Below are 72,089 nucleotides of genomic sequence, written 5' to 3' on the forward strand. Positions count from 1 at the left end.
GCAGAAGCGATTTACCAAGACATTGACTTACCTATGAGCAAAGATTGGATAGGCTGGCATTGTTTTCGTTAGAGTCACAAAGGATGAGAGGGGCCTTTTATAGGATCTGCATAGGGACATAGATTTAAAGTAACAGTCTATGAGGAGAAGTGAGAACTTTTTGGCCCAGTGGGTGTTGGGAATTCACCACCTGAAAGAGTGGTTGAGTCAGAAACTCTTAGAATATTTAAGCAGTTTTTAGATACTCACGTACTTCCACTGGCTCCAGGAAAACAAGACTACAGCTGAAAAATAGGAATAATGTGGTCAGGTCTTTATTAACCAGCATGGACGTGATGGGCCAAATGTCCTCCTTCTGGGCTGGAAATATCTATGAGTTTATGAGCCAGGCAATTGAAAGGCTGTTAACAAATATAGAACCCTTCACATTATAAATAGTGATACGCACAGAATTTAGATGGTACTTTAATAAAATGCTGAGTGGCCTCTGTTGGGATATACTGTTCATTTATTCTGTGATAGTTTGTAGTTTTATCACATCTTTCCCTTTACCCAGCTTGCTGTGCTCCACAATTTCTGGTTCGTTGAACATTCCCAATTTTAATTGCTCAAACAATTCGTCACTACTTGTTCAGAGACCACACACTCAGCTCTGGAATTTGCTCCTTAAATCTCTCTGCCTGTCTCCTTTTTGTTCCCCCTTTTAAGCTGCTTTGTCTTTAGTCATCTGGCCTAATATTTTCTTAAATTACTTGTTGGCAAGTGTCATTTGATAACGCTGATCACATTTAATTTCAGGGCACATTGGTGGTATTTCTGGACATTGAGGTCTTAGAAAGGATACAGAGGAGATTTAAAATGATGGTACCAAGAATTCGAAACTTCTTGCATGTGGAGAGATTACAGAAACAGGTATTGTTCAAAAAGATTAAGGGGTGATGATAATGGTATTCAAATATGGTGCAATAATAAAATATTTAGGGTGAAGTTGTTCCAGTAACAGGGCAGTCAGTAACCAAGGGAACAAACTTAACATAATTCGCAAAAGAAACTGAGGGTGGTTGGGTTTGGGAGGTGGGTGGGGTGATGAGGGAATTTCTTTTAAGTGGTCACTGTCATGAATGTAATGTACTATCTGGAACATAGAGCCAAATCAAATCCAATAACTTTCAGTAAGGGCTTCAGATAAAAGGAAGTCTGGCAGACTGGTGAAATGGTATAAATTGCAGAGCTTTTTCAAAGAGGTGGTCTGATTAGTGCGTCATCATTGCATGCTTGCACGACTCGTTATTGCATTGGATGGTGGAATAATTGTATTCATATTAATTGATTTTGTGTTGGACAATTAAATTATATCTTTAGAAAGAGGCCAATGGACCAATTGGAAAGCTCAATGCCCATCATGGAACACTGGGCTCATTTTTGGTCCTTTCATGTTAATCTTCACTTGCACAGCAATGTTAAGAAACTAAATGTGGCTGTAGTCAAAATATGAAAGTCTTGTGGCTTTTGGTGCTGTCATAACAATAGGTTATAACCCAGATTATTTCCAGACATGTTGATCTATTAATTTCCATTTTGTTTAAAAAACAGGACATGAATCCACATTTTAGCTGTATATTCAGTGGTTGTCTGGCAAATCCCTGGCAGAAACCATGGATTGTCAGAATTGAAAAGTTGCCAAGGGAACTTTGAACAGCAATTTTAAGGGATACAATTCAAAACAAACTGGAATTTGATCTCCTGTATCTGCAGAGATAATGAAGTGCTGACCACTGCAATTATCAGAAAACCATCTCCTGTACATTATGTCTTAAATTACAGGCATATTTGGCCTTTACTTTTACACAAAGGAATATATAAAAAAATAACTTTAGAAAACAAATACACCCACTGGTCTGTGTAGGTGCATGTGCTAATATGGACGAGTAAGGTGTAAAGTCGAGAGTGTGGTGCTGGAAAAGTACTTCAGGTCAGGCAGCATCTGATGAGCAGGAGAATCGAGGTTTCGGGCAGAAGCCTTTCATCAGGAATAAACGTCAAAACCTCGATTCTCCTGCATCTCGGATGCTGCCTGACCTGCTGTGCTTTTCCAGCACTACACTCTCAACTCTGTCTCCAGCATCTGCAGTACTCACTTTCTCCTACTATGGTGTAAAAGTCACAGCTGGAGGACAGTCATTAGACACTCCTCTACTGCAGGTAAAGAAAGACTCATCTTTGCTCTGAGTGCTGGAATTCAGATAAGCCAGTGAAGTCATTGTCAAAAAAGATTAGGTCAAAACCCAGTCAGCAAATTTGCATATTCAAGAATGTTAAAATCAACTGCTTCACTACTAAAAATAACTGAAAGAACTGCGGATGCTGTAAATCAGGAACAAAAATAGAAATTGCCCGAAGAGCTCAGCAGGCCTGGCAGCATCTGTGGAGAGAAATCAGAATTAATATTTTGGGTTCAGTTCTAAGGAAGGCTCACTCGACCCAAAACTTTAAATCTGATTCCTCTCCACAGATGCTGCCAGACCTGCTGAGCTTTTCCAGCAAGTTCTATTTTTGCTTCACTACCAATGTCAGTGTTATTGGATTCATCCAACTTAACCAGTCACAATACTTTATGTAACCCAGCAACTGCGTTTTTAAAATTAAATCCAAATTTCTTTTGTATGTATGCGTCACATTTTATTATGCTTACTTGCATTCAGTAATTAATAAATTCATATTTTCTTTAACTTTAGAAAGCTTAGTAAAATAGTTTACTTTGGAAATGTAAAGTCATTTGGATTGGGAAAAAGTAACAGAGCAAAGGGATCAACTTTAAATTAAGGTTAACGTGGCCAATCAAGAAAGTTGTTGAATTAAGAAAGGGAGCTGAAACTTTATTGCTGGAACAGCACAGCAGGTCAGGCAGCATCTAGGGAACAGAAGATTCGATGTTTCAGGCATAAGCCCTTCTTCAGGAATGAGGAAAGTTTGTCCAGCAGGCTAAGATAAAAGGTAGGGAGGAGGGACTTGGGGGAGGGGCGTCGGCCCTGGGGGGTGCAGTGAGAGAGGGACTCACTGAAATCTTTGTAGAGGGAGGAAGAGAGCTTCTTCAAGGAAGGCATCCTTGTAAGAGGATTCGCAGTAGGTTGAAATCTTTGAGGAGAAAGTGAGGTCTGCAGACGCTGGAGATCAAAGCTGAAACTTTATTGCTGGAACAGCACAGCAGGTCAGGCAGCATCTAGGGAACAGAAGATTCGACGTTTCAGGCATAAGCCCTTCTTCAGGAATGAGGATAAAGTTTCAGCTTTGATCTCCAGCGTCTGCAGACCTCACTTTCTCCTCAAAGATTTCAACCTACTGCGAATCCTCTTACAAGGATGCCTTCCTTGAAGAAGCTCTCTTCCTCCCTCTACAAAGATTTCAGTGAGTCCCTCTCTCACTGCACCCCCCAGGGCCGACGCCCCTCCCCCAAGTCCCTCCTCCCTACCTTTTATCTTAGCCTGCTGGACAAACTTTCCTCATTCCTGAAGAAGGGCTTATGCCTGAAACGTCGAATCTTCTGTTCCCTAGATGCTGCCTGACCTGCTGTGGTGTTCCAGCAATAAAGTTTCAGCTTTGATCTCCAGCCTCTGCAGACCTCACTTTCTCGAATTAAGAAAGGGAGGCAGTCCATCTCTTCTCAAAACTATTTGTGGGTGTCCCATTCAGACAGGCCGCCCCAATTGGTGTAGATTCAGGACCTGCCTACAGTGGAGATGATGGTGTAGGTTGGTCTTCAGGAAAAGAACTCATGAAGCTCTCAGAATATCGGTTTAGCTTTCCTACAACTGCCCAGCAATTGCAGCTTTTACACATTTGTGAAAACTGCATTTTTCAATCCTTGGCATAAATGATGAAAGGAGGATGCTAGTATCTCGATCACTTTCTGTTCCTTTCCTTTTCATCATTTCTCCCTACAAGAATTCCTATTCACATAGCACCTCGGCATAGTCAAATGTCACAAGGTAACTCATAAGTGCATTGATGCAGCAACATTCATATCACATAGGGTGATAATAGGGCAGATGGCCAAAAGCTTAGCCAGAGAAGTGGATTTTAAGGAGGAACGAGAAAAGAGATAATAGAGAGGCAAAGAGGTTTAAGTAAGAATTTTAGGGCTTAAATAGCTGTAAGGCATTGCTGTCAATGGCAGAATAATTCAAATTGGAGGCATACAAGAGGCTGAATGAGATGAGTGCAGACATTGTAGAGGGTTGCCAGGTGATGGAGATCACAGAGTGGGGGAAAGGCCAAGCAGAGACTTGAAAACAAGGAGGAGAATTTTAAACTGAAGCAATTGACTAGGACTGTCCATTGACCAGGAAATACAAATGAATGGGACTTAATGAGGAAGAACAGAGATGGTATATCCCCACCTCTGGGCTGGGAGGCCTGATTTCGATTCCCATATGCTCCATAACATCTCTGAACAGGTTGATTAGAAAAAATCTACAGGCAGCAGAGTTTTGGAAAACACAACATTTTCAAGAGAAGAATCCTCATGCCCAATTCTTTTACTGGCTCTTTCTCCTAATCTCTATTGTCCTTATGGTTATGTTCAGTTCCATCAGTTTCCTAATTTTTTCTTGTGCCTTAATAGCAAGGTGAAGAAGTGATAGAAAATTCTGGTGTGCATTTGTTGTGTGTCTTCCTAATGTGACTTTCATTTCCATTCCTCATGATTTCTAAAGTTCTATTTTACTTGCTGGATTTGTTTCATTCTCATTTTGAGATAAGACCACTGTTGTAGGGAATGTTGACAGAGAATTTGCAAGCAGCAAAGATCCACAAGCTTGAAACAAGGTACATCACTAATAATCAGCAGATGTGGGCTGCAAACAGTACAGAAGTTGGAAAACAATATGAAACAACATAAAGCAAATCATTCGTAAGTACAGGAAATGCTCAGGTCTTTATAATTACAAACCTTTATGGGATCGCTTTTGTATGTATGAGCATTTGTAAATTATATGTTTGCGAATCAGGGACCCCTGTAAACTAAATTAGTGGTATTTCTTGAGAGATAAACTTTGGCCAGGATTCCAGAGGAATTCCCCTTGAATAGCGTATATTTTCTTTATATAATTGACCTGAAAGAGAAAATTGGGCTTTAAGTTAACACCTCATCAAACCGCAATTTTCCCTCTGGTACTAGATTCCCTCCAGCTGTACTGGAAAGCAATTTGCAGTTTTGCGCCTAAACCCTTGGACTTTGAACCTATGATGTTCTTGACTTAAAGACTTGGATTCTAACATTGAACCAAGGCTGAGTAGGATAAAAAAGGCAAGGCTAACATTGCTGTTTAATGTGGAGAATTCTGAAGAAGGACTGAGAGCTGTAGCATTGCAAAGGGTACAGAAAAGTATTTCAGAATATAGGACGTTGACAAATGAGACTATGTGTGGAGGGGAGAAATTGTCAAAGGCCATAGTTGGGCAGGAGAAGCAGGTATCGATAAAGTGCACAAGTCAATTGCAGAAAGGTTATGAATGCTTTGCAAAAGGAAAGTGAGGACATAGAAGCAATTGTAAATTAGACCAAGAAGGGCAGAGTACTCTACAATGACAAATTTCTCACAGAAGATCTGCTTTACTTTCCAGTAACAACACACTTTGCACATTGAGGGTAGGTTTCTAATAGTATATCTGCCTATTATTGGACCACTCAGTAGTGGAAAGAGAGATGGTGAATAGAAGCTGCTGTGGGATTTAAGGGACAACAGCAAGGCAGGATGAGAATAGGTAGGTGCTGTCCAAAGGCTGAAAACAATAACCAGTGCAGCATCTATTATGTGGCACAAATGAGAGTATCAAAATTTTCACCCCATCCCCACCCCCCCACCCCCCCAGAGATTTTCCCCTGCTAGCTTTGCACACAAAGAGACCATCAAAGGGTTAAATGTTGACACAATGAACGACATTGGTTCTGGCATGTTCAGTTATTTAAATGAGTGTTTAGTGCCACAAAACCAACAATCAAAGTCATTATCAGATGACTATCAATTTCAAGAAAAAGAAATAAACCTTATCTTTCAGAGGTACCTCACAGTATCAGTTTCTAAATGTCATCCTTTCACTGTGTTCCAATCTCATGGTAACCATGAGGCATGTAAACTTGAAATATTCTTTTAAAAAAAGATAACAGGCCATAATCACAAGAAATACATCAGGAACAGATGGTGCAATCTGTTATCTTTACTATTTCATCCAATTGCCCTTGTGGGTTCTTGCAGCAGATAAGAGATCGGAATATTGAGAGATAATTGTTGATTTGTCCAAATATTCAATTTTTATTCCTTCACACACAATGTAGCAGGGATTTGTTAAAATGATAACCGGATATAAATCCTTCCTCACAAAATCACAGCATTTATCCAAAGCAGAAGGAAATCATGTGGCCTACCATGTCTTAACGGGCTCTCCAAGTGAGCAATTCGCTTACTGTCATTCTCTTACCTCATCACAGTAACTCTGCACATTCTTCCTTTTCCAGTAGGAGTCCAATTTCCTTTGGAACGCTTGAACTGAACCTGCGACCATCATACAATCAGTGCATTCCAGATCCGAACCATTTGCTGCAGGTCACTTTTGTTCACTTTACTATTACGTTAAATCTTTGCTCTGTCAATCTCGATAAATTCATGATTGGAGACAGGTCTCCTATTCAGTTTCAATTTTGAATGCCTTTAACAATCTCCTCTCAGGCCTTCCCTTCTCCAAGAAAAACAGTCCTAACCATTCTGGCTTCATAATGGCATTTTGGAGATAAGTCCAACCATCTTCAGCCACTTTATCAATAACATTCCGTCTCTCCTAAAGACAGAAATGAGGGTTTTCAATAACTGCACAGCGTTCAGGGCCGTTCATGACTCCTCAGATTCTAAAGCAGTCATTGACCAAATGCAGCATGAGCTGGATGTTATCCAGGTTCAGGGTGACAAATAGCAAATCACATTCATGCCATACAAGTTCCAGATAATGGCCACCTCCAACATGAGGGCCTATCCATCATCCTTTGGAACCCAATGGCATTACTATCACTAATTCCCTACTATTAACATATTGAGTTTACTGTTGACCAGGAACTGAACTGGATAAGCCATATAATCACTGTTGTTATAAGAACAGGTCAGAGGCTAGGAATCTTGCAGCAAGTAACTCACCTCCTGATGCCCAGAGCCTGTCTACTATCAACAAGACCCAAGTCAAGAGGGTGTTGTTATTGCTTGCTGGTGGTGTGTGGGCGTGATCTCTGCTGATATCTTATTTGCAGGCTTGGTTTATGAAGCCAGATGCTGCTATGATAATCTATTCCTGCCCATGGCTGATGTCATAATTTGCATCATTTAACTTGGAGTGATTCCCACTTCTCGCGATTGATGTTGAAGATTTCATGACATTTTTGACAGCATCGTTAAATTGGAGCTTTGAATCCCCTCCTGGTTTCTAGGCATGAGTTACCACCTTGTATAACATATCCTTGGGAATTCAGCCATGTTCCTTTCTGTGCACATATCTAAGTCAGCAAAGTGTTTTTTAAAATCTGATTTGTATTAGGAGTCTCAGCATATTTGACCTCAAACAGGACTGCACTATTGGAGATTTTGTTTTGCCATTTGATACCATTAATGTATCATGCACTGTGTAGATGGAAGTGATTGTGTTTTTGTTTTTTGTTGGTGTAAATTGCCCAGGGTTTCTGCATCAATGTGTTAAGATTGCAAGTCTTCTCGCACCTTAGTCGTGAGAACATGCTTTTTGTTTCATTTTCTTGATTATTTTGGGAAATATGGAAACAATTGGCAAGGCCTGCATTTGTTGCCACTCCTGAATTGCCTTTAACTGAATTGCTTCTCAATGCTGATTTTATTTGGACCAAACTTCCTTTTTTTATTCACACATGGCATGTGGGCATCACTAGCTAGCCTGGCATTTATTCTCCATCCTTAATTGCCCTTGAGAAGATGGTAATGAGCTGCCATCTTGAACTGCTCCAATCCATTTGGTGTTGGTGCGTCAATGATGCCATTCAGGAGAAAGTTCCAGCATTTTGACCCAATGAGACAGAAGGAATGATGAAATGTTTCCAAGTCAGGATGGTGTGTGACTTGGGAAGTTGCAGGTTGTGGTGCTCCCATGTATCAGTTGCACTTATCCTTCTAGCTGATAGTGGTCATGGATTGGAAGGTGCTGGCTATGGAGACTTAATGATTTTCTGCAGAGCAGCTTGTAGGTGTGACCTCCACAAACTCTCCTCTGGCAACATGGATCCTCATCTTTGTGACTTCCTTGAGTCTCACTACTTTGATGAGGTATGATGCAACTACTGAGCAGAGCTATTAAACATTGTCATGGAAGGATCACATGAGTCTGTGAAGCATGGGAGTAAGGTTGACATTTTTCTTGAACCTAATAGAAGCCTTACCAATGGTTTCAAAATAGTTTGAAAAAAAATGATGTTGCTACTTTCTGCACTCATCTGATATAAGGAGAAGATTGTGGTCTGAAGCCACATTGTGCCTCCAGGAATACTCTGTTGACTCTGGCAAAAGCCTTCCCAGTGAGGCTGAGGTGAAAGATGCTGCAGTAATTGTTGCAATCCCCACAATTAAGGTGTGATGTGATGTGATGACATTTAAACATGTATTTCCTGTATCATAGAATCCCTACAGTGCAGGAACAGACCATTCGGCCCAACAAGTCCACACCAACCCTCTGAAGAGTATCCCACCCAGACCCATTCCCCTACCCTATCACTCTACATTTACTCTAACTAATGCACCTCACCTACACATCCCTGAACACGATGGGCAATTTAGCATGGCCAATTCATCTGATCTGCACATCTTTGGACAAGGGGAAGAAACCCATGCAGACATGGGGAGAATGTGCAAACTTCACACAGACAGTCGCCTGAGGATGGAATCGAACCTGGGTCCCTGGCACTGTGTGGCAGCAGTGCTAACCACTGAGCCACTGTGCCACCCCCAAAATTTGTATGTTAGTGTCTTCTCTCCAGCAGAGGAGGAGTAGGTCTTGGCAATATGATAGCAGGTAACCCTGTTCATATTTGAGTAGCTCAGCTATATTCCATTCCTTGACATGCTATCCTTTCAGCCAAGTGGTTCATGGCTTTTTCATGCACCAGTAATGAGAGGTCTGCATCAAACTCGGAAATGGCTGATAACTGCAGAAGATCATCAAGCACAGGCAGAGAGACAACTCACAGTCATGCTCTGTACATTGGACCATTTGTTTATTTTCCTGTCAGTGTGTAGTTCCCTATCAGTGAATTCAAAGCAACAACTTTGAAGATGATGGGCCTGAGTGCTAGTGTTGTCGATAGTTCTTTTTTTTTGCTTAAATTTACCCAAATTTTGTTGACACATTACTTGGCTGTTCAGGACCTAGGCTGTAAATCAGCAAAGCTATGTTCTTCACTTCAATAAAGGTTTCACTTCTGCAAGGTGGGTCTACAACTAATCTTTATCCCGATATATTCTTTTGCCAAATTGATTCCTGCAGTTTCTTGGAATGATTAGCCAGTGTAATATTTCTCCATCCCTCATACATGGACTTATGTATTTGGACTTATGTCCAAACAGGAGCACATTGTGCATTGTGCAGATCTATGCTACACTCTTTTCAGCTGCATTTATACTTTTATATTGCATTGATACTCCACTCCTCGCTGTTTTCTTGCTGCACACTCTTACATTCAGTAAAAAGAGATGAATTTCCAAAATAACTAACAGAAAGAAAATAACAGACAAGATCTCACTTTTTAAGGCTTTTACTATAGCCAGCAAATTATAACCAACATATATCAAACATCCATTAATAAGTAACTAAAGAAAAAGATAAGTCTCAGGGGAATGAACTAACCCAACCAAAAGCAAATCTTGCAAAATTCTTTTTCTCTACACAATGTTATTTACAGATATATACAGCATTAAGAGACAGCATGAACAATCTGAAGGTCATTCTCGGCCACCCAGCACAGACTCTTCATTCCCCGCCTACCAGGTCAAAACTTCTAGTGTCTTTCAGTAATTGTTTCCATATCCAATTTTCACCAACAAGTTACACCTTGACAATTCCCATTCACTAATTCTATAGCCTTTCCTGTTTAAGAGAACCTGGACTGTCGGAAACTTTCTACTTGGTTTTTAACACAGGCTGTTCTCCAAGTCGCCATGACAACTTGTGTTCTTTCTTTGCTGCTTGCCGCTCAGCAGTAGATTTTCTTCTTCTTTCTGAGATAGTGAAAGGTGCTAAAACTGCCACTCGATACTCAAAGTCATAGAAATGTAATGTATAAAAAAGACCTTCAGCACATGATGTCTGCGCTAGCCAAAACAAGAACTATTCTAATCTCATTTGGCAGCACTTGGCCCACAGCCTTATATGCCTTGGTATTACAAGTGCACATCTAAATATTTGTTAAATGTTATGACGGGTTTGGCCTGTACCACTCTAACAGGTAGTGAGTTCCAGATTCCTACCACCCTCTGAGTGAAGGATTCCAAATTCCCTCTGAACCTCAGTGATTCCGTCAGTCCTACCATTCATGTATTCCCATGCCTTGTTTGTCCTGCCCAAGTGCATTAAGTTACAATTATCCAGAATGAATTCCATTTGCCATTCATGAGCCCATCTATATCCTCCCATATTCTAAAGTGTTCCATTTGACAACAAATGGGTGTTTCTCCAAACTGAAAAGTTTACTAGGAATTCACCATCCCTCATTTCAGAGCAATATATTTTACTTTATGTTAAAGGGTCATTTTAAAACATAACCTTCTTGCAAAGTTCAGAATTCATTACAATAGAAAGTGAGTTCTGGATTGTGGTAGCCAAGCTATTCCCTGCTCACTGGTTCATAGTTTCCTTTCAAAACCAAACACCTGACTAAACTGTACTCATAAGGTCCATGTTTCAACTAGAAAAAGAAAACCTTCACTTATGGAGTCTTTCTCACAACCTCAGCATGGCCCCAATCCCTTAATCCTTTTGTGATATTGTCACTGTAGGAAATATAACACTCAATTTGCACACAGCTAGATCTCACAAACAGCAATATGACAATAACCGGATAATCTGTTTGTTTAGTGAGGCTGCATGAATGATAAATCTTGGTTTGGATACTGAGAAAGAACTTTCCTGCTCTTCTTGAAAATACTGCCACACGATCATATTATATCATTTGAGAGAAAGGATGGGGTCTCAGTTTAATGCCTTAATTAAAATATAGTCCCTAGTGCGTGAGTGTCTCCAGAGAATTTGTGTTCAACTCTCTAAAGTGGGATGCATACCTACAACTTCTAAGTCAGATATGAGCATGCTACTAGCTGAAACAAATGATGCTCTCATCTAGCAGAGTTAAAAATCACACAACACCAATTTATAGTCCAATAAGTTTAATTGGAAGCACACTAGCTTTCAGAGCAACGCTCCTTCATCAGGTGGTAGTGACCTGATGAAGGAGCGACGCTCCGAAAGCTAGTGTGCTTCCAATTAAACCTTTTGGATTATAACCTGGTGTTGTGTGATTTTTAATTTTGTACACCCCAGTTCAACACCGGCATCTCCAAATCTCATCTAGCAGACTAGTCTGTCCTCAAGCAATAATTTTATTGCCTGGATAGGTCTCAGGTTATTTGCAATATAACCTGCCAAGCATTCTGAGTGCTTTAATGGTTGACTGATGTTGCATAAGCTTGTTCGACAACACATGGAGCTTCCACTGGATGAGAGATGTAGTTAATGACATTAGGAATGGTGAGGTGGTGAGAGGGTCTCAACACATTGTTGTAGACAGAGATCTTCAACTGGCTGAAGATCTGATTATTCTTGGCTCTTTTGCATGAACAATCATGTTTGGCATCTGACCTAGTCCTTCCCACTTGAATAAACCGTATGTGTCCAATATGATAGTTTTGTCGACTTACATTGCAGAATCACATACACCAACAGGAGCATTCTCTGTTCCAGTAATAGAGCTAAAACATGTATTATTTTTCCAACTTACACTCATGTCAACAAACCTGATATTAGTTCCAAGCTTTCTTCAGCTGAAATAATAGTTTTTAAAGGGCTACTCCATGGGAGATGGAAATGTGCTAAGACCAAGTCAAGAGCTTTGAGAAGCTGATGGTTGGTAACATTTGAGAAACTTGGCTATAAAAGGACCTGCAATCTGCAATAACTCAATGGTTGCAGGAATAGTCCAACCCAAATAATTTCCTCGTGCCAGTTGTGCAAGGATTGAGGGAGTTATTAGCTAGAATTCAGTCAAGCTGGTAAGCTGGGTAGTGTTAATATATTGTATTCTGTTGGCCAATTTTATTGAAGCTTTCACCAATTCGTCTTGCAATGTATCCAAGGTAGAGATGGTGAACCTTAGTGCCGTCCTTACTAGCCCGAGCACAAGCATTCTTGAGAGAGACCATCACCAGTGCCAGAGACTTCTGAAGGACAGGACTAACTGTCCTTTCCATTTAGCTGATCTGTCAATGCTTTATGAAAGTATACTGCAAGTGGCTTCTCCATTAATGTAAGACAATAGCAGGCAGCCCAATTGGTAGTGACAAAAAGCATTAATGTTAAAAATGTAGGACTCCGGAAGTATGCATCTCCAGTGGTTCCGGGCCTTAAAGGTAAGACATTAGTCTAAGAGATTCTGCAAACAATGCTAATGACATTGGCTTGTTCAGCCAACTGTATTCATTGTTACTAGCTCACTTGTCTCAGCATCTAGCGTCTTCAAAGGAAAAGAGCTTCCTCCTGCTACAAAAGCAGAGAATGTTTGAGAAACTCATCAGCTCCAGCTGTGGAGAAAGAGACAAAGTTCACATTTTGAATTGCTATGTCTCTTCTTCAGTATTGAAAAGTGTTGAAACTTTGGTTAGTATACTTTTGACAGAGGTCGATGAGGAGCAAGGGAGCAGGTAGTGGCAGGAGCTCAGTGCATAAGACAAAAGTGTCGATAAGGTAGGGAAAAAGAAAAAGTGATGTAAAATGGGTGTAATTTAAGGTTGTGAAAGGGATGGAATGGCTCCTGTTCACTAAAAAAAAATTAAACAAGACACAGACACGATAAGGCTCCGCAGGGTTGCGGGAGTTGGTGGGGTGTATGTTCAGGGAGGGGGAGATATTGTGAGAAAAATGGAAACTATTTTCAGTTCAGATGAGCAGTTTCTGAAGTTATGAAATTCAATATTGAAAATTTGAAACTGTAAAGTGCCTCAGCAGAAAATAAGACATTTTTTGGACTTGTGTTTTGTTGGAACATTTCAGCAAGCCCAGGACAGAAATGTTTGCATAAGGGCTAGGGAGCTTTTTGAATTAGCAAATGACTGGGAGATCAGGGTCATTCCTATAGACAGAGTGGAGGTGCTCCGCAAAGTGGTCACCCAGTCTGCATTTGATCTCAGCAGTGTAAAGGAAATATACTGTAAGTAGCATTATTTGTTTCAGATTTCCAGCACCTACAGTATTTTGCTCCCATTCAAGCTTTCTTATGCCACTTTGTCTGCATCTCCACAGATAGATTGGAGAATAAGCAGAAACTGATGAGATCACACCATCTGCAGTTTGCATAACTGGCTCTAAATTAACTGTCATTGAAAAGTACACCGGCACGCTGAATTTATGCTGTAAATCAAACAAAGAACTGCAGGATATTGGAGAACTGATCCAAACAAAACAAAAGTGCTCAAGAAACTCAATAGGTCTGGCAGCATCTTTGCAGACAGACGACTGTTAGACTGTTGAGTTTCTGCACCAATGTCTGCTTGTACCTTTATGTAGTGCTGTCCCACATTGTTTCACTTAACCAATTGGTTAAAAACCCTTAAAGTGATGTGGTTAGAAGAGGCAGCAAGCCAATTCAATTTCAATAGGACCTGACCATGCTGGTGATTAGGATCCCTGGTTGGGAAAATGCATTGCTCATCTTTACACACAGTAGAAAACAAAAATCACTCCCAAAATCTCCAACTTTATTTAATGAACTGTTTTCGGAATGCTTAATTTCTCTCTGTACTGGGATAACAGACATCCTGCAAGACATATAATTAAACAAAAGCTTTTTCTTTCAAGTGTGACTTTGAAACTTGTTTTTGAGCTCAGCTAATAGTGGGGAGGGTGCATTCCTGAAAGATAGCTTTTGCTCCCAATGTGATAGATGGAAAGTCAAAGCCCTTGGGGTTGATTACATCCTTCTCTGACTGGGAAGCTGTAAAATAAGATTGGGCAGTGTATATACCAGGTGGTCAAGCTGACTGCTTCAATTGCTCACCAAGGTTAAAAATGACCTCCCTCACCTCCCCTTGTGGTTTGATACTTAAGACTATATGAAATTTGGAATATTCTAAAAAACAACTTCAACAACCATTTCACTGTTATCACTTTAAACAGGGCTGTATTTTCAATCAAGATCAGAGTCTAGATCAAAAACGGGATGGGCTCTCAATGTGGTATCACTGGTCATCATAACAGCTCCCCATAGCAGTCCTGACTCTAAGTTATTCAGGGTCAAATCAGCTACCTGATGGCAAGTGGTCAGTCATCAAATGTCTATGAATCAAGTTAATTAAGGTCAATGTATTGATGTATTACGAATCAATGCCCTGTCTCTGTCCCAACTGGAATTTCTAGCTGACAAAGTGGGCATCCCAGAGTTACGTGGAACACATGAAGGCTTTGAGTTGGCAGACTGTAGGGTGAGGAATGGGGGACATAGAAGTGCCATGTCTACTGCATATATAATGATAACTGGGCCACTGCTGACTCTTGTATGCCTGGCCTATGCAGGATCATGCCCATTTTAAAATGCAAAAAAATTCCTCAACCATCATCACCAAAACATATTCTCACAAGCTGATGGGGAAGTTTGAAAAATCTCTGCCATTTTTGCTACTTTAGTGACTACATTTCAAAAGTACCTCATTAGCATATTGGAAAGTCCTGCTTGTTATATTCCAGAAAGACAAGTGATGAATCATACAACTCAAGCTAATCTTTACACACTTTTATAAGTATTTCGAAGCACATAGTAGGGAAAGTCATCTGTTGACCCACCAACTTCAAGTTCAATCTCTTATAGGAGAACACATTAATGTCTATCATTTGCATACAATTAAATAAGGTGGATGTGATATAGAATGATGTGAACTGAGTGCAGCATATTAAAAATATAATTTTAAAAGTGTCAAATAATTAAGGCTTGACCAACGTTATTGAATGTTATCAAGAGATGGAAAAGAGAGTAGTCAATGGTGATGCAATAGATATAATTTATTTGTATTTTCAAAAGACCTTTTATGCGATGCCATGTAATAGACTAATGAACAAGGTCAGAGAATGGAGTGTTGGTGGACACTGACAGAATGGTTTTCTGCCTAACCTCAAGGCAGAAAGTGGGAATAAAAGGTAGTTAGTAATCAGAACGTGGATCATTTTGTTCCTCAAGGATCTGTGCTGGGATCAATGCTGTTCCCAATTTATAATGACAATTTGGACTTCAGATCCAAAATAGAATTTATAATTTATAATATAAAATCAAGTTAGAGAATTGGGAAGTAGTCAAGTTAATCAAAATTTTCATTGAATCTTGAGTGGATGACTGTGTACATATCCAGCCATCACATAATAATGAAAATCTGGAATCACTGGAAATAGTGCAGAGAAAGTTGACAAAAATGATGTCAGAAATGTTAAAGTAAATATATCAAGAAAGGGTTAACAGGCTGGACCTCATTTGAAGAAATAAGGTTATGGGATGACTTGATAGACATTGTTAAATTTAGAAAGGTTTTTGATGAGTACATGTACAGAAATTTTCTCCTGTGAAAAAAATCATTACTAATGGTCATCAATACAGAAGAGTCGCCAAAACATCCAATTAGGAATTCAAAATTCCCTAAGATTCATAACTGAGAACGAAACTGCCATCTCTGCCTGGTCTGATCTACATTTAACTGCAGACCCACAGCTGTGTGGTTGACTCTTAACTGCCTTCTGAAATGGGTAAACAAGCCACTGAGTTGTATTTTTTCTATAAAGAAAAAAGAGAATAAAACTGGACAGACTACCTGTCATCAACTAGAAGGAGGCGTATGAGTAAGTATATATAGTTGGGATCAAGTGAATCCCTCAAATTTAAGGGCAGTAGGAGTATACTTAAGAGGGAAATCAGGAGAGCAAAAAGGGGACATGAGATAGCTTTGGCAAATAAGGTTAAGCGGAATCCAAAGAAAAATACTAATACATTCAGGATGAAAGAGTAACTAGGGAGACAATAGTGCCCTTCAAAATTCAACACGCCCACCTATGTGTGTAACCGTAGGAGACGGGTAAGACATTAAATGAGTATTTTGCATGAGTATTACTGTGGAGAAGAATATGGAAGGTAGAAAACTTGGAGAAATAAATTGTGATATCTTGAAATGTATCTATACTATAGAAGAGGAGATACTGGATGTCTTAAAATATGTAAAAATGGCTAAAACCTCAAGGTCTGATCAAGTATATCCTAGAATTCAGAGGGTAGTTAGGGAAGTGATTGCTGGGTCCTTTGCTGAGGTATTTGTATCATCAGTAGCCACAGGTGAGGTGCCAGAAGACTGGAGAGTGGATAATGTGATACCCTTATTTAAGAAAGGTAGCAAGAAAAAGCATGGGACTATAGACTGGTGAGCCTGACTGGGAGTCAGTGGTGGGTAAGTTGTTGAAGGGGATTCTGAGGGACTGGATTTATATGTTTTTGGAAAGGTAGAACTGATTAGGGATAGTCGACATGGCTTTGTGTCTGGGAAACCGTGCCTTACTAACTTGATTGGGTTTTTTTGAAGAGTTGACAAAGAAGGTTGATGAAGGCAGAGCAATGGATGTTGTCTACATGGACTTCAGCAAGAGTTTGACAAGGCTCCTCATTGTAGACTGGTTAGCAAGATTAGATCATATGGTACACAGGGTGAGCTAGCCATTTGGATACAAAATTGGCTTGAAGGTAGTAGACACAGAGTGATGGTGGATGGTTGTTTTTCGGACTAGAGGTCTGTGACCTGCGGAATGCCACAAAGATTGGTGCTGGTTCCACTGCTTTTTGTCATTTATATAAATGATTTGGATTCAAACGTAGGAGGAATGGTTAGTAAGTTTGCAAAGATGACACCAAAATTGATGGTGTAGTGGACAATGAAGAAGGTTATCTTAGAGTACAATGGGACCTTGATGAGATGGGCCGATGAGCCAAGGACTTGCAGATGGAGTTTAATTTAGATAAATGTGAGGTTACTTCATTTTGGTAAAGCAGGACTAAATGGTGGGAGTGTTGCTGTAAAAAGAGACCTTGGTGTAATAGTTCATAGCTTCTTGAAGGTGGGGTCATGCGTAGTAAAGAAGGCGTTTGTTACGCTTGCCTTTATTGGTCAGTGCTTTGAGTATTGGACTTGAGATGTCATGTTGCAGCTGTACAGGTCTTTGAGTAGGTTACTTTTGGAATACAGTGATCAGTTCTGGTCTCCCTGCTATAGCAAGGATGTTGTTAAATTTGAAAGGGTTTGGAAATGATTTATAAGGGTGTTGCTGGGGTTGGAACTTTTGAGCTACAGGGAAAGGCTGAAGAGGCTGGGGCTATTTTCCCTGGAATGATGGAAGTTGAGGAGTGACCATATAGAAGTTTATAGAAACATTAGGGAATTGAATCTGATGAGTAGCCAAGATCTATCTCCCAGCGCATAGGTTTAAGGTGAGAGGTTAAAGATTTAAAAGGGGCCTAAGGGGCAAATTTCAAACAAGAGATCATAGATATAGAGTGAGAAGAGGTAGGTTCAAAACTGAGATGAGGAGAAACTATTTCTCTCACTGGGTTGTGAATCTATGGAACTCATGCCCCAGAATGCAGCAGAGGCAAAATCAATCAACAGATTAAGAAAGAAATAGCTATATTTCTAATGAAAAACAGGGGAGCAGGCAGGAGTCTGGAGTTGAGACCAGGATAAGATCAGCCATGAACACGTTAAATGGTGGAGTAGGCCCACAGGGGTGAATTGCCTACTCCAGCTCTTAATTTCTATATTCTTATCTTCCTATACTGTGGCTATAAGAGCAGATCAGAAGTTAAGAACCTTATTTCATGACTGCTCATCCACAAGGCACAAGTCTGGAGTGTGATGGAAGACTCCCCACTTGTCTCGATGGGTGCAGCACAAACCATTCTCAAAAAGCTTAACACCATCTCGGACAAAGATCGATTGGCGTCCCATCCACCTACATTCAATCCCTCCGCCACCCATGCTCAGTATTAGCAGTGTGTGCATCTGCAATGTGCATTGAAAGTAATTACCAAGGCTCCTTAGACTGCACCTTCCAAACCCACAACCACTGCCATCTAGAAGGACAAGGGCAACAAATATGGAAACACAATCACTGCAAGTTCCCCTTCAATCCACTCACCATCCTGACTTGGAAAAATATCACTGTGTCAAAAACCTGGAACTTCCTGGCTAAATGCATTATGTCTGCATCTACACCAAATAAGACATCAAAAATATTCCTTAAAACCTAAGAGAAGACATTGCTTCAGGCCAACATCAAGGTGCAATGGGCACCGAATGGTTAATATTTATTTATATATATGAACACCAAATAACTGCAGCAGTTCAAGAAGGCAGCTCACCACCACCTTCTCAAGGGCAACGTAAGATGCCTTATCAGTGATGCCAACATGAATGCACAAAATAATTGACCTTGTACCTACTGAGCACAGAGATCATATACCTTCAACTTGGTGTGAATAATAGAATTTGTTACACCCTGTGAAATAATTGGATGGTTGTGAATGATAAAGTAACCTCTTCTTCAACAGGAAAACGCATATGTATACAAGGTATATATATATATATATATATGTGTGTGTGTATAATATTCATATATATAAATATATATGCAAACATACTAACCATTCGGTGCCCATTGCACTTTGATGTTGGCCTCAAGCAGTGCCTTCTCTTAGGTTTTAAGGGCATGTTTTTTGATGTCTTAATGATAACTATTGTGCTGGTCTACAATACCACAAGTGTTGCACATACACATTCATGCACATTTACACATTGAATGCACAATAACCCTAACCATAACCATAACAAAATTGCAGATCTCAGTGCCCAGCAAGGTTAATTGCTAATGTTTGATGTTTTTTAGCACTATCGCCACCTGGCAATGCAGTATGATTCTCACTATGTTCAATATTAGAACTGAATATTATTTTTGTATCATTTTGTGAAGAAACCTGAATGTCATGCTCTACCTGAAGCAGGATATTTAGAATTTGTGATGAGGAAATAGCTAATCTACAGCAGTAGTAAGCTAAGGACAGTGAACAGTGCGGGATTATATACCTTCCCTCATAAACAATGCATTCAAAAATACTTGTCTGCCAACACTGGGCGGCATGGTGGCACAGCGGTTAGCACTGCTGCCTCACAGCGCCAGAGACCCGGGTTCAATTCCCGCCTCGGGCAACTGGCTGTGTGGAGTTTGCACATTCTCCCTGTGTCTGCATGGGTTTGCTCCGGTTTCCTCCCACAGTCCAAAACTGTGCAGATTTAGCCATGCTAAATTGCCTGTAGTGTTAGGCGAAGGGGTAAATATAGGGGGGTGGGTTGCTCTTCGGAGGGTCGGTGTGGACTTGTTGGGCCAAAGGGCCTGTTTCGACACTGTAAGTAATCTAATCTAAAAAAAAATCCAGGTCCACATAATTGATATTTGCTGTATTCATAAACAGTAAAGACCATGTATATCATGAGGTTTAGGCCCATATGCTGTGCAGTAGTAATACAAAACAAGAATTGAGGTGGAACAGAGTTGAGAGTGTGGTGCTGGAAAAGCACAGCAGATCAGGCAGCATCCGAGGAGCAGGAGAATCGACATTTCGGGCATGGGTTACCTGAAATGTTGACTCTCCTGCTCATCAGATGTGCCTGACCTGCTGTGCTTTTCCAGCACCACACTCTCAACTCTGATTTCCAGCATCTGCAGTCCTCACTTTCTCCTAGTGGATCAGAGATGGTCAGGTTGTAAAATTGCTGGATGAGCTGTTAGATTTGTTCTCAGACATTTGATCACCATGAAAGGTAACATCATCAGTGAGCCTCTGTTGAAGCCCTGGTGTTCTTTCCCACTTGCTATTTATGTGTCTTGGTCTGTTGTGGTGGGTGATACCACTTCCAGTCCTTTTTCTGAGAGGTTGGTAAATGGGGTCTAAATCGATATGTTTGTTAATGGAGTCCCTGTTTGAAGGCCAGGCCTCTAGGAATTCCCATGGGTGTCTTTGTTTAGCCTGTCCCAGGATGGATGCATTGTCCCAGTCAAACTGGTGTTCCTCCTCTTCGTCTTTGTGTATGCATACAAGTGATAGTTGGTCATGTCTTTTGGGGGCTAGTTGGTGCTCATGTTTCCTGGTGGCTAGTTTCCTACCCGTCTGTCCAATGTAATGTTTGCTGCAGTCTTTGCAGGGTATTTTGTATGTGACGTTCGGTGTGCTGGTTGTTGGTACGGGGTCCTTTAAAATAATCAGGAGCTGTTTCAGTGTAGTGGTAGGGTTGTGGGCTATCATGATGCCTAGGGGCTGGAATAGTCTGGTTGTCATCTCTGAGATGTCTTATCCAATCTTCTCACAAAATTGGAAATAGAGTTTGTATTTTATCTACTTCAAGAGGCTGAACAGGCTGGGGCTGTTTTCCCTGGAGGGTAGGAGGCTGAGGGGTGACCTTGTAGAGGTTTAAAAAATTATGAGGGACATGGATATGATAAATAAGCAAAGTCTCTTCCCTGGGGTGGAGAAGTCCAGAACTAGAGGGCATAGGTTTAGGGTGAGAGGGGAAAGATATAAAACAGACCTAAGGGGCAACTTTTACACACAGAGTATGTGTATGCAATGAGCTGCCAGAGGAAGTGGTGGAGGCTGGTACAATTGCAACATTTAAGAGGCATTTGGATGGGTATATGAATAGGAAGGATTTGGAGGGATATGGGCAGGGTGCTGGTAGGTGGGACTAGATTAGGTTGGGATATCTTGTCGGCATGGACAGGTTGGACCGAAGGGTCTGTTTCCATGCTGTACATCTCTGTGACTCTATGACTCTAATTAACAGGTTTGTCACAAAGTTTGTATTATATCTACTTCAATTACACAGGTTTGTTACATCTCAAGTACAATTCAGTCAGTATTGTTAACTTTATACTTCTTTAAGATTCCCAATGTACCGAAAAGACCTAATGGCTGCAAAGGTTAGAGAAGGTTCCTGCAAGATAAGGGAATGAAGTTATGCTGCATGATGAAAGTTAAAAATCATACAACACCAGACTATAGTCCAACAGGTTTATTTGGAAGCACTAGCTTTTGGAGTGCTGCTCCTTCATCAGGTGGTTGTAGAGATTAAGATCATGCTCACAGAATTTATAGATTAGAGTCTAGATTAGAGTGGTGCTGGAAAAGCACAGCCGGTCAGGCAGCATCTGGGTCCTGCTCCTCGGATGCTGCCTGACTGGCTGTGCTTTTCCAGCACCACTCTAATCAAGACTCTGATTTCCAGCATCTGCAATCCTCACTTTTGCCTCACAGAATTTATAGCCAAAGGAGTCCAGTGTCATGGAAATGTCATACAGTAAATAATCTTAGATTGGGGTGGCACGGTGGCTCAGTGGTTAGCACTGCTGCCTCACAGCACTGGGGTCCCAGGTTCGATTCCAGCCTCAGGTTTGCAGATTCTACCCGTTTCTGCATGGGTTTTCTCCAGGTGTTCCGGATTCCACCCACAGTCCAAAGATGTGCAGGTTAGATAATTTGGCCATGCTAAATTGCTCATATTAGGTGCTTTAGTCAGACGGAAATGGGTCTGGGTGGGTTACTCTTCAGAGGGTTGGTGTGGACTGGTTGGGCCGAAGGGCCTGTTTCTCGCACTGTAGGGAATCTAAATGAAAATCTCCATCTTTTATAATGGGATATGTGTGCAAGTCATGCATTAAGAAAGTTTATACTCATTATTAAAAGTCAAACAATCACATGACACCAAGTTCTAGGCCAACAGGTTCATTTGAAACCACAAGCCTTTGGAGCCCTGCCCCTTCTTCAGCTAGCTACTGGGAGAGAATACATTGGGAGCGGAGAAACTACGCCATGTTCTTCGCAGTCTGCAACACATCATCAATGATGACGAGCACCTCGCCAAGACGTTGCCTTGGCCTCCACTTCTTGCATTCAAACAATCACCAAACATTAAACAGACCATTGTTCACAGGAAACTACCTAGCCTTCAGGATAACACTAACCACAACACCGTACAACCCCGTCATGGCAACCACTGCAAGACATGTCAGAGCATTGACATGATACTACTATTGCATGTGGGGACACCACCTACCACATGCACAGCAGATTCTCATGTGATTCAGCCAATGTTGTCTCTCTCATACACTGCAGGCAACGATACCCCGAGGCATGGTATATTGGCAAAACTATACAGATGTTATGAGAATGGATGAATGGACACCGCACAACAATCGCCAGACAGGGATGTTCCCTCCCATTGGGGGAACACTTCAGCAATCAAGGACATTCAGCCTCAGATCTTCAGGTGGCCATCCTCCAAGGCGGATTTCAGGATACACAACAATGCATAGTCGCCAGGCAGACATTGATAGCCAAGTTCAGTATCTATGAGGACGGCCTCAACCTGGATCTTGAGTTTGTGTCACATTACAGGTGACCCCACCACACCATACACACACACACGCACACATATACACATACTCTCACACACAAACAATTCACACACTTGCACAGACCCTGTTTCATGCACACACTCTCTCTCACAAACACACACAGACTCACTCACACACACACACACACTCACACTAATGCACACACTTACATGCACACTCTTTCACAGGCATATACTCCCTGTCACTTGCGCACAATCTCTCAAGCACACACATGAAGACATACATTCTCACACACACAGACACTTACAAGCAAACTGTCTCATACTCTTATACTCCCTCACACTCACACACACTCTCACTCACATACACACATATAAATCTGTGGGGTGAATTTGCATTTGTAGATTTTTATTTGCAGATCCATACTATTTTGCTCCCAAAGCACACAATCTGTAGGCAATCTTACTTTGGAAATAAAACCAGTCAGACTTCAACTTAAGATACCGACTCTAAACAAGGCCATGTACCTGAAATGCATTGTCTGACTCAAGCTGTCACTTCTTTTATACTGATAAAACTGTATGTTTTTGCGGGGCAGTGTGTGATGAAACTGCTCCTTACATAAGGTAATGTTGTCCTTTTTTTTCAGAGAGGTTGCAAACAAAATTGGTTCTGAAAAGTGAGAGTTTGGATGGATTTTAGGGCCAATTTGTTAATAATTAACAAATACTGCCTCAGGCAGAGGGCTTTCAAGTTTTAAAAAAAACCTTGCATAATGAAAGTGTAGTTGCCAGTTCTCCCAGCTCAGCTATTCTCTGGTCTGGATTGAATGCAACTGAATGTGTGTGAAGAAAGGCTGGTAGACCCTCTCTCTCTCTGTAGGAACTTGTTTGATTTTTCCTTTTGTGCCAAGGAGTGTTTATGGAGACTGTTGCAAGTATTTTGGAACAGCTTCATTAAGTTCGGGTAGTCTATTGGGCTTTTGGATAGAATACATTATTCGGTATTCTGTTGTTTGTTCTTTGTATTTCATTCAGTAATCTTGTAAATAACTTCTGTTTTGTTTAAAACAAAGTGGTTTGACCAACTGATCCTCTCCTGGAAGACCCACTGTATACTTACTTAAGAACAAAAAGGTAACTAGGGAGATAATAGATTCCCTCAAAGATCAGTAAGGTGGCCTTTGTGTGAAGTCACAGGAGATGGGCGAGATACTAAACGAATATTTTGCATCAGTGTTTACTGTAGAAAAGGACATGGAAGATATAGAATGTAGGGAAATAGATAGTGACATCTTGAAAAATGTCCATATTACAGAGGTGGAAGTGCTGGATGTCTTGTAACACATGAAAGTGGATAAATTCCCCATGACCTGATCAGGTGTACCCTCAAACTCTCTAGGAAGCTAGGGAAGTGATTGTTGGGCCCCTTGCTAAGATATTTGTATCATTGATAGTCACAGGTAGCGGAAGATTGGAGGTTGGCTAACGTTGTGCCACTGTTTAAGAAAGGTAGTAAGGACAAGCCAGGGAACTATAGACCAGTGAGCTTGACGTCGGTGATGGGCAAATTATTGGAGAGAATCCTGATGGACAGGACGTACATGTATTTGGAAAGGCAAGGATTGATTAGGAATAGTCAACATGGCTTTCTGCATGGGAAACCATGTCCCACAAACTTGATTGAATTTTTTGAAGAGGTAACAAAGAGGATTGATGATGGCAGAGTGGTAGATGTGATCTATATGGACTTCAGTAAGGCGTTTGACAAGGTTCCCCATGGGAGACTGGTTAGAAAGGTTAGGTCTCATGGAATACAGGGAGAACTAGCCGCTTTGATACAGAACTAGCTCAAAAGTAGAAGACAGAGGGTGGTTGTGGAGGGTTGCTTTTCAGATTGCAGGCCTGTGACCAGTGGAGTGCCACAAGGATTGGTGCTGGGTCCACTACTTTTCATCATTTATATAAATGATTTGGATGTGAGCTTAAGAGGTATAGTTAGTAAGTTTGCAGATGACACCAAAATTGGAGATGTAGTGGACAGCGAAGAAGGTTACCCGGATTACAATGGGATCTTGATCAGATAAACTAATGGGCTGAGGAGTGGCAGATGGAGTTTAATTTAAATAAATGTGAGGTGCTGCATTTTGGAAAAGCAAATCTTAGCAGGACTTAGACACTTAATGGTAAGGTTATAGGGAGTTTTACTGAACAAAGAGACCTTGGAGTGCAGGTTCATAGCTCCTTGAAAGTAGAATCAAAGTTAGATAGGATAGTGAAGAAGGTGTTTGGTATGCTTTTTTTTATTGGTCAGAGTATTGAGTACAGGAGTTGGGAGGTAATGTTATGGCTGCACAAGACTCCTCGGATGCTGCCTGAACTGCTGTGCTCTTCCAGCACCTCTAATCCAGAATCTGGTCTCCAGCGTCTGCAGTCATTGTTTTTACCTGCACAAGACCTTGTTTAGGCCACTTTTAGAAAATTGCGTGCAATTCTGGTCTCCTTCCAGTCGGAAAGATGTTGTGAAACTTGAAAGGGTTCAAAAAGATTTACAAGGATGTTGCCAGGGTTGGAAGATTTGAGTTATAGGGAGAGGTTGAATAAGCTAGGGCTGTTTTCACTGGAGCATTGGAGGCTGGAGGGATGACTATATAGAGGTTTATAAAATCATGAGGGTGTGGATAGGATAAATAGACAAGGTCTTTTCCCTGGGATGGAGGAGTCGGTGTCTTAATTTGAAGTCTGACTGGTTTTATTTCCAAAGTAAGAATTTATAAAATGCCACATAGACTGATTGTCTGCGTGGTTTAGGGTGAGAGGGGAAAGATATAAAAGAGACCTAAGGAACAACTTTTTCACGCAGAGGCAGGTGTGTGTGTGTGGAATAAGCTGCCAGAGGAAGTGGTGGAGGCTAATACAATTGCAACATTTAAAAGGCATCTGGGTGGATATATGAATAGAATAGGTTTAGAGGGATATGGACAGAGTGCTGGCAGGTGGGACTAGATTGGGTTTGGATATCTGGTTGGCATGGATGGATTGGACCGATGTTTCCATGCTGTACATCTCTATGACTCTGTCTGTCAATCCTGCTATCCCAGGGATCTGTCTGTTAAAACTTCATTGCAGTTCCTCCATAAACAGAATATCCTTCCCCAGTTAAGGAGATAATAACTACACACAATATTCCAGGTATGATCTCACCAGGATCCTGTACAGTTGGACTAAAGGGCTTGTTTCCGTGCTGTACACCTTTCTGGCTCTATTACTCTAAATCAAGTAACAAAGTTAACATCTGGGCTACCTTTTTGAAATGTTTTGAAGGGTCTGGCCTGGTCCATAACAAGTGACTTAAAAGAAATTCTGGGATTTACATATTAATCAATTCAAACCTGCATCTCCATTGTAGCTGATTAAAGACTTAACAGCAATCTAAATTTGTTCAATACATCCATATCAGTTATATGACCCTGTGATCTTTCATGTATAAATTCTGTGTCCAATGTATTCTCTCTCACTAGCTACCTGAAGAAGGAGGGGGGCTTTGAAAGCTTGTGGTTTCAAATAAACCTGTTGGACTATAACCCTGTGTCGTGTGATTTTTGACTTTGTCCACCCCCACATCATTATTCAAAGGATTTGGAAAATATTCTCAGATAAAATCTTTTGAATTTAACAAAGAGGTAGTGCTTTCTTCATCAGAGACAGCTATATTGGTCATTTCTGAGGAAGAAATATTGTAATTAACACACTTTCGACACAGAATTCATAATCAGCTTTTATACAAATTCAGATTATTTGATATCATTGCAACCTTGAGACTGCCAGCATTAAATCAACTGCACTTCAAAATGAAGTCATCGCTATGAAACACTACGGTCATGCTGAGGATCCGGTACGGCACTATACAAATACTGTAATTCATTCTTCCTGAGACCATAGTTCAAAAGTGTCATAGATATTTGCTAAATAAAGCAGTTTGGATAACCAGAATAAAGAGGTCATGAATAGTTTATGGTAATTTGGTGTGAATAGAAATATTTATAATATTAGATTGAAGACCTTGGAATGTTCCAATTATAACACCAGTACATTTTAAAAGTAATTTGAATAAGTTTGTTTGTAATCAATTTGTAGTTTATCAAAAAGACAGCTATGGAGAGATACTACCTTTCCTGGTAAAGCAGCAACTTTAGCTAATAATTTACAGCCAAGTGCTTTGCGGTAAGGGACAGTGGGTAAGCAGATCAATTTAATCATTGAAACTTCAAGCAGAATCTTCAATTTGTTTGGTCTTCTCTGTTTGTGATTGGAGTGTCAATGGATTCCTTTAGTATTACTCAAATACATTTCGACAATATTTACTGAACCATTTCAATTTCCCAACTCTTAAACAAGAGCATAATAGTCCAAAAATATAGTCATATTGATGTACATTTTTCCCTTCAAAATACTTCAGTTAATAAAAAAAATGTTGGTGCAGAATAAAACGAAAAGAATCAACATTCAGGGAAAGCTATCAAACATTTTTGACTCATTCAAGCAATGCAGGATTCCTTGATTATCTGGCCAGCGACCAAGACAGAATCAGTAATACAGAAGTAGACAAGAATGGATAACTGTAGCTTATTTATAATCTTTCCTCACTTTGGCAATTCTATAACCTCAAGCTATATTTTTAACGATTATCATTTGGAAATGTGCAGCTCTATCTTCCACCATAACTGGCGTTCCTTTCTTTTGTTTGAAGTGCTTTAGTAGCAAGAGCCTCAATCACAAATTGACACCTTGGAAAAGAGGATGCATCTTAAGTACTCTATCCCTCCAACACAGCTCCTCAAATATTGGCACTCTTCGGTGATCTGGGTATGATGAGTTGCAGAATAAGCAATAGCATAATTATTGTCAGGGATAACAAAGGAGACAATTCACCAGAGGGTGAGGCTCTCACTGAGTTGATAACCCTGCCATGAAACTGCTGGAATCACACAACCAGCTAGATGAATAATCGAAACACAAGTCAAGGCATGTTACCACTATGACTCTCAGTACGGAGAATTCTGCTTCAGCCCTGTGTGGCTCCTGGCCTCATAGACAGAATATAGTTCGATTGAAAAAACTTGCAGATGTCTGATTGATGAAACAAAGATTCATGTAGCATTGCTCCTCAGTCAAGTCCAGACAAGTTATTCTGGGCCTTTATATACTGGACACCGTGTATTGTGTTCTACAGTTAACCCTCTCCTCTCCTATACCTGATGTAAAGCCAAATAGAGTATATATAGAGTAAGGCTGCAGTTTCCCTTAAGATTGTTGATGTCCTTGAGCCAGTTGTTCGTGAGACTGGCAAAGCCCCCAAATCAACCAAGGATCTGGACATCTTGAGGCCATGTAGTTATAAGCCCTGAGTCGTTGAGGTTAGAGACAATGACCAATATTAGGTCCAGGCCAAAACTGGACACATGTGGTCAAGCAACCATGGGCCCAAAACTGGACATTCTAAATTGACCCACAGCTAGGGAAATCAGGCCTGACGGAAAATTGGCCAAACTAAATTAAACAGCAGCTACTGGCTACAGAGAACAGTGAAAACCAAAGTCAAAGAGGTCACAAACATTCAGACAACCAGTTACACCAGCCCAAGGGCTGTGTGTTGGAAAAGATTCAATCAGACTTTCTGATACCTTGACTTCCAGACATTGCCTGAGAACATGCACTTTACACCTCCCTGGTATGGCAACAGAGAAGCCCCATTCAATGCTTCGTTGGAAGGACAGAGAGTCAAGCAGCAGTTAATTTGGTGGGGGAGATCATGCAGCCAGATGTAATGTGGGAAACCCTACCATCCAACTCTTTGTACCACCTGGTTGGATAAGGTCATACAGAAAGTGATAAAATACTAGACTGACCATTCACAAAGCCAGAAAGAGAATTCACTTCCCTAAGAAGGCTGAGAGGAAGGTGGCCAAGATCATTAGCAACTTGTTAAAATAAGGAGTCCTACACCTGTAGCATCTTCCAATAACTCACCAATATTGTTGGTGAAGAAACCAGATGGCTCTTAGCAATTCACCATCAATTATAAGGAACTAAATAAAACCACTCCAAACATGGCACCAACCACTCAAAGTCAAGATGATTTTGCATCACAAGCAAAATTATTCACTGTATTGGACACTAGTAATGGATTTCGGTCCATCCTCCTTCACTGACACTGACAATATAAATTCACCTTCACATTTCAGAGCAAGTAACACACATGGTCCTGCTTTCTTCAGGGTGTTTGCAATTCTCTCTCAATATTTCACCAGTGGCTGGCTGAAAGTCTGGAGAGGTTTTCCTGACTGGACTGCTCGGTACAGTAACGTTGATAATCCCCTCCTGCAGACAGAGACAAGGACCGAACCTTTGACACTGTTAAGAGAACTGTTGACCTTCCTCACCACTCCAGGACTAAACATTTCCCCCAAGGTTGCACAGGTTGATCCCAGGTCTCATACTTTGGAACTGTGATGACTCAGGGGAACCACAAAATAGAAGGGACAAATTCAGAAATTGCTGGAAAAACTCAGCAGATCCAGCAGCATCTATGGAGAGAAAGCAGAGTTAATGTTTCAGGTCCAGTGACTCTTCATCAGAACATGGGAAGGCAAGGGAATAGAAGGGAAGTGCATCACCCATTTGCCCCTCTTCTTTGGGCTCAGTGGGATACGATCAGAATTACATCAATAATTTCACCACTAACGCTTCCTCACTCTATGACCTCCTTAAAAATAATGTCCCAAAGGGAATGGTCTGAAGAGCACACAGATGTTGTTGCTCAATTAATTCAGACCCCAGCTCAGGCCCCACACTGCAGGTACCTGACCCAGAATCCCCTTCACCTTAGAGGTTGTAGCCACGGGTGCTGCACAATAAACTTGGAACAGAAGCCTGTGCGTCCTGGACTCTTTACCCATACAGCAGGGTTTCTGTACACGTGTAAAGCACTCGCTAGCCATGTTCTGGGTGGTGCAACGTTTTGCCTTGGTCATTGGCCTGAAGCCCCTCACCATTCTGATAGAATACACCAGCTATTCAACCTTTGCTGGACAGCAGGATTAAAGGTCGTCAGCTGAAACTACATAGTGTATAGGAACCTAAAGTTATAGAGCTACAATATTGTGGTCAAAAATACTAAAGGGCCCACCTTCCCAGCTGGCAATTTGAGCTACAGAGGAGAACCCCAAGGGACCATTTGTGCCAAAATAAAACAGGGCAAGACCCAGGCGAACCTGGGGAACAGAAGAGAGACCCTTCCCAGAAGAATATTTGTCGACGGATCCTTTACTGTGGAGGAAGGACACTGAAAGGCAGAATGTGGTGTGTGCATTTGGGGAACCACAGAGGAGAACCCCTAATAGTGTTAGTGCTGAAGCTCCCCAACATAATGCCTGTTCAGGCTACCGAGTGAACAGCTGTAGCCTATGTGGTCAGCCATCCCTAACATGTCCCCCAGCGGCAGACACACACTCAGACAGAGTGTATGGCTGCAACAGTTTCACTGACTTCCTGCCACTGTGGGAAGCTAGAGGATTTATCTCAGCAGATGGAAGAACATCACTGTCTGCACCCCTGCTCAAATCCATTCTCGAAACTGACAAAGGCCGCGAATACATCATCAGAAAAGTTAGAGCCCATCACCAAACGTCCCTGACTGGGAACATAAGGCCAGATGAATTTGCTAAGCAGGATGCTCATGAAGGAGAAATATGGCAGCCCATTATTCCAGAACAAATAGACACATTGTTGTAAACCAAACCAAAGTCAAAGGTCTGGTTTAGGCTCAGAGCAGCAACGCTGAGTTAGAGCAAGTATAGGAGAGAATGACCCTTGCCATGTAAAGCAATTGAAAGGACAAGTTAATTATGAAGGATGAAAGGTACATAGCACCGGTCCAGGACTGGAATCAAGTGATTTATTGAAGCCACTACATTCAGGGTCATTAAGGGACAGTGTTAGTGACAGAAGTGGAAAAAAAGCATAAAACACCATGTCAAGAATCAAATCATATGCGCCTGGAATAATCCAAACATGTATGACAATAAAGGAGAGTTAAGGCAAAACCACACCAATAGCAGGATCATAGACTGACCTCCAAATGGATTTCCTCTCTCCTTACCACACTGTAAAGGGGAAAATAAATACATACTGATCATCATGGACATTTTTAGCAAATGGGTAAAGGAGTTTCCCACTTGAACGAACACTAAAATTGCAGCAGACATGTTAATTCAGCACATTTTCACTAAATGGGGCCTTACCCAGAGTATAGATCCGGGCTTCCTTGACCTCAGGAGCCCTGGAGCACTGAGTTGAACTAAAATGGACTTTGTCTTAATTTTTTTCTTTATTTTTATGTACATAATTTCTGTTAATAAAATGTCACCAGAGTATGGTGACCTAAATACTTTAAATCGGTAATTTTAATTTATAAAAATACAAGTGGCAATAAATTACTATTTTGTCCTATTCTGTAAACAGAATTTTGCTAGATACAGGAAAAACTGGGTGGTACTACATTAATCAGTTAAAGGCCTATGGAGCCTAAAGCAATGGCACCAACACCACATGCTTCTAGGGAATCTGGGGGAAGTGGAACTTAACCTGAGTCCTGATCCACACCCTGGAACAGTCATTGATCCAGTTCCATCCACAATTCCCCATACCAATCAAGGTCAGGATCCTGGAGCAGCCTTGTGTACTGAACCACGGCTGACCCTACCAAGTCCAGCCGGAAGAAACAGGTCTCAGTGCGCAGCAGCCCTGAAGTGGTAAGAATGGTACAGACTCCAAGGAAGTGTCTCATGTTACGTTATGAAGACAGTCGTCTTGACAATGACACCACGATGTGGTGGAGGAGGAAATCCCCAAGAGTCAGACCCATCACTCTGCGCAAACACACATTTATTTTTAAGTTATAAATTTATTCTTCGTATGTTGATATACCACTTTGTTATACGTATCATGGGGAGGAGAGAGAGTGAGGGGCATATGTATTACTTGCAAGTTGTATATTTGACAGCAGATGAATCCTGAATGCATCTCTTAAAGCTTTGCTAACTATTCAGCAGTTTGCAGGCTCTATTTTTAGGTCCCTGGTTGTATTTTGATTGAATCCATATGTTCAAGCAACAACAGACACTTAGAGAATTCTATGGGCTCCCGTTTGAGTTTATCTGAGTTGTCTTTGTTATCTGAATTGGGTATTTGAATTAGAAAAATGTTATTAACACAGTTCTCTATCCCTTTTTGTTCAAACGTTCTGTCAATTTGAAGCATGATACATGGCATTTAAATAACAATGTGATTTTGGGTCGGACATTGTATAACTTAACTAGCTCAGAGCCATCAATCACAAATGTTTCCATATGATTCAAGTCTCTAGATTCCTTTGAGTTACTTGAAAAACTATGGTTGAATCTTAGCAATATTTTGGCAAAGTTTCAGTTTGTCAAGTTTCATGGAGGGTGTTTTTCCACAAGGCAGAGTAAGCTTGTTTGTACTGTCGTATCAAACACAGTTTAAGAACTACCTATTTCACCCATACAACAACGCTCTGATTTGATTCTCACCTGATTCCAACCATCATCATACCTTGAAAGCTCACCCAGAATAGACCCATCATCCTTTGGTGCTGGCACCAAATTTAAAAGGTCATTACAAAACCTGGACAAGCCCACCCCACATGACTTGTGACAGGGCAAAAATGAGGAAATTGATGCACCATTTTGTGAACAAAGACCCGGATGACCTGCTGGATGAGGAGGTGTAGATAGTTGCTATCCACCTTTCCCAGGAAGTTACAACCCCAGATTCTGCCAGCCTGGTCTGAGATTTCCACCAGGTCACTGCCGTCTCAGCCTACGACTGTGAGAAGAATGTCAGTGATCTCTGCTGCTCTGCCAGGGTGAGTGCCGCCATCTTCTCTCTGCTATCTCTGTCCACCTTCCAGCAAGGCTCATGCTCTACTGTTGTCACCTTCCTTCACTGACTTTCAAAAAATCCTGTTCCTCCACAGTATGCGGGGCCTGTGTGCTGACTGCTCTCTCACTTGAGACACCTCTGCCCCTTTCTCCCACTTGCATCAGCACAAACATCTGTGTCACACACTTGGATTGTATTCAAACCCTCACTTTCTTTCATTGCAGGGGAACAGGCCACAATAGGACAGTAGGAGCAAGGACAGTAGGAGCAAGGACTGTGTCGAAGCCTTCAGAAAGGTATTGGAGACGGCCTCTGACTTACTCTGACAGGGCTGTCTGACAGAAGGGTGTCTCCCTGCATGTGACTGAACACGACTCACCTCCAACTTTGAAATGAGGCCTTTTACTTGAAGCACATGTAGTCAGTTTGCTGGGACATGCTGAAGGAATATCACTGCCATGGCATAATGAAGCAGTGCAGTATCCAAGATGGAGGTTCGGAGGAGCAGCTGCTGGGCTGGAGTGGCCTGGTATGCACTCTGACTTTCTTGTCAGGATTTCTTGGCATCTGAATACTGTGCAGTGGATGGAAGAATAGGAACCTGCAGATTAATGAGGAAAGGTTCAGTTATAATGAGGGTGGGAATGAGCAATAATCCCCATTAACAGACAACTCATCATACTCTGGTGAGAGGCTTGTCTCGATGCCAAGAACTCCATTGGAAGATATGAGTTGTTGTTGCTGAGGTTGAGAAAGGTTTTACTGGATTTCTTAAGTGTTTCTTCCAGATTTCCCATCACAGGCCATGTCATTCAGGCCCTAGAAGATTCCAGCCTATATCTTGAAAATACACTTCTGACTTTTGTCCTCAGTTGTTTCCTGAAAATGCAATGCACTTTAGATGAATTTTCCTTTGGAAAAACCTGTGGTAATGGAAAAATTAAGTGGCCAATAATGAGAACAAAAAGCCTTATCATCTAGTGAACAACTGACCCATGCAGGTAGCTTCAGCTATATTACAACAAGCCTGCTTGTTTTGTTTGAGCTCCTTTTAATTGCACTAATTGTCTTTTTAGGATTGAATTGGTTGCATCATACATGCACCAATGAATTCCATGAAGGACAGATCAGTAGACATAGGTATCATTTTCAATGTTTGCATAGTTTCTTTTCTGCTCTAAGTTTATCACTTTAAGTCATGTCAATTTGTACTTGTTTCTGAACCTGAACACTGCAGATATTGGTGAACAGTCAGTCTTCTGATGTTATGATCAAAGGTGAGTTTTTGCTGAAGCAGTTCAAGATGTTTGAGCTTAGGACACCACCCAGAGGAACTCCTATAGGGATGTGCTGGGGCTGAGATGATTGACCTCCTACAACTACAACTGTCTTCATTTGTCCTAGATAAGACTCGACTGACTTCAATGTTTCTAGGGCTCCTTGATGTAATACTCAGTCAGGTATTGCTTTAAGGGCAGTCCCTTTAATCTCACCTCAGGAATCCCATTTTCCCTTATTTGGACCAAAACTGTATCAAGATCTGGAGATGGGTGGTTGTGACAGGATAGCATCAGCAGGCTGGTTATTGGCAAATATCTACAAATATAGAAACATACCAATTTGGAACAGGAGTGGATTCAGCCTCTCAAACTTGCTACTCCATTCAATAAGATTTCGACTGATCTGTTTGTTCCACATTCCCTCCAATCACAATAACCCTTCACCCTCTTGTTGGTCAAGAATCTATCTGTGTCAGCCTTTAAGAGATTCAAAGACTCTGCTTTCACCACCTTCAAGGAAGAGTTCTAAGACTTATGATTCACTATGAGAAAAGATTTCTCCTAATTTTTGACTGAGATGGCTCAATCTTTAATTTTATCCAGTTCTAGAATATGTCATAAGAGGAAAGAAGAGAGATGACCCTTTTCAAATGCATCCTGTCAAGATTCCTCAGAATCTTGCACATTTCAATCAACTCTTCTGTTACAGTTCTAAACTCTAGCAGATCCAAACTCAGGCAGTCCAACCTTTCCTGATTCGCCAACTCACGCATTTCAGGGTAATAAACCTTTTCTGAACTGCTTCAAATGTATTGACATTTTTCTTTAAATAGGATGACCAATATAATATTTAGTATGTCAGATGAGATGTAAATCATGTCCTGAATAACTGACGCATATAGCCTCCCTACGTTTGTATTCAATTCCTCTCAGAATGAAAGCTATCATTCTACTGGCTTTTCTAATTACTTGCTGTACCCGTTTTACAACTCACGTACTAGAACAGTCAGATCTCTCAATAAATCAGAACTCTGCAATCTCTTGCTATTTAGATAATATGTTTTATTTTCCTTTCCAAAATGAATAATTTCACATCTTCACTGTAATTCTGCATGATAGTGGATATAGCTATATTCCTTCACCTCTGCTTTAAGTCATTTTCACAACTAACATTCCTACCTATGTTTGTGTCATCAGCAAATTCAGTAACCTTTCAGCCCTTTCATCCAAGTCATTGATATAAATTGTAAAAGGTTGAGGACCAAACACCAATCCCTGTGGTGTACCACTCATTATATATGGCCAACCTCAAAATAACCCATTTATGCCAACTCTGTTTCCTATTATCCAGCAATCTTTTATTCATGCCAATATGTTACCTCTTACACCATATGATCTTATTTTCTGCCATAACCTTTGATGTGGTACGTTACTAAATCCTCCTGGAAATCTAAGTACAGTACATCCACTGGTTCCTCTTTCTCCACAGCACATGCTACTGCTTCCAATAGCTCCAAAAAGTTGGTTAAACATGTTTTTACTTTCACAAAACCATGAACAGCAGATTCATGCCTGAATACCTTGAACTCTTCTAAGTGCCCTGCTTTAACATCTTTAATAATAGTCTCTAACATCTCTTTGATAGATGTTAAACTAACTGGTCTGTAGTTTCCTGCTTTCTGTCCCTCCCTTTTTGAATAAAAATTACAGCTGCTAATTTCCAATCTAATGGAATATTTTTTGAATAATGGGAATTTTGGAAAATTTAAATCAATGCATCAACTACCTCATTATCCACATTTTTTAAGAATCTAGGATAAAGTCCATCCATCATTTTGCTGACGATTGAAAGTCAACCAATTGACTGGTAATTTGCTAAAATGATTTGTCTTGTTTCTTATGAACTGGACCTACTTCGGGCAATTTTCCATTTTGCAAGTACATGCCAGTGTGATTGTTGTACTGAGAGAACTTGGTAAGATGAAGTACAAACTTTCAGTACTCACAGTGGTATGCTACTGAGGCTCATAGCTTTTACAGTATCTAGTGCACTCAACTGTTTCTTGATGTCCTATGGCATGAAGTGTGTCAGCTGAAGTCTAACATCAGAGTTGCTGAGATGGATCAGTCTGTCATGCTCTTACTCCTTAACGTGTCATGATGTGGAGGTGCCAGTGTTGGACTGGGGTGGATGGTCACTGGGAGAACATTGCAAGTTAGAGCTAGAATAATTTTGTTCAGCAGTTTCAAGAAAGCTACTGAATGGCTGTATGCTGCTGTAATTTCACTCAATACAAATAATCTTTAATCAGCAACAACACCTTTGAAGTATTGACTGCAAAAACCAACAACATTTCTGATCATGAATAGTTTATGGGTGGTTTAATAACAACATGGGTGCCAGCCAGGTTCCTTAAATGTTATGGGGATAGGGTGGGTAAAAGACATTGAGTTGTTCAGTGCTGAGATAGGCTTTACAAGCTGAATGGCTTATTCGTATTCTTATGTTCCTGTGTTCATGTCTTCAGCAGCCATTTGGATCTTTAGGCATACAATGTGCCTCAGGTACTCAGCAGCCTCAAGCTCAGTAATGAATGCAAGGGCTGAAAGTTGTACACTATGCGTCTTAAGACCCTGAGTTGCATTTAAATAAAGTGGCTGTCTGCATTGTGAATGTTTCAAATCAATATTGAAGTGGAAGCTGCAATAAAGGATGTTAAAAGAAACACAAGCACTTTGCCTTCTGATCTCCATGCCTGCTATACCCTTGCCCACCTGACCAGGTTCCCATGATAGTACCTAGTAGATTTATAGAGTCTTAGAGATGTACAGCATGGAAACAGACCCTTTGGTCCAACTCGTCCATGCCAATCAGATATCCTAAATTAATCTAGACTCATTTGCCAGCACTTGGCCTATATCCCTCTAAACCCTTCCTGATCATATACCTATCCAGATGCCTTTTAAATGTTGTAATTGTAACAGCCTCTACCACTTCCTCTGACAGCTCATTTCCATACACGCACTACCCTTTGCGTGAAAAGTTGCCCCTTAGGTTCCTTTTATATCTTTCCCCTCTCACCCTAAACCTATGCCCTCTCGTTCTGGACTCCTCCAGCCCAAGGAAAAGACTTTGTCTATTTACCCTATCCATGCCCCTTATGATTTTACATCGCATATATTACACAACACTTTCCTGCCTGCTGATACCTAGCATGCAGCTTTATTGCTCGTGATAAGAAAATGTGTAGAATGGAATCACATAGAAGGAGGCCATTTGCCCAGCAAGTCTGTACTGGCTCTTTTGTAGAGCGAGATGCTTTTGGAATGCCAGTAAATAATGCAAACTCACTAACCAGAATTTATCTCAAGAGATTTATTCATTTGAATGGAGGTAAATATAATGCCCCAGCAGCGCACACTCAAGCCAGTACTATCAGCTGTTTATTTTTACTACAACAATTCAATTCTGTCCATTCTTCTATATTGTGCTCCACAATATAAACTAACCATTCTTTATTATGGCCTTCAGCTGATTTTCAACATCACTCTCGACAGATCCTTCTTAGTCATGTTTATGTAAATTGGATGTTTGCACATGTTACATTGATTGGAAAATCCCAAACATAATGAAATAAACAAAGAAATGCAGATGCTGAAGGTCTGACAAAAACAAAAACAGAAATTGCTGGAGAAACTCAGCAGGTGTGGCAGCATCTGTGGAGAGAGAAACATAGTTAATGTTTCAAGTCTAGTGACTGTTCTTCAGTATTCCCAAAAGTAATGAGCCAGATCAAGCAGGGAGTAGGCAACAAAAATACAACTTATATTTATATGGCAAATCTGACATAATGAAACCCTCCCAAGGTACTGAAAGAAGCATTATAAAACAGAGTGTAATCGCAAGCCACATGAGGAGATATTAGGTCAGATGACCAGAAGCTTGTTCAAACAAATAGACTTTAAGATGTGTCTTAAAAGAGACAAGTGAGATACAGAGACAGAGCAGGGAGGAATTCTAGAGCTTGAGACCTGAAGGTATGGCCGCCAACTTTTGCAAATGCAAAAGAGGCCACAATTTTAAAAGTGCAGATGTTTCAGAGGACTATGGGTTGGAAGAGATTATTTAGGTAAGGAGGGGCAAGGCATGGGGAATTTGAAAATTAGGATGGGAATTTTAAAATCAAAACATCGTATGATCAGGAATCAATATAGATCAATGAGCACAGGAGTGGTAGGGAATGGGTCTCACTCCAAGTTAAGAAATGGAATGATCATGATAAATTTACACCCGGCATTTCAGGGATGTTTTTAATGCAGATCTGAAACTCTGTTAATACATTCTACCAGGAACATTGTCATTTCACTTCATCTGCCAGCAATTAAAAGGTTAAATAAAAACAGACCAATAAGATGCCAGCAATAAATGTGATTTATGCAGATCAGAGAATATAATACAGGTTTCACAGACTTCAATGTCTTTCATGTCAAACGATAGGGTTACTGTTCTCCTGAACCAATATGCACTAATGAATGAATGGCACCGATTTAGCTCACAGAAATGAACATTGATGTTCTTCTAGATGATACAAAATCATTGTCTGGACAGCACATACAATGTAATCTGGAACTGGTTCAAACCGAGCAAAATGTACAGTCAGAGTAAAATCCTTGTTAGCAAATATCTTTTAGCATATTTTCATTTGATCCTGTGTTGAGGTTCAAACCACATGTCTTATTGATCATCAAGGTTGTTTAGCTTTGTTCACTTGTCTCATCTCAGCCCACTACTAATGAAACCTTCATTCATGACTTTATCACTGTCAGACTCAACTTCATCAACAGTATCCTCATCTATCCATTGATCTCTGCCTTAATTAAATGACAATTCATCCAAAACGCTTTCATGTGACATGAAATAGCTTTGAGCTATTTCATGTCACATCTTGCTATCCTTTTGTTCATTTTTACATGTTGGCTGGGGCCAACATTTATTGCCAACCTCTAGTTGTTTTTAAGAAAGGAGTGGTGGTTGACTTGTTGAATCATTCCAATCCATTTGCTGTAATAGACCTACAATATCTTTCAGGAGAGAGTTCCAGGATTTTGGCCCAGCAAAAATGAAGGAAGGGTGAAAACTCTTGCCTTTCCAAGTTTGTGATGGTTCCTTCTTCACACTACATTGCATTAAAAAATCTTCATTCTAATTGCCCATGATTTTACCATTGTGCTCCTTTATGTTTATACTATCTTGTCCAATGTCTCCACTCTTCTAACTCTGACATCCTTTTACATTTCTCACATTCTCTACTCCACCTTCAGTGACAGAGACTTTAACCATTTTGTTCTTAAATGTACTCCTACAATTCAGTAGCTTTGTTACTCCTTTCCTAAATTTTCATGGCCAGTATTTGATCTCTTCACCAAACAATTGCCCTATCACTGCATTATCTAATGGAAATACATTAGGTCATTTTCTACATTAAAGGCATCACGTGAGTATAAATTGGTGCTGTACTAGGAACAATATTAGCCAAAGAATACTCAGTCTGCCTTATGTTTTTCAAATCAATTTCTAAACTTTAAGAAACCAGAAATTAACTAACCTTACTCAGTTTACCTAGTCCATTCCATTATCTCGCAATTACCTGTGCAAAATGTCCCTCAGCCATATGACAAAACATAAAAAAGGATCCATATCTACACAGGCATGAGGCATTTTGCATGTAGGAATGGAGGCTTAGGCTCATAGAATTCCTACAGTGAGGAAGTAGGCCATTGAGCCCATCAAATCTACACAAATCCCAACGAGACCCAACCCCTTCCCCCACCTTATTCCTGTAATCCCGCATTAACCATGGCAAATCCAAATAATTTACACATCCTTGGGCACTGTAGCAAGGCTAATCCACCAAGCCTGCACATCCCTGGACACTGTGGACAACTTAGCATGGCTAATCCACATAACCTGTACATCCCTGGACACTATTGGCAATTTAACATGGTAGAAACTTTATTGCTGGAACAGCACAGCAGGTCAGGCAGCATCCAGGGAACAGGAGATTCGACGTTTCGGGCACAGGCCCTTCTTCAGATTCCTGAAGAAGGGCCTGTGCCCGAAACGTCGAATCTCCTGTTCCCTGGATGCTGCCTGACCTGCTGTGCTGTTCCAGCAATAGTTTCAACTTTGATCTCCAGCATCTGCAGACCTCACTTTCTCCTCGAAGAATTTAACATGGTAATCCACCTAACCTGTACATCCCTGGACCAGATGGGTAATTTAGCATGGCTAATCCACATAACCTGTATATCCCTGGACACTATGGGCAATTTAGCATGGCTAATCCACCTAACCTGTACTCCCTGGATCAGATGGGTAATTTAGCATGGCTAATCCACCTAACCTGTATATCCCTGGACACTATGGGCAACTTAACATGGCTAATCCACCTAACCTGTACTGTGGGAGGAAACAGGAAGTGCAAACTCTACACAGACAGTCACCCGAGAGTGGAATCAAACCTGGACCCCTAGCACTGTGAGACAGTAGTGCTAACTACTGAGCCACTGTGCAACCTACTGGGCCACTGTGCCATTCTTAGAGCCAGTTTGTAGTCCCTTTATAAAAGTTGGCAATGTAGTCAAGCTGTCTTTCAGGCAAGAATTTTAATATGAAGCTGACCATTTTGGCATTGAACTACCTAGAAATGTCTCACAATATGTGCAGTTTGTTTGACTTATGTAAGTGAGGTCTCATATCAAGTCCATATATTTCAATGCTGGGCTCATTCCATGTGAACAGTCCAGGACCATGCCATACAAACCAATCCTATATTTCCTTGATTTGGAGATGCCGGTGTTGGACTGGGGTGTACAAAATTAAAAATCACACAACACCAGGTTATAGTCCAACAGGTTTAATTGGAAGCATACTAGCTTTTGGAGCAACGCTCCTTCATCAGGCGATAGTGGAGGGCTCGATCGTAACACAGAATTTATAGCAATAATTTACAGTGTGATGTAATTGAAATTTTTCAAGGAGCGTTGCTCCGAAAGCTAGTGTGCTTCCAATTAAACCTGTTGGACTTTAACCTGGTGTTGTGTGACTTTTAACTATATTTCCTTGTTACTGATCTTTAAACCAGTGAAAGCAAAGCCCTCAATTATAACATCCTCCTGACAGGCAGATGCCTGCCTTAAAATATCAGATCTGAGTAACTGAAACCCATTTATGGTGACAATTTAAACTCTGAACAGAATACCTGCTACAATTTCAAGAGAAGATACTTAGTATGCAAAAGACATGGCCCAGTAATAACATTGGCACCATGTCATATTTTTAATTTCAAGAGAAATATCATTGTCCTTTCACTGCTATTAAGTTCCTTGTTCAACAAGAAGAATCAGAATACTTCCTTCAGACCTCACAAGGAAGCTGAAATAACGCCACAGAGGATGGTATCCAGTCACCCAGTCACCTTTTTTTTCACGTGGAGAATCATTGACATTGATCCAGCTCCCTCAGAGCCAGCTCTCACAGTGAATAGGATGTCTGACTCTCCTGCTTATTTTTTTTTCTCTATCTTTCTTGTTTATTTTTTTTTCCCTTTTTTTACAAATCTTTATTCAATTTCCACCACCAGGAAGATAGGAAAACACCCGGGTGGCCTGACTGTGGTTTGTTTTTTATTTTTTTATTTTTCTTTTTCTTCTTTTTTCTTTTTTTTTAACCAAATCTCCTGTTTATTTCTTTTTTCCCCACACTACTACCTAAGTGCGGTAGTGCTTACTCTCCTGCTTATATCTGTCAGTCAGGGCTCCCTGATTGGACCAGATTAATAGCCCCAATTAGGGAACTCATATTCTATGAGATCCAGCTGGCTGACCTCATTACAAAATCACTGCAGAAGCCTTCAAACCTTCCAGTTCCAACCTTCATGAGCAGGTATTCCTTCCCAATAGCAACCCTGAGTTTTTCTCCACTATCATTCCAATCATAATCTGAGGCTGACCACCCCTCACTTCACCCCTGCCTATCCCTGTGCCACCAATGCTCCAGTCTCACCTGACTGGTCTCCTGTGGAATTTTAACCATTCGGGCCAGTTGCTGCGCCAGTGTCCATGCAGAATTGTTTAAATGTTTAAGAGTGACATACTCAGCTTTGCCAGATGTTACCACACGTCCGAGTGCTCCATGTGCCTCTTGTCACCATATTAATACCAAGACTTTGACTATTCAAAATCTGTGGTGATTTTGTAAAGATTCAGCACAAATGTAATCAAAATAATTCCACTTAAGTAATTCTGATGACCCTCTATTAACTTTTAGTATTGAATACAATCGATCAGTTTAAGAGTGATATAGAATGATATAAAAAACATTTCAGAAAATTCCATGACTAATCCAAAATAATTAAACCCCCTGTAATTGACATTCACACAGTCTCATGAAGGTTAATGCTTCATCAAACTCATCTGGCCTGCGCGCAATGTGGAAAGGACAGAAAAATGAAACTACTCTTTCCAAATGGTACAATGATGTTTGTTTGGAGAATAAATGAGAGAGATTAAACCCCCATATACATCAGCACAATTGCAAAAGCTGACATATTGTGATATCTTCTAAATAGGAATAGTTTCTAAAGATAATAAAATAAAGCATTTGACATACTCATCAAATAAAATTATTGTTGTCAATGTGGAACAATCTTTCCAATAAACCGTATTTTGTTTTGCTATCTGGCAATTAAAACAATCATCCAGAAGGGTTATCATAGTTGAAACAAACAAGTTATTTTTGTATGAAGCATGGTCATCTTTCCTCATTGTGAAACATTTAACACATCAAACCTACTCCACAAAACTGTATCCTCGGATATGACTGGCAATTTTTTCCTGTTTTGTAGGATTCTCAAAAATATTAACCACTACAGCATGTCTCAAGATGCGTAGGTTAGGCACAATAATCAGAGGTAAATAGACGATAATAAGGGAGGGGAATGGGCCTGGGTGGATTACTCTTCAGAGGGTCAGTATGCACCTGTTGGGCCGGAGGGCCTGTTTCCATACTGTAGGGATTCTATGATTCTATGATTCTAAGTGAATCCTGACACCTCACGTTCAAGGCCATGTTCAGAAATACACAAAAAGTTCTGACATTAGCCAATAATTTCATTTTCTCTAGGTACAATGAGCTTGCACTAAAATAACATCATGGACAGCAACTAATAAAAATAACTTATCACTTGCATTAATATAGCGACTGTCAAACATAGTGTGTCTCAAAGTGCTTTACAACCAGTTATATAGTTTTTTGAAATATTGTCATGTGAGAAAAAGAAGCAGCTAATTTGAGTACAGCAAAAACAGCAAAATAATAATGACCAGATAATGTACTTTTGTCATGCAGATTGAGGGCTAGTACCGGCCAGGAGAACACTGGAATAACTTGTTGACAAAGGGATCTTTGAAGTCCACCTGAGAGAAAAATACAGGGTCTTGATTTAATGTAACTAAAACTGGGTTTTTGATTACAGTTCTTTCTTTCATTCATTCAGGTGTGACAATCATTCACAATGCTTGTATTAGTAGCCATCCCTAATGGCCTGCAGTGAGCCACCATCTTGAATCTTTGCTGTCCATTTTGAAATAGGTATACCCAGAACTGTAAGGCAGGGAGTTACAGGATATTGACTCAGGGACTATGAAGGATGCTGATATAGTTCCAACTCAGGATGGCCTTTGGTCTGGAGGAGAACTTGCAGCTAGTGATGTTCCCATGCCTCTGCTGTCCTTTTTCTTCTGGACAGTAGAGATCACAAGTTGGTTGTTTTTGAACAATTCTTGGCAAATTGCTGCAGTAAACTTGTATGAGGTATTTACTGTTGCCACGGTGCATCAGTGGTGGAGGGACTAAATATTTAAAGGAGTGGATGGGATCATGATCACACAGGCTGCTTGTACCAGAATGGTGTTGAACTTCTTGCTGTTGCTGGAGCTGAACTCAGCTAGGCAAATGGAGAGTCCTAGCATTTGAGTTGTGGATTGGGAATAGGGTTTAGGAGTAGGGCGGTGCATTACTTAATACAGAATTCAGAGCCTCTAACCTGTTCTTGAAGCATATTTTGGCTGGCCCAGTTAAGAATTTGGTCAATGGTAAGACTAGTATGTTCACTTTGGGAGATTCAGTAACAATAATGCCTTTGAACATAAAAGAGGTTGCTAGATTATCTCTCGTTGGAGATGGCCATTACCTTTGGCTCTAGCACAGCAGAGATAGCCTCAGAATTGTCCATGAACTGTGAATTTCAATAAGTACTTTAATAACCCCCTTTTACTTTTTGGATATCGTATTTTAAAAAACAGCCCAGACAGTTTGATGCTTTGAACAAAGTAAAACATTTGTTTAAATAAACCACTGTTGCTGAAAGTTATCTAAGTAGTGAAGTTATTGGCCAAATTACTGATGCAAGAAAGGGAAGGTTGCCGAAAATAATATGTGTAGCTTTCAGTACACCTAAGTGCACCATACTATGAGTCCAGCTGAACTTGATTATTAGTATAATTCTTCACACACTCAGGAGAATCCAGGAAATGTCCAATTGCAGGCTTACATCTGATGTTCATCACTGTATTACGAGTTTTGCAAGCATGGGCTGATTGGGTGTGGTTGAAGAGTTATGCTGTCAAACAATTTAGGATTGTCAATTAGGCTTGCAGTGATGGCATACTAATTCAATATTTTGCCACAGCCTTCATGGTGGACACCGAAATCATCCCAAAAGTAACAGGTAATGCAGATATAACTGGAAAGGAGGAACTTAAAACAATCACCATCACTAGGAAAAAGTACTGAGCAAGCTATGGGGATTAAAGGGAGACGGGTCCCTAGGGTCTAATAGTCTATAGCCTAGGTTCTTAAGGAAGTGACAGTAGAGATGGTGATTCTCTCAAGTTGTCTGTAGGTTTCTTCAGAATAGGTGGCATTGTTCTGATGGCAATTTTTCTTGCATAGGGAAAGAAACAGACAGTGATGAGCAAATGGGTCTGTCTTGATCTTTAAATGTAGACATAGGCAATGATGGATGTGTTCACAATGTACAATTGCCCTTCTTAATTTCTCATAAATTCATTTTTTTCATTTAAATTATGTAGGAATTGATGACACAGCTGTTAGCATTGATACCTCATAGCATGAGGGACCTGGGTTCGATTCTGCCCTCTGGCAACTGTCTGTGTGGCTCGTGGTTAGCATTTCTGCCTCACAGTGCCAGTGACCTATGTTTGATTCCAGCCTTGGAGGACTGTCTGCGTGGAGTTTGCACATTCTCCCTGTCTCTGCATGGGTTTCCTCCCACAGTCCAAAGATATGCAGGTTTGGTGAATTGGCCATGCTAAAAAGATTGTCCATAGTTTTTTCAGGAATGTGTAGGTTAGGTGCATTAGTCAGGGGTAAATGTAGTGTATTGGGGTAGGGGGATAGGTCTGGGTGGGTTACTCTTCAGAAGGTCAGTGTGGACCTGTTGGGCTGAATGGCCTGTTTCCGCACTGTAGGAATTCTCTAATTTTGTTTATTCTCCCTGTGTCTGTTTGGATTTCCTCCCACTGTCCAAAGATGTGTAGGTTAGGTGGATTGGCCATGCTAAATTGCCCTGTAATGTCCAGGTTTGTGTAGGTTAGGTGGATTAGCCATGGGAATGCAGGGTTGTTAGTGGAGGGGGCGGGAATGGATCTGGTGGCGGGGTGGTGTGGATTAAATGGGCTGAATGACCTTCTTCCACACTGTAGGGATTCTATGTTCCCAAGAATTTTCTTTAAATGAAATTGCATCCAGAAACAAGACTGCCAGAATAGGTGTGGTAACTAAAGAGTTTGTAATGAAAAAAAAAATGTTTGCACAGCAATGGATTAATAGGCAAATAATAGTTGTAATGAAATGAGTAACTAAGGGCTGAATTGTATAATATTTTAGCACTGCTATTTTCATTGGATTTCATGGAGAGCTTCAGTCCATGAGCCCTAGTGAGTTTTCTCATGCTGTCTTCCCAAGTAATTAAATACCTCACCCCTATGGTACGTCTTTGACTGACACTGGTACAGTTCTCTATCCATATCACCAACAGCTAGGATGATTCATGATCTCTGACACAATTCCCTCAAACACTAATCTTGCATTGCCTCTGCACTGCCTAGTGACTCACTTGGGACATTTCACCATCTTCTGACCACCTGCGCCAGCAGCCGTGCCACCCACTGTCATCTTCCTCAGTCATTCTCTTTTCTCCATTCTGAGAGAACATAGCTCACAATAGGGTTATGAAGTGCCCAGTATTCGACTGCTCTGTCCTTTGCAGAGAGGATCCTGACCCTGAGCAGCTGACTAATTGTCCCAAAACCTTGGACTCATATTGGAACCTTCCTTTGACTTACAGTGCTGGGACTCCCTGACTAAAGGTTGTCTCTTTGCCTTGACTGACAACCATTCTCCTTAGACTTTGAGACATGGCCATTGTGTAGGCATATTCGTAGCTGGCAAATAGTGAAGGCTTGAGATTGTCATAATATGTTACTGTAGAGTTCTGAGGAAGGGCCACTCCACCCAAAATGTTAATTCTGGTTTCTCTGAACAGATGCTGCCAGATTTGCCGAGCTTTTCCAGCAATTTCAAGTTTTGTCTTTGATTTACAGCTTCTGCAGTTCTTTTGGTTTTTGTTAACATATACACCCCTTTGCCTGGTGTCTGCTGATAACCAGAATAAGCTTACTGGCTTTGTGGCTGAGCTAAAAGCCAAGTCTAGACAGACGTCCAGTGCACCTATTCGCCATGGCTGAGGCAGCAAAGGGTTAAAAGGCAAGGCAGGGATAATGTGAGCATGCAGAAACATACTAAGTGAGGGAGCGTAAAGAATACAAGGGAACAGCTCTGAGATCCAGCGTTTTCCAATCTGTGAGCTGAGCACCTAATGCTGCGGCATCATGATGATTGTTGCTGGAGCACTTCAAAGTGTAACATTAAAGAAGCATACTTTATGTAGATAGGAGGTGAGCCCTGATGGTATGGAGAGGCTGACATGTGTCAGATCCCAGCGTCTGCGGATATAAGGTGCACGTAGCTGATTCCCATGGAGTATGCCCTGAGACATCAATATCAGGTGTCCAGGATGGTGGTTCAGAATAGCAGACAGCGAGCTGGAAAAGCCTGACACTTGCTCTGACTTTCATGTCAGGAATTCTCTCTGCCTAATTTCTATCAATCGGTGATAGAATAGGGGAGTGCACGTTTACAGGGTGAGATTAAAAAAAATTAAGGTTGATAACGGCCAATAATCCCTGTTAATTGGCCTCTTACTGCTCATTAGCGAGAATCTCACCTTGACGTCCAAAATTTGGTTTAAAAATGAGATTTCTTGTTCTTAATGTCAAGAAAGGCCTTGCTCAATGTCTTATTAGATTCTGCCAAACTTCTCAGTCTTGCCCATGTCCTGCAGGGCATCCTGGGAAAATTCCACCCTATGTCAGCAATGGATATACCTTTACCTCACCCATTCCAGATAGGCAGGTTGAACAAAAAGGATTCGTGAAATTAGGTTTCTGCCTTTTGCCTATATCCTGCACATCATTTCTAATCAAATAAACTTTCCATGCTTTTTTGATTGCTTCAGTTGAACCCGACTCTACCGAATGTCCAAGCACTGCATTCCAAAGCCAAACCACTCTTGGCGTGAAATTTTTTTTTCTCTCACATTACATTGCCTATTTTTGTAAATCACTTTAAATCTGTTTGCTTGAGGGAACACCATCTGCACGATCAAGGCCACCACTGATTTTGAAAGCTTCTATCAGCCTTCTTCTCTCCAAGAATAACAATCCCAATCCTGCCAATCTATCTTCTGAACTAAAGTTTCCCATTCCTGAAGCTATTCTTGTAAATCTATTTTGCGCTCTCTCCAATGGTGCTCACAGCTTTCCTATATGGCAACTGAGGTTCAACAAGTATTTTTATTTATTTATTTAATATGTATTGTCACTTGTACCTAGATACAGGCAAAAGTGGGTAATCTTGCCAGGTTCCATAACCATCTTGGCTTACAGAATAAATTACTGAATAAATTGCATAAATAGTAAAATACTGAATAAATTAATATTAGTTCGATAAATTTATAAATAAATTAATACATTAATATTAATATTGAATTGAAACAGCTTCAAAAGTTCATCTTTCACTCTCCAAAGAGTTAACCCTTTCTGCTCCTCCAGTCGCTGCTATCCAACATTGCCCACAGGCTATTGGTAATGTGCCCCTTTTCGGCCTCCGAACTGGAGATCGTCAGCCTGCGAGGGTCACACACCTCCTCCGACACTGGGATACTGGGACATCTAATGATGGGTTCTGGTTCCAGGTCCACAGGTGGGGTCATCTTCCGATGTCACCATCCAAGATGGAGTGTGCACTAGAGATACACAGAGCCCCAGCCTTCCGCGGGAGGACATCAGGTAGAGGCTCCAGGGTAATGAAATCAAACAAAAAAAATTACTGAGCTGGAAAACCAACAATGAAGCCATACTGATGTGACAGAATCCGCCGCATAAGCCATGAGCGGCTGAACCTTGTGCTCAAAAGCAAAATATTGCTGACCCCACGACTGCCATCTTAGAAGAATGATAGCATTTAGAAGTTCAGCATAACCTCCTTGCTTTTCTACTCTATTGCCATCAGTCTGTGAATACATGAATTATAGTCCCTGTGCATCGACACGGTGGCACAATGGTTAGCACTGCTGCCTCACAGCGCCAGAGACCCGGGTTCAATTCCCACCTCAGGCGACTGACTGTGTGGAGTTTGCACATTCTCCCTGTGTCTGTGTGAGTACCCTCCGAGTGCTCTGGTTTCCTCCCACAGTCCAAAAATGTGCAGGTTAGGTGAATTGGCCACAGTAAATTGCCCGTAGTGTTGAGTGAATATAGGGGAATGGGTCTGGGTGGGTTGCACATTGGTGTGGACTTGTTGGGCGGAAGGGCCTGTTTCCACACTGTAAGTAATCTAAGACACTGAGATCTCTCTGCTCACCGCACTACCAAGAGTCTTGCCATTAACCCAGCATTCCGTATTCATGTTCCTCCGTCCAAAGTGAATCCCCTCACACTTTTCGCATTAAACTCTATTTTAAGGGCGGCACGGTGGCACAGTGGTTAGCACTGCTGCTTCACAGCACCAGAGACCTGGGTTCAAATCCCGCCTCAGGCGACTGACTGTATGGAGTTTGCACGTTCTCACCGTGTCTGCGTGGGTTTCCTCGGGGTGCTCCGGTTTCCTCCCACAGTCCAAAGATGTGCTGGTCAGGTGAATTGGCCATGCTAAATTGCCTGTAGTGTTAGGTGAAGGGGTAAGTGTAGGGGTATGAGTGGGTTGCGCTTCGGCGGGTCGGTGTGGACTTGTTGGGCCGAAGGGCCTGTTTCCACACTGTAGGTAATCTAATCTAATCTATTAATTGCTCTGTCTGCCTGCCCGATCTATGCACAAATACAATCAGTTCACTTTGCTGCACATCATGGGGATGAGGAATTACTTAGCTGAAATAGCTTCAGACACACTTTGAACTGATGGTGAAGCCCCCACCCCCCCACCTCCCCCACACCACAAGGCCTCATTGACGTACTGTTCATTACTTGAAACCCTTTAGGCCCCTTCATGCCCCCAAACACAATGAAATCCTGCAATCACAAATCACCCCATCACAAACATGCAGCCTTCACTGATTCCAATCTCCTCTGTGCCATTCTGAGGAAGTATTCTGATCCTTGGGGACCTTAAATGATGCAATAAGAAATTCTTTCCTCATTTACTGTATCATAAATTAAGCAACATTTGTATCATTACAAACACCCAAGTGAAGTCTCTTGTGTAACTGTGAAATCTTCCCCTTTCTGCTTCCCACAATTTGTATGTTGTTCTACCTCTGCCATTTCAACTGAGCTAGATGCTGGTTACTTATTCTTTTGCTTTGAAAATTAGAATGTCAGTAGTAAATATCTTGCAGGTTATGGAGCTCATTGAGCCTTGGTTCCATTTGCACTTGTCTGAAACAAATATAGTCATCAGGGCAGAAAGGAGCATGCAGATGTCTTTCTGAGGGGCTACTGGGTGAATGTTTCAGAAGTAGAATCATCTTGATAAGAAAACTTACTTGCGGGTTTTCTTTTCCCAACTTCTATCTTGGTCCACCTGTATCGTCAGGCTAGAAGAGCACATGGCTGGGTATCAGTGTAGTCCCACAAACAGTAATGTCATTTGTCCTTTAGAATTGGAGTATTGCTGCAAGAAAGGCACATTTTGTCAAAGGTTTTCATCTTGCACTCGTCAGGACATTGTGCAAAAATACAGATGCAAGGGGAAGTCAAGATTTATACTGCATGGGAAAAAAGTGCTGAGTGGTTGGCGTGAAAACTCTGATTGGTGGATGCATTACAATAAAGAATGCACCCATTCACACAGATTGACAGCTAACAGCCAGGTTTTCATAGAATCTCTACAGTGTAGAAACAGGCCATTTGTCCCAACAGGCCCACACTGATCCTCCGAAGAATAATCCACTCAGACCCATTCCGTATTACTTTACATTTACTCCTGACTACCGCACCTAAACTACACATCCTTGAACACTGTGGGCATAATTTTTAGCATGGTCAATTCACACAGCCTGCAAATCTTTGAAATGTGGGAGGAAACCAGAGGATCTGGAGGAAACCCACGCAGACGTAGGGAACATGTATAAACTCCACACAGACAGTTGCCTAAGGCTGGAATTGAACCTGGGTCCCTGGCGCAATGAGGCAGCAGTACTAACCATTGAGCTGCCGTGCCACCTGTTTTGTTAAATTTAAACCAGGCAGTATGACTCTGATTGGTTATGGTACCGCTTGAGAAATGAAAATGGGTGTGGTGTTTCTGCATGTTCTGTCTCTCTGCAAAGAACAGGGCCCTTTGTATTGACATGAAGAGCTTCCTGCAAATGCAAAATACCACACTGTCAGCCTAACTAACAACCCGAAATTGATTGTCTATGTTGTTCCTCACACAATCAGGATTGTATAGCAAATAATATCCAATTACAGAATCACATCTAATGTTGGACACTTGTAACATTTGGAACCACAGGCTGGTTAGCTATGATTAGTACATTACTTCTTGTGAAAAAATAGAAAGGAAATGCTGTTTGATATGCTCTGCCAGTCATTTGAACATATGGTCGACAGACTTGGCATCACACTGTCACTGAAAGTTACATACCACATTACTCATTTATGTGATTAAACACATTTTCAGCTTGATAGAAGCAGGCTGATAATAGTCAACATTAGAGTGTTGCTGGAAAAGCACAGCAGGTCAGGCAACATCCAAGTAGCAGGAAAATCGATGTTTCAGGCACACGCCCTTCATAACCACTGCATAGTAGCTGTTTGAAACAGCTAGCTTCACCTGTTCCTCAATCTTCAGAAATATCTTGCATTTCCAGGTAGACTAGGCACTCTTAAGGACCAAGAGTAACCAATTTAGTGACTACAGATACTTAATCATTGTTTCTGCATCTCTGCACTCAACCTCCATTTAGTCCCTTTCCCTCCCTCCCTCCCTACCCCCTCAGTCTTCAGCATAAATATCTTTCCCTAGTTACAATCAGTTCTGAAGGACAGTCACTGGACCCAAAATGTTGACTTTGCTTTTTCTCCACAGATTCTGACATCTGTTGAGGTCTTCAGCAATTTCTGGGTTTTGTTTTGTCAGATTTGCAACATAGAACATAGAACATAGAACAATACAGCACAGAACAGGCCCTTCGGCCCACGATGTTGTGCCGAACATTTGTCCTAGCTTAAGCACCCATCTATGTACCTATCCAATTGCCACTTAAAATTCGCCAATGAATCTGACTCTGCCACTCCCACAGGCAGCGCATTCCATGCCCCCACCACTCTCTGGGTAAAGAACCTACCCCTGACATCTCCCCTATACCTTCCACCCTTCACCTTAAATTTATGTCCCCTTGTAACACTCTGTTGTACCCGGGGAAAAAGTTTCTCACTGTCTACTCTATCTATTCCTCTGATCATCTTATAAACCTCTATCAAGTCACCCCTCATCCTTCTCCGTTCCAATGAGAAAAGGCCTAGCACTCTCAACCTATCCTCGTACGACCTATTCTCCATTCCAGGCAACATCCTGGTAAATCTTCTCTGCACCCTCTCCAAAGCTTCCACATCTTTCCTAAAGCAAGGTGACCAGAACTGCACACAGTACTCCGCAGTGTTTTGATTTTTTTGGCCAAGTTATGGTCTTCTACAAGTTCTATGCAGTAATGTCCCTTCCAACCAGAGTGCACTTGCCACCTAATCAGCGTCCTGCTCTCATGCAGTGAAAATGTTGGTTTTCCCCTTGACTTCCTATTCTTGCGAAATGACTTGATGAATGAAAGTTAAAACACTTAGACAAAATATATCATTTTCCTTCAACAATAAACAGCAATGTCATAATAGCCAGATGATTTGTTTCAGTAAGGCATAGTATTGGCCATGACCCAAGGGAGTATTCCCTTGCTCTTTCTAAAGAACATCACAGACAATTTCTCAATTTAATCACTCAATTTGGAGAATACAAGTGGAACTGTGCAGGATTTCCTCAGAACTGTACAGGAAACATCTGCCAAGAATATGAGCACAAGACTCTGGAGTGGAATTTGTAACCTTCTGAGATATTGATAAGACTGCCACCTCCTCACTCTTCAATCCCATTGTTGATCTCCTTCACGGTACACTGTACAGTGATAGGAAAATACAGTGATTGTAATGCCATAAAATTTGCAGATATTAGTTGTTGCTTTGGTCTGAATGAAGCCTCAAACTTCCCAGTGCTATTCCCTTCCCAATCAATTGTTGCTGATCCCCTTGAAGGAACCAGGGATTTGAATCAACTGAATCCTGGGTCAGAAAAGCACTTTGTTCCAAATTGACTTAGTGTGAGTATACTGCTGAAACTTTATTGCTGGAACAGCACAGCAGGTCAGGCAGCATCTAGGGAACAGAAGATTCGACGTTTCGGGCACATGCCCTTCTTCAGGAATGAGCAGAGAGTGTTCAGCAGGAGAAGATAAAAGGTAGGGAGGAGGGACTTGGAGGAGGGGCGTTGGAAATGTGATAGGTGGAAAGAGGTCAAGGTGAGGGTGATAGGTCGGAGTAGGGTGGAGGCGGAGAGGTCAAGAAGAAGACTGCAGGTCAGGAAGGCGGTGCCGGGCTGGAGGGATTCGGCTGAGACATGATGGGGGGAGGGGGGATGAAGAAACTGGTGAAGTCCAAGTTCATCCCCTGTGGTTGGAGGGTTGGACTTCACCAGTTTCTTCATCCCCCCTCCCCCCATCTTGTCTCAGCCGAATCCCTCCAGCCCGGCACCGCCTTCCTGACCTGCAGTCTTCTTCTTGACCTCTCCGCCTCCACCCTACTCCGACCTATCACCCTCACCTTGACCTCTTTCCACCTATCACATTTCCAACGCCCCTCCTCCAAGTCCCTCCTCCCTACCTTTTATCTTCTCCTGCTGAACACTCTCTGCTCATTCCTGAAGAAGGGCATGTGCCCGAAACGTCGAATCTTCTGTTCCCTAGATGCTGCCTGACCTGCTGTGCTGTTCCAGCAATAAAGTTTCAGCTTTGATCTCCAGCGTCTGCAGACCTCACTTTCTCCCCTTAGTGTGAGTATACTAAATCCTTTGAGGCTTGGAGCCACAGAAATGCAAACGGACGGTCTAGAGTGTATTTTCTTGTACAAACAGCAGATAAATATTGATATTCTGAATCCACATAGATTGTTGACCATTTTGGCAGCTGCAGGGATAACCAAACGTATGATTGAAACAAGGAGGATACTGAAGGGGTTTGACAGGGTTTAACAGGATGAATGTGGAAAGGTATTTCCTCTTGTGGGAGAATACTGAACTAAGGTTAAAAATAAGAGACAGTCCACTTAGAATGAGATCAGAAGAAATATTTTCTCTCAAAGTTATGACTTGATGAGTGAAAGTTAAAACACTCAGCAAAATATACATTTTTCTTTCAATAATAAACTGCAATGTCATAATAGCCAGATGATTTGTTTCAGGAGACATAGAATTCCTCAAGAAACACCGTGGAGGCAGAGTTTTTGAATATTTTCAAGGTAGAAATGGATAGATTCTTGATAAGGGGGTGAAAGTTAATTTGAGCTTACAATCAAATCAGTTAGCACTTACTAACTGGCAGAGCAGCCTCAACAAGCCAAGTGGCCTATTTCTTCTGCTAACTCATTATGTTAACATGTATGTTCATATTCTCATGTGCCTTTGAGTCACAGAGTGTCATTCTAATCTGTTCTCCCATTAGTTTGGATACATCTCAATTCTGTGAAATTAGCAGATGGTGCAGCATCATTTGGGATCTTTCTGTCATGGTGGCTTAATGGCTTCTTCAAATTTCGTTAGCAGAGATTATGTGAGCAGACAATCTTGGCTGAAGTTCTTGAAGTTGTCTCTCCCACCCAAGTTAACATCTATTAACTTGCATATGTCATTATAAGGTTTTAATAATTTACTTGTCATTGACCATCTTAACACTTCCATTATATATCTTTATCAATATACAGGCTTATGCATGCTCTGTGGATGCCCCTTTCAATGTTCTCATTAACTTTGGACTTTTTTTTTAATCGCTATGAGCCTAACAATGCCTCTTACCCTTACACTTATCTTACCCTTCTGTGCTGATTTAAGTTGTGAAGGTCATTACTTTTTATGACTTTTATCCTTAGCTAGCTTCCTATAGAATTAGCTACAGTTCCCATCATACTTAGAAAGATGTTTAAAGCCATATTTGTCTACAGTCTTGCTATTAGTGTGCTTTTAAGTGTTAATCTTGACCAATGTTATCATTTTATACCCACCAGGAAGCAAATAATATTAGAAACTGCTTCTCCTATATATTAGGTTCAACAGTCTTTAATGGCTTCCTTAATGGACTTACTAATAATCATTGAAATTCCCTCTAAGGAGCTGCATTGTCATGGATTATCTCAACAACTGTTTCTGTTCAAGTCAATCATCTTCCTGTTGTGAGTCCGCACTCCTGAAGACTTTGGAAATGACCCTGCAGTACCGATTCCACAACACAACTTCAACTTTTCACCACTGGTTATCTCAGAATTTATGTAGTTCAATTACCTTTTCAGAAATACAGCTTAAAGTTCATTTCCCCATGGAGCTTGCTTTTCTCTCTCTCCTGGGTGTTCCATGACTCCGAGCTGCACAAGCTGTTCAAAACTCGACTTCATCTCAGTCCCCAAAAATATACAGATAATGTAGTTAATATGCTTTCCCTGAAGTAAAGCTAAAATTCAGTTCTTCTATTGTGGAGAATACATATTTCTTTGTCTCACATCCTTCTGAACTTATGTCCCTGTCTGATCTTTTAATCTGATCTTCCGTGATACTCAGCTTTTTCAAGGCAGGATTGAATGTTGCTTTTGGGAAATCCTGATTTCTTACTGCTATGTTTCTTAGAAAATACTGGCATGCTCCTTACCAAAAACAATGCATATATCTAGGGGATTTCAGAGCACTGCTGATGTGTGCTTTTCAGATGGTGGTCAGGTGTCAGGAGTTAGGAAGTGAGTTATTCATTACAGAGCTTCCAGCTTCTGACCTGCTGTGTATTTTTACAGCAGGTCCAGTTAATTTTCTGATCAATGATAACTACCCAGAATGCCATTGGGGACTGATTCATTGAGGGCAAAGCTGCTGAATGACAATGGTCAATAGCTAGATCCTCTCATGTTGGAGACATTCATAGGCTGTCAATTGTGTGGCATGAATGTTACTTACGATTTATCAGCTCAACTCTGGATGTTGTCCAGATCTTGTTGCACATGAACATTGACTACTTCAGTATCTGAGGTGCTGAACATTGCGCAATAACTGGCAAACATCCCTACTTCTGACCTTGTGAGCATTGTCAGGTCTTGGACACCATGCTGAATAATTGCTGAAGTGATGTCTTGACGCTGAGATTATTAATCTTCACCAACCATCCTCTTCTTTACTAACTTCAATTTTGTTAGGGTTCTTTGACACTCACTCAAATTCTGTTCCAGATATCGAATGCAATTGCTTTCACTTCACCTGTGATGTCCAGGAGTTTTGTCCATGTTATGAACAATGCTATAAAAGCTCAGGAGCTGAGTCACTTTGGCAGAACCCAAACTGGGCAGCACATTGGCTCAGTGGTTATCACTGCTGCCTCACAGTGCTAGGTACCTAGGTTCAATTCCACCCTTGATGTCTGTGTGGTGTTTGCATATTCTCCCTGAGTCTGCGTGGGTTTCCTCTGGTTTTCTCACACAGTCCAAAGATGTGTAGGTTGGGTGGAATGGTCATGCTAAATTGCGAGTAGTGTCCAGGGATATTTAGCCATTGGAAAACTGGGTTTATGGGGTTAGGAAAGTGAGGTGGGATGCTGTTCGGAAGGTTGGTCTAGACTCATTGGGCCAAATGGCCTGCTTCCACAATGTAGGGAATCTATGCTACTGGTCAAAAATAACCTAAAACAAAGCAATTGGTCATATTTGATTTGTCCTACCTTTTGGGCAGGATATATGCTAGCAGTTATCAATATTGTTGAGTAGAAGCTAGTATTGCAGCTGTTACCAGAACAGTTTAGCGAGATTCTGGAGATCAAGTCTTCAGGACTGCTACCTAAATGTTGTCAGGGTTCACAATCTTTGCAATAACCTGTGCCATTTCTTGAGGAGTGAATCAAATTGCCTAATGGCTGATCATCAGAGATCTCAGGAGGAACTTATACGTCTGACTGAAGATTGTTGCAAATCATTCAGTCTTTCTTTTGCACTGATGTTTTAGGCTACTCCATCATTGAGGGTATGGCTTGCAGAACCTTCTCCTGTTTAATTGTTCACCATTTCACACCTGGATGTGACAGGATTATGGAGCACGATCCATTGGTTGCAGGATTGCTACCTTTGGCATGCTACTTTCATTGTTTGGCACACAAGTAGTGCAGTGTTATAGAATCACCACACTGACACATCATTTTAGATATATCAGCTGGTGCTCCCAGCACACCCATCAGTAGTTTTCATTATGGCAAAGTTGATCCCAAGGCATGATGACAAGGGTAGAATACAGGATATGACAGGCCATGAGACTACAGATTGTGGTTCAATACAATTCTGCTGTTGGTCATCCACTGCACCTCATGAATGCCCAATTTTGAGCACTAGATCTGTTCAAAATCTATCCCATTTAGCATGGTGATAATGTCACTGTATCCTCTGTGTGAAAATGGGACCTTATGGACAGACAAATCTACAACAGATAGATTGGTAAGATGTGGTTATTATTTCCTCTTGGTAAAAACAATGACTGCAGATGCTGGAAACCAGATTCTGGATTAGTGGTGCTGGAAGAGCAGTTCAGGCAGCATCCAAGGAGCTTCGAAATCGATGTTTCGGGTAAAAGCCCTTCATCAGGAATGCTGAAGGGCTTTTGCCCGAAACGTCGATTTCGAAGCTCCTTGGATGCTGCCTGAACTGCTGTGCTCTTCCAGCACCGCCAATCCAGAATTATTATTTCCTCTAGTTGATGCCTTCACCACTTGCTGCAGGCTAAACCTGGACAAACTTCAGGCTTGAGCTGATAAGTAATAAGTAATGTTTGCCCACATAAATGTCAGGTAATAACCATATCCAATATGAGAACCGATTACAATCTATTCTTAAACATTCAACAATATTTGGTTAATCTATCAACAACATTCAGGGTGCCATTATTGACCAAATGTTTAATTTAGTTCAAATGTGGACAAAACAACTGGATTCCAGAAGCAAGATGAGAGTACCTGCCCTTGACAGCAATGCATGGTGTCAAGGAGTCCTAGCAAACTAAGGTCAATATGATTTGAGGGTCAACTCAATGGTGGTTGGAGTCATATCTTTTACAAAGGAAGGTGGTTGCAATTGTTGGAGGTGAATAGTATCAGGTCCAAAGGTGAATGGTGTCAGGTTCAGGACATTTCTGCAGGAGTTCCTTTGTGGGGAAAGATCTGCCACCTGCCAACCCACAATAGGCCCACAAAAGCAAAATTGGCCAACTGTACCAAACAAAAACCCAGAATGCCTCAACAGGGACCAAGCAGGCTGACAAGCAAAACCAGACAGCACTTGCAAACAAGGGAATACACTTCAAACTAACAATGACAGAGCACTATAGCTATCCCAAATCTCCGAATGCAGCTTCACAACCCAGGAATACAAATGCCACACAAAGAGCAGGTCAGACAGAAAGGACCAGCAAGAGCACTACTCCCAGGATAAGACAATGGAAGCACCTCACCACTTCAGAGGAGACATTAGTACCTACCTGCGAAGAGGAATGGAAGCTCTGGAACCATCAATACTGTCAGAATGCTCCATTGTGTAGAGAATCAGGACATTCCTCCGATAACTATTTTCCTATTAGCATCATTGTAAGTAGATTACGCCATTTCCAGATACATTGTATTTTCCTAATTTCTAATTAGCCTTATTGTACAGGATTATTATAAAAATCGGTCTCATCCTCAGCTCGGGGAAGAGAAATTCATGACTGCCTGGACAGACTGTCTGTGCTGTTTCAGCTTCATCAATTTCTCTTTCACGATATCACCGTCCTAATAAACTGTCTGTCAATTTCACTTCGAACTGTGCTTTGTGATTGCTAACTCATTGAGCAATTTCTCAGACATCCTCAGAGTAATATCCTCGGCCCAACCACTTTCAACTGTTTCATGATCTTCCTACCAACATATGTTCAGAAGTGCGGATATTCACTCATGATTGCACCATTCACAAGTTCTCAGATCCTGAAGTAACCTGTGTCCATAAGCAGCAAAATCTGCAATAACAGCCATGCTAGGATTGATAAGCAGCAATTAACATTTGGTACCACACAAGTGGGAGACAATTACCAACTCCAACAAGGGGGATTTTTATAAATCATCTTTGACATTAAATGTCTGTACACCATCCACAAGGCACAAGTCAGGAGTGTGATTGAATTATTCCCACTTGCCTGGATGGCATCTCTGATAACACTCAAGAAGCTTGGCATAACCCAGGACAAAGCAGCTTACTTGATTAGAAGCCCATCCACTGCCTTCAACATTTACACTTTCACCACTGATGCAAAGTAACAGCAATATGAACTGCATTAGCCTGCTTAAGCTCTTTTGACAGCACTTTCTAAACCTGCAATTTCCAACACCTAAAAGTATAAGATCAATAGATGCATAGGAACAACAACACCTTCAAGCCACCTCCAATTCACATCCATTGCCTAACTTGGAATTATATTGCTGTTCCTTCATTGTTCCTGTGTCAAAATCCTGGAATTTTCTCCATTATAACACTTCAGGTGTTCCTATACCCCAAGGGTTGTAGCAGTGCATGAAGGTCACTAACCATCACCTTCTCCATGGCAATTAGGGATGCTGAATAAAAGTTGCTCACATGCCCACATGCCTTGAATGAATAAAAAGAAAATTAGATCAGTCATACATTTATTGTGGCTTTAAGATCAACTTGGAGGCTAAGTAGACTGCTATGTGTAACTTGACTTCTTGACTCCCTAAAAGTTTGTCTACAAGAAAGAAGTTAGCAATATGATGGAATATTCCTCTCTTGCCTGGTCAAGTGCAGTTCCAACAACATTCAAGAAACTTGACAACATCTAGGACAATATAGCCTGATTGACTGGCATTTCATTTGAGGAGTCAGGAGTCAAGCTACTCACTATAAAATTCCAAGCCTCTGTAATACTTCTGTAGTTATGAAATCTGTGTGGTTGACCTAGGAAAATTTCTGATCACTTGTGAGCACCATGATACTAATGGTGGGGGATTCATTTATGACAATGCTATTGATATTGTTAAGAGTAATGGTTAAGTTCTGTCTTTTTGGACATGGTCAGTGCTTGGCATTTGTATGGACATTGCTTGGAAATAATACTCATGCACAGATAGCTTTATTTTGTCATAGAGGCAAAATGCTGCAGATGTTGGAAATCTGAAATTAAAACAAAAAGGAGATGTTGGAGAAGTGCAGCAGGTCTGACAGCATCTGTTGAGAGAGAAACAGAGTTAACATTTTGAGTCCAATATAATTCTTCTTCAGGTAATTTCTTTTTGTCATTCATGGGATGTAGAATTCACTGGCAAGACCAGCACTTATTGTCCATTCCTAATTGCCTTGAATGAAATGCTTGCTAAAGCCATATCAGATGGTAGTTAATAGTCAATCACATTGCTGTGGGTTTGGAGTCAAATGGAGGTTATATTAGTTAAACATTACAAATTTCCTTCCCTCAAGGACAATAGTGAGCCAGATGTCTTTTTGTGATAAATAACAATCACTAATAGGACAGCATTCAGTTACAGATTTTTAAAAAAAATTCAAATTCCAACATCTGTTATTGTAGGATTCAAACTTCTGTCCCCAGAGCATAGCTTTGCGTTCTGGATTGCAAGTCCATAACAACTATGCCACTGCCTCCCCCTCTTCAATTTGAAATAAAGCTTACAGTATCTGGATTTGGAGATGCCGGTGTTGGACTGGGGTGTACAAAGTTAAAAATCACACAACACCAGGCTATAGTCCAGCAGGTTTAATTGGAAGCACACTAGCTTTCGGAGCAACGCTCCTTCATCAGGTGATAGTGGAGGGCTCGATTGTAACACAGAATTTATAGCAAAAATTTACAGTGTGATGTAACTGAAATTATACATTAAAACATTTACATCATACTGCAAATTTTTGCTATATATTCTGTGTTACAATCGAGCCCTCCACTATCACCTGATGAAGGAGCTCCGAAAGCTGGTGTGCTTCCAATTAAACCTGTTGGACTATAACCTGGTGTCGTGTGATTTTTAACTTTGTACAGTGTCTGGGGTTTCTTCGAGATAATGCATTTTTTAAATCAAAATTTACATTAGTAGTTCACTTGCATTTCTGTTTCTTCACAAACGTCCCTGTAGTGATTAATAATTAAAAACAATGTGAACGCAGTCTAAGTTGGAGAAGTTATTATTTCTCATTCACATCATACTTTAGATGACTTGTTGTATACATCTAGTTTCTCTTAATTATCTCCAGATGCATTAATTTGTTGAATTTGTTGGGAGGGTTGTGTCAGTTTTCTTACAGATCATGACAATTGCCATCATTTCATCTTGTTTGAAAGTCTTTAATAATGTCATTGCCATCTGGGAAACAATGGCTTCCACCGGATTTAGGGACCAAAAGGGAACAGTGTAACCTGAATTCATCTGAAAACATTAGCGATGCATGTACCCCTGCTGAGACCGAGGCCTTAGTGTTGTGTGTTTCTGCCATTTCTGGTTTCTAAACAAACATTTGGATGTTGATCGTTTTCGACATTACTTAAATGTATCTTGGACGCTTTCTACAAGAATATATTTGCATATATTTTTGTTCCATTTAATTAGTTGCGTTAGTGCAAAATGATCAAGGATTTCTTTTAAATATGATAATTAATGTTCCAAATCCCAGATTTGTGTGTTCAGTTCATTGACCAGATAAAAAAGGCAGTGAGGATAAGGGAAGGTTCAGGGAAGAGAGCAAGTTACAACAGCTGGATGTTTCATGTTTCCATCTGAGAAGATATTTACAGGCTGGGTTTTTTAAACTGATTTTTTATTTTTAAAAGTGTTTTTTTTTGTCAGAATGAATAGCAGAAAAATTTCCATTGAGTTTCACCCAATCATCCATTGTAACTTTGGCAGAAGACCCATGAAAATCTTAGAGAAGCAGCACAAATAATATCTTTTGAATTTTACTTTTAAGGGTAACATTTTGAATCATCTGCATTTCCATTTGGAATATGATCATGACTCTTCTTGGGCTGAACAGCTGGAGGATGTATAGAGGCTTGAAGGGGAGGGTTTTTTTTGTGCAATAACACCTATTTGGAACAGTCCTTCAGTTTGAGACAGTTCTCTACACCTGACCCTTTTAGGAAAATTTCAATGGCTCCTAAGAACATAGCAGAGGAACATTCAATCCCTCAAATCACTTAATTAGATGGTGACTGATCAGTATATAAATTTAATGTACCTGTCTTGGTTGTGTAACAGCCTTGCCTAACAATATATGAGATATTGTTGATGAAGGGTTTTGCCCAAAACGTCGATTTTCCTGCTTCATGGATTCTGCCTGACCTGCTGTGCTTTTCCAGCACTACTCTAATCTTGAATCTGGTCTCCAGTATCTGCAGTACCGACTTCCGCCTAACAAAATATGATCCATCTCAGTTTTGAAGTTTGTCCTAATCTCAAAAGGTTTTTAGTGGGCAGGGTCTGATTTCCATTGCCTTTGTGTGAGGAAGTTCTTCCTGACCTCATGCCTGGACTAGCTAACAAGGTTTAACCCCTTCAATCCTAGTTGATAACTCCATTGAAGTAGTCAAAAATGAAAATATAATGAAACCACTTGGGCCAACACACACAGCTTCCTGGCACATGCATTATCATTTCATTTCCACTGGAAAACAATGAAATCATTTGACAGTGTGTTCTCTCTGTCTTGTGCCTGTTCTGTCGGAGGGCAGATGGTGTGTATAAAAGATTTCTATCATTTTCTTGATTTTTTTTTTACAAGTTGGAATAAAAAGATACATTTTGTGAGCATGTGCACAAGCCGTTTTCTCTCTCACTGAAAGAGCTATTCAATCAGACTCACTGCTCTCTTTCTTTCTTATTTCCCTGTAAATACTTCCTTTACCAGCATGTTGTTGAAAGTTACTGCCCTTGTGCACCATGTTTTAAATTATAAATATTCGCTTTGTGAAAGTGATTCACTTAATTTCACTTCTTGAACATTGCATATTTGTTCAATGTTGAGGAAAGCACTGATGAAATCACACCTTAATTAACTTCTGATAAGGATCTTTTGAAGTAACTTGAGTGGCATAAATGTTTGAAGCAGCGTCAGAGTAGGTAAAGCCATGCCAAGAATTAAGTATACAATCAAGATTTTGAAAATGTTACAGTATAAATGACAAAATATTGCAACAGTTTATTGTGTCATAAAGCAGAGGTTGATCCCCCCCCCCCCCCGCCCCGAGAACTAAAACCAAAACACCCAAAGAGGAGTGCATTGCCCTATAATCAGTAAAAGGAGTGTGAAATCTGGTGTAAGCTGATTTTCAGCAACTTCTAGAGGTTAAATAAAATAAATTCCTGACACTCAACTTTAAAATCAACAAGTACTCAGCCCCCCTACTGTTCTCACTGTATACTCATGACTGTGTTGCCCAATACCAGACTAATGCCATTCACAACTTTGCTGATGACACCACCATATTCGATCGAATCTCAGCTGGCAACGAAACAGACTACAGACCTGGAAAAATGGTGCACTGAGAACAACCTAGCTCTCAGTGCTGGCAAAACCAAGGAACTCATTATTGGCTTTCGGCAGGATGTTACTCATGCCCCCCCTACACATTAACAGCACAGAGGCGGAAGAGTGGAGAGTCTCAAGCTCCTGGGAGCGGTCATCCACAACAAGATTCTTGGACTCATGTCGACGCACTGGTTACGAAGGCCCAACAATGTATCTTCTTCCTCAGGCAGCTGAGGAAATTTGGCATAACAATGAATGTCCTTGTCAATTTTTATAGGTGTGCCATCAAGAGTGTTCTGTCTGGATGTATTACTACCTGATATGGCAATTGTACCATTCAAAATTGGAGACGGTTACAGAGAATGGTGAACTCGGCCCGGACAATCACAAAGGCCAACCTCCCATCTGGAATCAATCAACCAGGCCCGCTGTCAAGGAAAGGCTGCCAGCATTCTCAAAGATCCATCCTACCCTGGCAATATTTTTCTACAACCTCTATCATTGGGGAGAATGTACAGAAGCCTGAACACATGCACTAGCCGGTTTCAAAACAGTTTCTACCCTACTGTTGTTGGACTACTGAATGAACTCACAAAATTTAACATTCACCTGTACCTGTGTTTTTGTTTTTGCCATGGTTTACCTATCATTTACTTATCTATGCTACTTAACTCTGTGATCTGCTCGCTGTTCACTGTGCCTCGGTACACGTGACAATAAATTCAATCAAATTCAAATACAAATTCAAAAAACAATTTATTTATCTAATTCTAACAGTGAACAAAGTAACTAAACTAATAACAAACCAAATAAATCCTTTCTAATCACTAACTATTCCCGAATAAACTAAGATTCTTGGTATGCTGTTCCAATGGATATAAGTCCCACTCATATAACAAAATAGAATTTAGTCTCTTGAAATTACAGCCAGGTTATGTGTCTTCCAGAATATTCTGTCCCTTCTCCATCAATTCTTCTGTCAGGAATGCCTTCTCTGTTGTTGGTACCATTGTAATTTAGATGGTGCTTTCTCTAAGATATAGATGAGGCTATGAGACCCAGTGATTCTTTCTTGAGGGCTGTTAGCTCTGGCGGTTGGCAGCTTGCTCTGATGTTTTTGTCCAACTGTCCCCTTCTTTTATACCCTTGATGACATATCAATAGTTCTTACAATAGGATTGATCCTGTGTTGTCAAAGCCATCAGATTTAAATTTAATAGGTTTTTGGTAGCTAAATGCCTGGTTCAAATTGATTGGCTAAATTCAAAAGCCATTTGTCTTCGTAAAACTGCTGCTAACTGTATGGCTTTTCAATGCAAATGTTTCAGTTCAGGCTGTCTATGCACTAGCAAACTTTGAAACTGCTGCTCACAGACATCCATTTTAAATCTCTAAGCACTGAAAAGGCACCATCTTTGAAAGGAACACGCTTTTCCCATTTCACAATTTTACAAATACCAAATTCTAACTTCCTGCCTTCCAATCTACAATTACTCAACCCAAGGTCACAACAATTGTTTCTTTTGTACATTTAAACTGACAACTATAAAAATAATCAGAAATTAGAAAACAGTGGGCTGAACCTTGTTGAGGCATAAGTTGTTTTGCCTCCTAGCTGAAGAGCTAGTGAGTGACCTGTGTTGCCTCTTTTTGGGAATACCATCAAACTACAAGCCAATCAGGCAGTGATGAAGTCACTGATGGACCTTGCCCTCGAATCAAGACCACTGAGGCAGAGGTCCAGCCAACTGAAAACTGTCGGCCAAACAGAGGCCTTCAGCTCTTGAGCTCAGCAGCACCACTGGGTAGGCTCTGTGTGCTTTTGGAAGGACAGGCACCAGAGTCAAGGGATTGTGAAGCAGTCTAGACCCACAAATACACAATTTGATGAAGGCAAGGTGGTTTGCAGGGGGACATTGGAGGGAGAGGGGTGCATGGTGTCAGCAGAAAGAACAAGGCGGTGGTTACAATAGGCATCAATTCCCAGTGTTCCGTCCATCAATCAGGCACTGAGTGTCTGAGGAGGGAAGTTGATGGAGTCCAGATAGGCCACAGCTCATCTAATTACATTCCCTTCCAACTTCCAGGTTTGCCACCAGAGAGAACTTCTACTCTAATCAGGACTAGATACTGGATCAATAGACAATCTAAGAGTATTTTTGATCATTTCATGTGGGATTCTATAACTGAGATTCTGAAAAACAGGTTAAATGTTAACTTGTGCCATTTACCAGAATTGCAATTCATGTTCTGAATGTTTTGAAACAGTAAACAGCTTCCATCCCAGTCCCCAACATTATGGCATAAGGCTGTGGGTCTATTGCAGAGGTTGCTGCTGTCCCTACATTCAGCAAGAAACTGAACATCTTGAGCTATTAGCATGTTGTGAACCCTTCCAGTTTTCTGTTCTTAAAGGCATCCTGACTGTCCTAAAGGAAAACAGTACTCATTTACAGGAGATTATTGCCAAATGCTACTACTGCCATTTAAAGAAAGGAAAATGGAATTCTTGGGTAAAGATAATGTTCCAGAGTCACTGATAGGATACTGTCTGATGTTATAGATGGGGAGAAGGGTAGCTGCCACGATTCCATAGAGGTGTGAGTGATGGGGAGGAAGAGATTAATTCTCAGGAAGCAACTCCATTCCTAGCATGTAGACCTGAGAATATTATACTAATGACTTAGGATACCATGATATCATTCGACTTTTTGCAGCCTCACACTTGTATACCTCAAAGCACGATGTCTGGTGATAATGACTGAAAACTGTACTGGCTCTCAAGTTGTTCAGCTGCTGACCCAGTTCTGGTTTTTCGGAAATGTTTCCATTCTGAACCCCTGGAGAGCCCCTTTGAATAACAAAGCAGACTGAGACAGCAATAGATAATAGATTTCATAATTTTCATGCCTGTCTGTTACAATTGGCTGGGAAATCCAGAAAGAAGATACTCTGGCTGATTTAATAAACCACAGACAAGCCCACTGCAGATACTGCCAACTCAAAGCAGCCTCCACATTGCAATCAGAATATCTCAGTGCAACCTAATGGTTTTACTTAAACAGGAAAATGTCCATATTACAGAGGAGGAAGTACTGGATGTCTTGAAACACATAAAGGTGGATAAATCCCCAGGGCATGATCAAGTGTACCCTCGAACTCTCTAGGAAGCTAGAGAAGTGATTGCTGGGCCTCTTACTGAGATATTTGGATCATTGATAGTCACAGGTGAGGTGCCGGAAGACTGGAGGTTGGCTAACGTGGTTCCTCTGTTTAAGAAAGGTGGTAAGGACAAGCCAGGGAACTATAGACCAGTGAGCCTGACATCAGTGGTGGGCAAGTTGTTGGAGGGAAAGGCAAGGACTGATTAGGGATAGTCAACATGGCTTTATACGTGGGAAATCATGTCTCACAAACTTGATTGAGTTTTTCGAAGAAGTGACAAAAAGGATTGATGAGGGCAGAGCAGTAGATGTGATCTATATGGACTTCAGTAAGGCGTTCGACAAGGTTCCCCATGGGAGACTGGTGAGCAACGTTAGATCTCATGGAATACAGGGAGAACTAGCCATTTGAATACAGAACTGGCTCAAAGATAGAAGACAGAGGGTGGTTGTGAAGGGTTGTTTTTCAGACTGGAGGCCTGCGACCAGTGGAGTGCCACAAGGATCAGTTCTGGATCCACTACTTTTCATCATTTATATAAATGATTTGGATGTGAGCATAAGAGGTATAGTTAGTAAGTTTGCAGATGACACCAAAATTGGAGGTGTAGTGGACAGCGAAGAAGGTCACCTTAGATTACATGGGGATCTTGATCAGATGGGCCAATGGGCTGAGAAGTGGTAGATGGAATTTAATCTAGATAAATGCATTTTGGGAAAGCAAATCTTAGCAGGACTTATACACTTAATGGTAAGGTCCTAGGGAGTGTTGCTGAACAAAGAGACCTTGGAATGCAGGTTCATCACTCCTTGAAATTGGAGTCATAGGTAGATAGGATAGTGAAGAAGGTGTTTGGTATGTTTTCCTTTATTGGTCAGAGTATTGAGTACAGGATTTGGGAGGTCATGTTGCAGCTGTACAGGACATTGGTTAGGCCACTGTTGGAATATTGTGTGCAATTCTGGTCTCCTTCCTATTGGAAAGGTTTTGTGAAACTTGAAAGGAAAGATTTACAAGGATGTTGCCAGTGTTGAAGGATTTCAGCGATAGGGAGAGGTTGAATAGGCTAGGACTGTTTTCCCCGGAGCGTCGGAGGCTGAGGAGTGACCTTATAGAGGTTTATAAAATCATGAGGGGCATGGACTGCTAGCTAAAAGGTACCTGTCTATAAGAAGGTAAAAACAATGACTGGAAACCAGATTCTGGATTAGTGGTTCTGGAAAAGCACAGCAGTTCAGGCAGCATCCGAGGAGCAGTAAAATCGATGTTTCGGGCAAAAGCCCTTCATCAGGAATACAGACAGAGAGCCTGAAGGGTGGAGAGATAAGTGAGAGGAGGATGGGGGTGGGGGTTCTGGGTGGGATACTCTTCAGAGGGTCGGTGTGGACTGGTTGGGCCGAAGAGCCTGTTTCGACACTGTAAGGAAATCAGATCTAATCAGAGCTGTCTGACTGAACAGTCTGCCAGTTTTTAACATTGAGATGTCCTGTGTGTATTTTCCAGGAATTGATTACCAATGACAGTGAGTGACCTCTCATGGACATGGGCAGCACCATATTTGGAAAGAGTAACACAAAATAGGGAGACAACCTTTACAGTTTTGATCTCAATAAATAGGAGTCACATTTGGAGGAGTGTTGCCTCCATCTAGGAAGCATTCTCCTTTTTTCATTATTACAATTTATCATTATCGGTCAGAAACAAAGCATAAATTATGCAGCAATTGCATACTATCCCATGTCTGTTGCAAATCCCATCTCTATTATGTCCTGAAATAATTGGAGAACGTCTTCATTTCCCCTTCCATTAGTCTCTTCCAGTCCAGCAAAACTTATGAATGACAGCCAAGAACAGACCACTTCACAGGAAATGAGATCACACTATCCACTTTTCACAAACACCACCAGAGGTCAAGCCCCCTCAAGAAGTGAGGCGGAATAAATGGAAAGGGCTAGCACAAGAATAAAACATGTCACAAAAATAGCATATTTCCCAGGCTTAAATCCTGAGGCATTTCTTTTGATTCATGTGTTTGACAGTTACCAGATTGAAATCCTATTTTGATGACCTTCAGAAGTGAAGTAATTAAGAACCAAAGTATATTAATGCATCTTTCCGGCAGCCTAAAGAGACTATCGTAGACTTTATACTTCAGATCCCCACTCCTGCCCAAACACCTGGGACACTGTGGAAGTGATTGATGATGAAGTTTCTGCTGATAATGATTATATACCCATACAACTCAAATTCTCCAGAAAGTGGAGGATATGTCATTTAGCAGAAAGACCTTTTGGCACTTGGTACCAGAGATGGATTGTCACCTTATCCCGAGAGGGCTCCATTCACCAACAGCTCCTTCCCTGCGCCTCTTATTCAGAGAGTTCTTAGACAAATGAATAAGATTGACATGAAAGGAATTATGCTTCTCAGGGTCTGCAAGAAAAAAATATGTTTGTAAGTATAATCAAAACATCACGCAAATATTATTTAATCAAACTAGAGCACTTCACAAAAAAAAATCCAAAGAACTGTTGGAAATCTGAAACAGAAACAGAACTTGGTGGAGATACTCAGCAAGTCTAGCAGCATCTGTGGAGAGAAAGCAGAATTAAAGTTTCAGGTCTGGTGGCCCTTCTTCAAAATAGATGGTAGCTCGGAAAATGTTGGTATATATGCTGAAGATGGAGTGGCGAGAGGGTGGTAGGAGTAAACGGTAAGTAGAGTTGGATCCCACAGAGATAGAACAGCAGTTGGGCAGACAGAGAAATGTGTTAAGGTTGGCCTAAGAGAATAAGTAGCTACAAATGGGAACTATCAGTAGCTGACATTGGGTTGTTTGTGGTAGTAGCCCATTTGTTGACACGGACTCATGTGTGTGGGTTGGGGAGAGCAATAGAAGAAGGAGCTCAGGCTCTAAAATGATTGATCTTAATACTGAGTCCTGAAGGCTGGAGGATCCCTAAGCAGAAATGAGATGCTGTTCTTCTAGTTTGTGCTGAGCTTTACTGCTGTATGCCTGAGAAAGAGATGTTGGGTTGAGGAACACACTGGTGTGTTGAAGTGCCAGGCAACTGGAAGCTCATTTTGCAGACAGAGTGTAGGCGTTCTGCAAACTGGTCACTAAATCTCCATTTTGTCTCCCCAGAGTAGAGGAAGCGATATTGTGAGTGGCAAATGCAGTAGATTAGATTGAGTGAAGGCTAGGTAAATCGCTGCCAAACCTGGAAGGTATGTTTGAGGCCTTGGATACGGAGGAGGAAGGAGGTAAACAGGCATGTGTTACACCTTCTGCGATTGCATGGATAGGTTCTGTGGGGTGTGGGGAATGGAGAAGGAGTGTACTAGAGTATCCCAGAGGGTACAGTCCCTGCAGAACACTGATAAGGAGAGAAGGGGAATATATATCTGTTGATGGCATCCCAACTGGAGGTGGCAAAAATGGCAGCCATGATCCTTTGGACATGGATGCTGGTGGGATGGTAGGTGAGAATGAAGGGGATTGTATTGCTGTTGTGGGAGGGAAGAGAAGGGGTGAGGGCAGAAGTGAGGGAAATGGATTGGACAGAGCTAATGGCCCTGTCAATCATGGTTTTCTTAATTCATTCATGGGATGAGGGCATTGCTGGCTAGGCAACATTTATTGTCCATCCCTAATTGCCCTCTGATTCACCATTGCTGTGGGTCTGGAGTCACGTGTAGGCCAGATCAGGTAAGGATGGAAGTTTTCTTGCCTAAAAGACATTAGTTAACCAGACAGGTTTTTTTCCTGACAATGGATTAATGGTCATTGTTAGATTCTTAATTTCAGATATTTTATTGAATTCAAATTCCACCATCTGCTGTAGCGGGATACGAACGCAGGTCCCCAGAATGTTGTCTGGGTCTCTGAATTAACAGTCCAGTAATAATACCGCTAAGCCATCGCCTCCCCATGTGGTGGACAATCTCAGTTGAAGAAGAAGCTGGACATTTCAGAGGTTCACTTGTGGAAAGAGCCATCACTGGAACAGATGCAATGGAGATGGAGAAAGTGGGAGTGTGGAACTAAGCCTTTACAAGAAGCAGGGCATGAGGATGTATAGTAAAGGTGCCTGTTGGATTTGGTGGGTTCATAGTGGATATTGATGGCCAATCGATCCCCAGAAATGGAAACAAAGATGTCAATTAATGGAAGGGAGAAGTCAGAGATGGACCAGGTGAAGGTGAAAGCAGAGTGGAAATTGGAAGTGAAATCGATAAACATTTTCAATTCTAGATGAGAAAGGGGAGGAGCATTGATGATGTCATCAATGTACTAGAGAAAGAGTTGTGGGTAGGGGCCAGAGTAGGACTGGAACAAGGAATGTTCCACCTATCCCACAAAAAAAACAGGCATAAATGGACACTCTGTGGGTTCCCATAGCCACATCTTTGACCTCACGAAAGTGAGAGGAGTTAAAAGAGAAGATGTTCAGAGTGTGGTCAGGGGGAGGAGGATGGTGGTGGAAGAGGATTGTTCAGTCCTTTTTTCCAAGAAGAAATTAGAGTCCTGAGACCATCCTGGTCGGGGATACACGTGGAAAGGGATTGTATGTCCATGGTAAAGAGGGGGTGGCTGGAGCCACAAACTGGAAATTCTGAAACTGACTAAAGCATCTGAATAATCACAGATGGAAATGGGAAGGGAATGGGCAAGAGGAGAAAAAAAATCATGTTGAGGTCAGAAGTTGAAGGGGACTAGACACGGATCTCTGTGGCCAGGATCGAGAGTTCCTAAGCCTGTGTTGCTACCTGGTGGTCGTGTTCAGGGTATCTCATCTGGGCTGCAGAGGGACTTGGAGTGCAAGTGGAAAGCTTCAGTTGTCATAGTCCATGTAGATGGCAGAAGAGGAAAGAGGATCTGCTGAGGGAATATGAGCAGCTCGGGGCTAAATTAAAAATCAGAACCGAAAAGTTAGTAATCTCCACATTACTACCTGAACCACAAGCCGATTAGTCACAGGGTCAACAAGATAAGCAAGAGATAAAAGTGTGGCTTAGAAATTGGTAGGGGAGAATCAGGTTTTAATTCATGGGACATTGGCACGAGTACTGGGGAAGAAGAGGATGGGATCTGCCTGAACCATGCTAGGTCCAGGGTCCTAGTGAATCATGTTCTAGGGCCATGGATCAGGCTTAAAACTTAATAGTTGTGGGGAGGAGGGCTCTGACCTGGTAGTCCTGTTTGTGAATTTTGGGAAGGGGGTAAAAGCGAGCTGTGTGGGTTTGAGAGACTATCAGATCAGAGGCAGTGGGCAATGGAAGGAGTTCAGGAGTATGTGGAAGCGGGAGCAAGGAGATCCCCAGATCAAATGAGATTAGTCACTGCTATGGACACAATGGCCTGGTGTTCAATGGTGGCATCATCATCCAGGGGGAGATAGGAGAAGGTATCTGAGAACTGGCAGTCAGGCTC

Source organism: Chiloscyllium plagiosum, unplaced genomic scaffold, assembly GCF_037043375.1.
Source record: "Chiloscyllium plagiosum isolate Xiang-an unplaced genomic scaffold, Cpla_swu_hap1 HiC_scaffold_4, whole genome shotgun sequence".
Taxonomy (NCBI): Eukaryota; Metazoa; Chordata; class Chondrichthyes; order Orectolobiformes; family Hemiscylliidae; genus Chiloscyllium; species Chiloscyllium plagiosum.